At 31.6% G+C, this 72,089-nt stretch overlaps 3 protein-coding genes across 6 annotated transcripts in view; 2 read left to right on the top strand and 1 right to left on the bottom strand.

Annotated features, from left to right (window-relative positions):
• Window positions 1–6,150, top strand: part of LOC107407331 (uncharacterized) — an 8,910-nt gene extending 2,760 nt beyond the window's left edge. Inside the window, exons 2-5 of the mRNA XM_016014606.4 lie at window positions 1–2,291; window positions 3,998–4,118; window positions 4,844–4,903; window positions 5,013–6,150. The exon at window positions 1–2,291 is cut by the window's left edge and continues 44 nt beyond it. Of these exons, the coding sequence (XP_015870092.3) occupies window positions 73–2,291; window positions 3,998–4,118; window positions 4,844–4,903; window positions 5,013–6,038 (3,426 nt within the window). The 5' untranslated portion in view covers window positions 1–72 and the 3' untranslated portion in view covers window positions 6,039–6,150. The remainder of the gene's footprint in view (window positions 2,292–3,997; window positions 4,119–4,843; window positions 4,904–5,012) is intronic.
• Window positions 6,151–17,244: 11,094 nt separating this feature from the next.
• LOC107406206 (psbP domain-containing protein 5, chloroplastic) lies at window positions 17,245–21,164 on the top strand. 2 transcript variants are annotated; one of them, XM_016013310.4, is made up of 11 exons: window positions 17,245–17,404; window positions 17,517–17,683; window positions 17,852–17,960; window positions 18,357–18,406; window positions 18,658–18,725; window positions 18,815–18,913; window positions 19,463–19,522; window positions 19,654–19,713; window positions 19,798–19,852; window positions 20,323–20,372; window positions 20,916–21,164. In XM_016013310.4, the coding sequence occupies exons 1-11, from the start codon at window positions 17,328–17,330 to the stop codon at window positions 21,012–21,014; spliced, it is 894 nt and encodes a 297-aa protein (XP_015868796.3). In that variant the 5' UTR covers window positions 17,245–17,327; the 3' UTR covers window positions 21,015–21,164. The 2 variants fall into 2 exon arrangements, with proteins under 2 accessions (XP_015868796.3, XP_024925140.3); XM_025069372.3 differs by lacking the exon at window positions 20,323–20,372.
• Window positions 21,165–38,365: 17,201 nt separating this feature from the next.
• Window positions 38,366–65,421, bottom strand: LOC107421310 (protein TIC236, chloroplastic). Of its 3 annotated transcripts, none has more exons than XM_016030528.4 (24): window positions 65,100–65,421; window positions 62,608–64,676; window positions 61,984–62,182; window positions 61,799–61,858; window positions 60,716–60,820; window positions 57,826–57,966; window positions 57,246–57,308; window positions 54,425–54,655; window positions 54,247–54,330; window positions 53,550–53,707; window positions 52,861–53,386; window positions 50,648–50,818; window positions 50,405–50,464; window positions 49,650–49,772; window positions 47,964–48,239; window positions 46,830–46,895; window positions 46,217–46,348; window positions 44,664–45,488; window positions 44,250–44,530; window positions 43,677–43,930; window positions 40,292–40,530; window positions 39,943–40,134; window positions 39,151–39,423; window positions 38,366–38,825 (listed from the first exon to the last, which is right to left on the bottom strand). In XM_016030528.4, the coding sequence occupies exons 2-24, from the start codon at window positions 64,530–64,532 to the stop codon at window positions 38,679–38,681; spliced, it is 6,531 nt and encodes a 2,176-aa protein (XP_015886014.3). In that variant the 5' UTR covers window positions 64,533–64,676; window positions 65,100–65,421; the 3' UTR covers window positions 38,366–38,678. The 3 variants fall into 3 exon arrangements, with proteins under 3 accessions (XP_015886014.3, XP_015886015.3, XP_048331018.2); XM_016030529.4 differs by having other exon boundaries at window positions 40,292–40,527; XM_048475061.2 differs by having other exon boundaries at window positions 62,608–64,642.
• Between the last annotated feature and the right edge of the window lie 6,668 nt (window positions 65,422–72,089).

Genomic DNA, 72,089 nt, shown 5'->3' with positions numbered 1-72,089 from the left:
TACAAACTAGGAAATTTCTGTGAATAAGATTGGATTGGAGTACCCACTTATGGTCAACGGTAATAGTGTAGCATGTCAAATAATGTTATCTCACAACAGTTCCCGATCCAAGGCTTGCAAATTGGCCAACTGGAACCCATATTGAATAAGATGGATTCTCCACTACCTGAAATGCGAATGATGGGAACTGCAAGATCGGTATCATCAAATAATACTGTGTCACAGCAGTTTTTGATTTCAAACAAGCAAACAGAACCGATGGAATCTATCTCCAATAATCCTGTATCACAGGGGTTATCAGCAATGAACTTTCAAATGGGACAGATGGAAGCCCACGCAAATAGAACTACGGAATCACAGCAGTTCCTAACATCTAATGATGAAATGGGACAGATGGGATCCATGCTGAATAATGTGGGTTTGCAGCAATTGTCCACAAATTTTAAGCGGAAGGCACCAATGGAACCCAATCCTCATAACTCAATGTCACATAAGCGGATGGCACAAATGGAACATAGACCATGGTTACAGCAAGTGTCTGGATCGAACAAAAGAGTTGTGCAACTGGAATCTGTGCCAAATGCTCCAGCTTCACCGCATTTGCCTTCACCTAATAAGAAAACTGTAAAGATAGAGTCCTTTTCAAATAAATCCGCTTTGCAGCGGTCCTCAAGTCAAAAAAATCAAAATGTCCAGATGCAGCCATCATCCAAGGCTTCAACTGAATCATCTGAATCTGTGAGGTCCAAGATGAGGGAGTCACTAGCTGCTGCATTGTCCTTGGTTGATCAGCTGAAAAATAAACCTTCGAATTCTCAGAGCGAGGCTGGAAATTCTCAAGTGAGGACACAGGAGAATCTTCAGCCTGGTGGATCAGCTTTTGAAGCTGGTAATGCTGAATCTATAACCGAAGAGTCCAAAGACACTTTGCACTCCATTGGTAGTTCTGGTCAGAAAAGCAATGATGTGGGAGGTGGGTCTCTTAGAGGTTTTGCTGATGTAAGAACTGATGATTTTAATAAGACCTCAGTACATGATGAAAGAGAATTCCAATCATGTAATGTTTTGCCTTATGATGTGTCATTTAGTGAGAACCTTTTTGTTAAAGATGAACTATTACAGGGAAACGGGCTTTCCTGGGTATTGGATTCTGATATGCAGTTGACGGAGACAAAGGAAATTCAAGCGTCTGGAAAACGAAATTTGGATTGTGGGGGAGTGGGTGGAGTTATGGCTGAACAAGCAACTTCAAATTTGCAACGTTCTCCACAACATTTAGCATCCAAAATTGAAGCAGAATTATTCAAGTTATTTGGAGGTGTAAATAAAAAGTACAAAGAGAAGGGAAGATCTCTTCTGTTCAACTTAAAAGACCGTAATAATCCAGAACTGAGAGAAAGAGTTATGTCTGGAGAAATTCCTCCTGAAAGACTTTGTTCAATGACTGCTGAGGAGCTTGCTTCCAAGGAGCTTTCTGAGTGGCGGATGGCTAAGGCAGAAGAGCTTGCTCAAATGGTAGTTCTGCCTGATTCTGAAGTTGATATTAGGCGTTTAGTGAAAAAAACACATAAGGGTGAGTTTCAAGTTGAAGTTGAACAAGATAATATTGTTCCAGCGGAGGTTTCTGTTGGCACAAGTTCTCTTGGGCAGAGTCAGACAAAAAGCAAAGATTCTACCCGTACTCCTAGAAAGCCTGAGGGAGGGAAAGGCCAACAAAATGCTTCAGGTGAGAATAGTAGTTCAGGAGAACAAAATGGTTCATATACCCTGACTATTCCTTCAAGTGAAGGAACTGATCCAATGGAAGGACTGATGGTGGATGATGGGTTGAAGGATGCAGAATTTCTCCCTCCAATTGTCTCCCTAGATGAATTCATGGAATCACTAGACTCAGAGCCACCATTTGAGAATATGCCAGTTGATGCTGCAAAAATGACACCTACTTCAGACAAGGATGACTCTGAGGTTGGCTCTGAATTGAAGTCTATGGATCCAACTCCAAAAGACACTGCTGATGCTTCCCCTAGGAATCTTGACAATGTTGACGACAATGTTGCTATTACTCATGCAAACTTAGATGCTGACATTAAATCAAATGATAGTGATTTGAAATCTAATGATGGTGACTCTGATGTGAACTCCAGAGCTGGTCTAGCTGGTAAGAAATCTAATGACAGTTCTGTGGAATCAGAAACTGCCTTGTCTAGCACACAAAAGGGTGAACAAGTATGGGGAGGCTTACTTCAGCTCAATATCTCAACGACAGCCTCTGTTATTGGCATCTTTAAAAGGTATGGCTTTTTATAATAAATAATGATTTTAATCCAATTTGTTTCTTCAAAAATCATCTTTCCAATTTTTATGGAAAGAACATTCTGTCTGGTCTCTGTGTGTGTGTGTGTGTTTGTGTGGATATATGTGTGTGTATGTGTGTACAGTGCTTTTTAAATTGCAGATATCTGTCAAGTTTCAAATCTTATGGATCTGAGTTTAGATCTAATATGGGCTGTTGGTTATAACCAACCGCTTGGATGCAGTTGTTATTATTTACTTCTAATTTTATTAAAAGGTAAAACTATCCCTCTTTCTCTCTTTTGTCAAATCTCTCTCTCTCATATACACTCAATCCAGCATTATAGCTGCTGCTCCTCATTCACAGCCATGGATACAACATCAATAATAGCGTCAACCAAAAATTTCTCAACTCCTTTGCAATTTTCTACAATTTTAACCTTCACCTTTACTTTTCAATGGCCTTCCACCAATTCAAAGCTGCTCACCATTTATGTCCCAATCTCTAATCTAGAAAACAGTGATATTCTGCGATAGGTGAACCTTGAGTTCTCTTTCTCTAATCCATGGAATAAACCCATCAGACATTTACTAAATTGAATATTTTAGTCAAAAGCAAAACCTTCTCCAGTGTCATCTTTTCTAGCACTTCCCACCTCCAAATATTTTAAGAGATTGAGGTGTGGACAAGTGGGAAAAAGGGGGGAGAGAGAATGGTTCTAGAAGATGGAGATAAGCTAAATTGTCTGACAAGAGAAAAGAGAATTTATATTTTAAAAAAATGTTAAAGAAATAAAGTGGATCTACACTAGATCGATGTTGAAACTCAACTCATTAAGTTTCAAAATCTATGGATCTATAAATAAATATAAATATAAGTAAAATTTTCCTTCAGATTTTGAAACTTTGACTAGTGATTTTCAATGTAAAGCTTATTATACAGTTTGACAAGGTACTATATTCATGCATTATATACTGGCTGTCTGAAATGGTGCTGTATGAATACTTCATTTGCCTTCACTCTCTATTTCCCTTGTGAATGTCTGGTTGTCTCTCCGGTATCATGTAGTTTAGTAATCTTATTCTTGTTTTAGAATATTTTTTCTCTTGTTGGTGTTTGAATATTTTGCTGTAAAATTAACTCTGTCGAACTAGCGGGTATTTGCTACTGCGATTCAGTAAATTTTGTTGTGGTTGTATATGTAAGATTATATGCAAATCTACCTTGTTGCAAGTCGAAAAACTTATGACACCGCGAAGCCCTGTAATGTGACATTGCAATGAAATACTATCTTAATCTGGACTTGTATATACCAAGATATTGATACTGGAATGTGGTACATGTTCTTTACCAGTTGCTTTTTGATGAAAAGCTCTTTACTAGTTGCTGTTCATGTAGGGTTGTTAGTGAAATTCACGTGAGTCTTGTAGCAGTACTTAAGTATGTGAGATCAAGAAGATTGAAACAGATATGCAAATGACAGATTAATTGAAATAGATGACATTGTGCTATTAATTATGACTGACATTTCAAATAATAATGGACACTGGTAATGCTCTGAGGGTTGTCTATTGGGTTTATGTTCTTGTGTGTGTTTGTAGATTGTAGGGAATTCAATCTTCTATCTAATGTTTTTGAATTTTTAGGTTCTCAGAATAATTTAGTTTCGTCTCCTGCTTTTTGCTAATCTTTTTCTTGTTACAGTGGTGAAAAAACCTCTGCAAAAGAGTGGCCTGGCTTTCTTGAAATCAAAGGGAGAGTCAAACTGGATGCATTTGAGAAGTTCCTTCAAGAGCTACCTTTGTCTCGCAGTCGTGCTGTCATGGTATCACAAGTTTCCTTTTATTGTAGAAAAAAATATGTATCCTTTTATATCCTTCAGTCCATGAAAGATGGAAAAGCCTTCATTACCACTCTCGATGTTCATTATCTGCTTAATACTCCTGACACACTAGTGGGTTTGCTCTTAATGGAAAAAGGTTTTCTTTCTCACCAGGGCATTCATCGCATTTTTGTGGCGGAAAATATATTACTAGACAAAATAAACTAGTATTTCTGGGTAACCAATTTGAGTTTTCTGGTACAGTCACTTTTGACACCCTGAGTGCCTACAATTTTGAGTGATGTTTATGACTAAGCTGGGGCTGTGCGGTGAATCAAACACAATATGTTAGTGGCTTAGTTTGCAATGCTCTCTCGCTGGAAAGAAGATGAAAATGAAATTGTAGAAATTATTGTAGTGTATATTGATGGAAACCTTGAATAGCAACGCTGAAGAAATTACTTAAATCAAGTTAAATCAAATCACATACTATTGCAGAATAGTTTCTTTCAATTTTCTAGCATTTTACGGATTTTTTTATAAAAGAAAAAAATAATGTCGTTGGAGGTTTTAATTAAACTACGTGTACAATTTCGTGATAAGCCAAAGGGTTCCACCGTTTATATGATGTCCACTCTGAATTACTGCTCTCAACAAATTCTTCTTTTCCTTGCAATTTCACATATACATGTACATGTTCGGCTGACTATTTTTCATTTTTTGTGTAGGTGGTGCATTTTGTTCTCAAGGTGGGGTCCCCTGAAAATGAGCAAGCAAGTCTTAAGGAGGTAATTAGCTAAAGCGTTTACATCGCATTTCGCTCAGCCTTTGCTGTCTGGCGAATTACTGTTATAAAACAAAAAAATAAAATAAAATAAAACTTTCCTTGTGATTCAGGTTGCGGATTCATATATTGTTGATGAGAGGGTCGGTTTTGCTGAACCCGCTCCTGGAGTGGAACTTTATTTTTGTCCGCCTTATAATAAGACACTTGAAATGCTGGGAAAGATCATCCAGAAGGAACACATTGAGGCAGTTAACGCAATTGATAATGGCTTAATTGGTGTTATTGTATGGAGAAAATTAACTACCACCTCTCCCAAATCATCTTCTCAGCACAAACACGTGTCAAAAAAGAACCATTTCAGTTCTAGGAGACATCAAGATACAAATTTGAATGCCAAATATACAACACCCAAATCAACTGCATCCCACGGCCAAGATACCACCAACCCCAGACCGTCACCTGATGATGATGATGATATTCCTCCAGGCTTTGGCCCTCCGGCTTCCCGGGATGAAGATGACCTTCCTGAATTTAACTTTTCTGGTGGTTCAAATTCATCAGTGCCGCCTTTTTCTGCCCAAAATCCTAGTAGGGGGCTAGGAATAGCCTCGTATCGGCCACCTTCACAGACTTCTTCTCGCCCTGTAGATCAGATGAGAGAGCTTGTTCAAAGATATGGACAACCAAACACCAGTCCATATCCAGGAAACTGGCAGGACAAAGTAGGAGGCAGTGGTGTTGCGGTTCAACCTTGGAACGATGATGATGATGACATACCCGAGTGGCAGCCACATGCACCACAACAGCAGCAAACACCACTGCAACCAGTGCACACCTTACAGCAGCCACCAATGCTGCGACCTCATTTTGTAAACCAACCACATTTGGTGCCGTCTCATCAGGCAGCCCATCAGACATTGATGCCCTTGCAATCGCTGCAGCCTCCTATCAATGCGACAAAAGCCCCAGAAAATCATGCCTTATGGCAGCATGGCGGCTGGTGGGTTCCTCCGGTCGAGGGGAACAACCTGAGGCCAGAGATAGCAAAAGTTTTTGGGCCATCCGGCCAAGGAATAAATACTGGTCAACCAGCCATGGGCTGGCAACAAAATGCCCCCACAAGTAGAGGATTTTGATTTTCTGATTTTCTCCTCTCATGTAAAAAGTTAAATGTTTCTTCTTTGTATTTCGTCTGGTCAATGTAAGCATAATCGATCAAAATGGTTGCAGTAGTTTTTTGAAACCAAATGCCATTTTGTCCAAGCTCATCCAATTCTCTACGTTTCGTGCACTTTTTAATAGCCTAACATTGGGTTAAATCTGGGCTTATTATAAAAATGGTTAATAATTAAGTATTTCTCCTTTTCTTTTTTTTCTTTTTTTTTTTTTCGTTTTTTTGGTTTTTTGGGTGAAAAAATTTATACTACACGAAACAAACGCTGAAAATACATCAACTCTTAGTTCCATCCTCACTAAATGGAAGGCAGCCGAAGCAGTTAAAAAACTAGATACCTCATTAGATTGTCTATGCGTCCAATTAAGTAGACAAGATTCAAAAAATTATTGATACAACGCAACCCTCCGTATGCGAGCTTGCTTGCCAGTGCATATTGTTCAAACATCAACTTCTTAAAGTTTTAACAACTGACAAAGCATCCCCTTCACATTCTATACGCTTCCAATCTTCATCAATTGCTTTTGAAATTGCAAAACGAAAAGCAGCTGGTTCAGCAACCTCATGAATGTCACCAGCTATCCAAAAAGACTACACCCTTATTACTCTTTAACATTTGAGTCTCTCATAACCACTGCAATAACTCCATCATCCTTTTTAATAGATGCATCTACATTCAACTTTAAGAATGATGATACAGGAGGATTCCACTTGCAAACTACGGAAATCCTCGAATGAGTACCCGTAGAAAATTTGACTTTACAATTAAAAGCCTCAAATTCTTGTAATCTTCTCCAAATTATATTCAATTCAACCATTGGGTCGATTGTAGAACCTAGAAAACAACCTTGTTTCTAGCTTTCCAACATTGCTCAATTAGCAAAACCCCAAAAAGAGTCGACTGATCTTGATCCTAAAGAGAAATATTAAGTAAAGATGAACCACTTACCAAAATTGAAACAAATTCTTTGATCTATTTTGGATTTGCAAGTTATCTAGCTTAATGCACCACTTCCAAACCATATATTGCTTTAACAAAACTACATTTCACCAAAATGTGCATCCAGTCTTCCTTATCACAGCCACATAAAGGATATTCAAGGTCATTCAAACCAAATTTATAAGCTAATTTAACTTTAGTTGGTAACATATCATGTGAAATCCTCCAAAAGAGATGCTTTAGTTTTTCATGAATTTTTACTTTCCATAATAATTTCTTGAAAATGTCTCCAAATTGAGATTTCCATATCAGCCGATTAACCACCCAAATGCAAATTTAATAGAGAAAGATCATTCCTGTTGTGCACCCATAACAATTTGTCTCGAATAAATAGGCCAATGAATTTTCAAGATGTTCTTAATGGTTCTATCATAAAATAAAAAATAAAGATCTAAGTTCTTCAATATTCCTCCCACCTGTGTTATTCTTCAAGCTATTAGCTGTACGAGGAAAATTTTATAAATCATCGACCCGTAGAAGTGGTTTAAAATCTGGAAGATGGATATTTCTAAATATTTATATTTGCACCATTTGAATCATGTCGTCTGGAGAAAGATAAAAAGGCGAATGAAGTAAATTAAAAAGCAAAAAATTATAATCGACAGGACAAATTTGTGTAGTGCAGTAAATAATTTGTCATCGGTTTAAGTTTTATATCTTTAATACACAATATTTTAAAAATATAAGCTGGTTTCCCACGTGTTGATTTCTGCTCGCTCAGTTTTGTTTTTCTTTTAAACCCTAGTATAAATGAAGGATATTCATTGTGCGTTTTGAGTTCTGATGGTTTCTGCAAAGAATAATTGCATTTTGGCTATTGGCCAATATGATGGATGTTGAGTTACAATCTCAAAGGCCTTGTTTTTATTTCCTTTTTGTTTTTTTTTTTTTCTAATTATTATTATTATTTTTGGTGAAGATGGTAACTTAGCAAAATAAAACCATTTAACCATTATATTTGTGAATTTACAAATTATGGTTTGAGTTTTGATAAGATTTGTTAAGGCCTCTAACCTAATACTATCAACAAAAATATTTTTCTTACTTTTTTTTTTAATTTTTTGATAAAAAGTATATATGCATTAATATTATCAATGATAAGTGATTTTTTTCAATTCCAAAAGATTTTTAAACAATTTTATTCTTTATAAATTACAATTTAAATGTATGAAAAAATATAAAATGATTTTATACACTTAAAATACGCGCATCTCATTCATTCTTAAAAAGTCAAAATCAGATCTTTTCCACAAATCAAACACCGCAACCAAGAGAAAAAAAACCTTTTAGTAACTCACTTCAAGCCGAACATATTTCAAAGTTGATCAAACAGTTTTAAATTTATATTCTTACAAAATGTTTGAAAATATGGGATTGAACAAATTTGAATTTGTTTAGATGTACACTACCAAACATATTCAACGTTGTTCAAAATGTAATGGCTGGATGATCACCTCTAACAAAAAAATGTATTTTGACAAAACAAAAACGTTCTAAAGTATATGAACAAACACTTTAAAAAATGTTCAAAAATTCGTAAACATTTTAAGGGATGATTCCATCATAAGGGAAATTAGGGAAATTTTGAAAATTTTTCTAATAATACTACAGGCAATTCTATTCACACTACATTTAGTGATTTTTTTTATATTCCAAATACTTACTAATAAAAAGTTATAGATATCCTTAAATACTTAAACAATTATTATATATCAGATGAACTAATATTATCCAGATTATATAAATTACTCTCTTAATGACAAATGAAAATATAAATTCGAATTGTGTAAACTAAAAGAATATATGCACTCTAGTATAAATATATTGGATAAACTAATATCATATAGGTTATGTACATCGTAATCTTAACGACAAATGAAAATAAAAGCTCAAACTATATAAATCGGAGGAATATATGCACTTCAACATACATGTGCTGGATATGCCATGTTCCCAATGGTAAAAGTGACATATTTTATCAGTTTAAGAAACAAAAATAAAATTCAATGTTGGTGTTTGTAAAATATAGTATATCTAATTAGTTTTGTTATGTCATCGAACATCTTAAATATATATATAAGTATGCGATTGAATATTTTTAGATATGAATCTCAAATGTGCTTAGAAAATGAAACTAAATATTTCAAATACATTTAGAAGTATGCAATTGAACATTCTCAAATATGAATATCTCAATTATGTTTAGAAGTATGCAACTAAACATTTTAAAGGTATTCAGAAGTATACAACCAAATATCTTTAGAGATGTTTATAATTTTATGACCAAACACTCTAACGAATACATCTTTCCATTGTTCAAAAATGTTTTAACTAGAAAAAAAAAATTTTTGTGAAATTTCTATGACTATCAGTTTTGTCTAAAAGTGTTGTAAAGAGTTTTCGTTAAGTAATGTTGATTTGTAAATGGTTTATGGACAAAAATAAATTTTTTTTTTTTTTTGCGTAGTTAAGACTGCATAAATTGTAAGTATTTTAGGCATTAGAAATATTATATAATGTTATTTTATTTTTTTATATATTTAAATAATAGTGTGTAAAACAATACTACATAGAGATCTTTTAGAATTGTGAAAAGATCTTCTCAACCCTTTTTTACCACTACAAAGTGTAACTCACAAAACTCTCCTTCTCTTTTTCTAAAAGTAAAAATAATAATAAAAATAAATTCCTTTATAAGAATAAATTACCTTAAACAAGCATAAATAGAGGGGGGAAAAAAGAACAATTTGAGGGGGGGAAAAAACATTTTCTCAATTTATTTTTAATTTTTTTTTTTGCAGAGTTTCTCCCACTTATTCTTTTTAAATAAAAAGAAGTTTATTTTACTCTTGTAGAAAAAGCTTAGCTCTCACATATTTTTTGAAGTTACATTTTTATGCTTAAAAAAAAAAAAAGTTTTGAAGATATATTGCTTAAATTAATTGTATTTGTTTTGACTAGCTCTCACAAATATATTTCTATTGTTATGTGCTTGATTATTATTTGAACAAATTTTTTTAATGGAATATGCTCACAAAATTAAATGCTAGATATTAATCATACAATTGTATGAAAGATTTTTTTTTTTTAATTATTACATTATTAGTTAGTACTTTTGTGTATGATCCGATCTAAATATTATAAAATTATTTTTCTAATAGCTACCATTGTTTTTATTCTTATTATTATTATTAGTATAATGAATTTACTGTTCATCAATATTGGATAAAGTATCACACAATTTGTAAAAATAAAATAAAAAAAATTACCTAAGTAAATAAAGTTGTTCCAATCCTTCAAAAAATAAGCAAGTAAATAAATAAAGTTGTTCCAAAAAAAAAAAATGCCTAAAGACTTTTTATAAAAAATAATTAATTTAAATTTGATATTAACAGGGTGTTTGGGTAGTGACAAAATTAGTAAGAATCTAAAATTTTCTAAAATTTTTTTCTTATTTGGATGATTTTTAAAAGGAGAAATTTGTAGGCCCAGCAAAAAATAAATTTTACAATATGGAAAACTAACATGGAAAGTTGATTTTCTCAAATAGGTGTCATTCTAAAATTCTTTGAGAAAATTAGTTTTATTTATTTTTTAAATATAATTTTACCCTTAAATTTTAATGCACAACTTATTTAATTATTTGTAAATCCTATATTATTTTATTATTAACCAAATATTGTAAAAAAAATCCAAAAAAAAATTATTATTGGGAAATTGAATCCTAGAAACTGATTTTAGAGATCAATTTCCTTCAATACTTTTTCTCTTACCAAATAGGACGTAAAAGATAATAACAATGCACTTTTTAGTTTTTAGGTTAAATGATAGTCATAAATAGTAAAAAGTTTAAATAATGAAAAAGAAAAATGCATATTTTGACACTATTCATAATAAGGTATAGATTTGACATATTTAAATTATTGAATATAAATATATAAAAAATTACTTAAATCCTTCTTTTGTTTGCTTTATTTTATATTAATACTTGCCCTCGCTGTCTGAAAATCGTTGCTCTACCACTAAACATTTTGAAAGTTGTTTAACAGTTTACTAAAATTGAACAATCTAAAAAAAGTATTTTCTTAGAAAACGGAAAACATTAAAAGTATAGGATTGAGCAACTTTAACATTTTCAAAGTTGTTTAATAGTTTATTCAGATTGAACACTCCAAAAAAAGTATTTTCTTAAAAAAACACTAAAAAATATATAATTGAACAACTTTAAAAATATTTAGAAGTACACAAATAAATATCTGTAAACTATTCAATCGAAACTCCAAACAGGATACATTCTTAAAAATCTAAAAATATTCTAGCATGCAATTCAATGTAATAGTTTTAGACATTGTTAGTAAATGACAAAAACCAAAAAAATAAAAAAAATGAAAAATTACTAAACAAGACTAATAATTGCAAAATGAAAACGAAAAACTAAATACAACATATTATTTCATGTTTTTTAGTTTCTGATTAATATAATTTTTGTGTATGCAACCTTAGTTTATGATAGAGTATGAGTTAGATAGAGAAAAAATATGCTGTGTGTACTTTAAAAGGAAGAATGAAACTTTATAAAAAATTCAAATAGATTTAATAAGTAAATATCTTTAATAATAATTTTAAATGGAGGTAAAAATATAAATTTATAATGAGATTGTATATAAACTTCTTGTTATCAATGAGTCTGGTTTAGTAATTGCTAAAAATTGTTTCTTGGATAAAGTTTTATATGACATAAGGTTGAAAACTATTTTGTTTATTTTTATATTGTTTGTTTGTTTTTGGTTTTGTTTTGATTTATATATTTTCACTTTAAAACATAATAATGATAGAAATAGCTTTCTTTTTCCTTTCTTTTTTTTTTTAAAAAAAAAATAGTGATATAAATAGTTGATCAATCATCATGGAAAAAAATTTATATGTATAACTATACATATATAAGTTTTCTCCCATTTGGAAGAAATTTATCTAGGATTTTTCAAAACAACATCACGCAATATGTCATGTGACGTCTCACAATATATTAACTATCTTGTAAGTCGAACAATCCCAAACAAATTTTTCAAATTAGAGAATCACTATATATATATATATATATATATAATTTTTCTATGATTGGCTATATCGCTCAATTTAAATTGGATTGGACACCGTCTATTAGTAAAACTTATAAATAAATGTTCTATGCACCATCCACGTGCGAACAAGAATATAATCCTAATAACATTAGAGCCTTAATAAATTGCCCCCAAAAAAAAAAAAAAATCTAACTCTAATAAAAGGACAAATTTTATTGGCATTGAGGACATCTGTTTTAGAGCAATTGCCTCTTTCTTCCATGACATCATGATATGTTTTAGATTTAAATGCATTTTAGTATAATGTACTTTGATTAGATTGCATATTGTAGCTTTAAATTCATAATGTTTCCATTCAAATTTTCAGTTTACAAAATGTTTCACGTTAATCCAATTTCCAAATTATTTCTAAATTGACTTATGAAAAGTTGACATTGTCGATTATTTGCATTGTATACAATCTTAAAAAAAAAAAAAAAAAAAATAGCTCCTTCCTTGTTGTACTAAAAAATTTTTTAACAAATAAAGTGAAGGGAAATTATAACCATCACTAAGAACTTCATCTTGGACCAAAAACATGCAAGGGATGAAATACCACATAGAAAAAAATGAACCAAATAAAACCACAGTTTTTGTAATTGGTACATTTTTCCATAAACCATCCATAAAAACTATATTCTGACTTTTATCTAGAGAAAATCAAAAAATTATTTCTATGGAATGAATAATTAATCGAGATCCTGAAAACAACAATTCTTTCAAATAATATTAGTAGTCAAATGAAATATAGCCGCTTTATAAGACTTTATACCAAGGGTCAACATTATATGACCGAATTGAAACATTGTAGAGTAAGCCAAACCCCTCTTAAAGTTTTTTTGAGCAAGCACTGAAGTGGCTCCTAAAAGTAATGTTATTATCTCAGGAAAAACTATTAGATTCATGATGAAATGTATGACTATGAAAAGCATAAAAAGTTGAGCTATAAGAAAAATTCTAGCTGTTGCCATAATAGTAGCATGTATAAGAGCCAAATAAGAGTAGATGCTTTCATAGCATCATGTAACCATACTTGAACAGGAAATTGGACAAATGTAGCCATTATATCGACAAATAATAGCTAAACACATAAAGAAACAAATAAAAAATCGACTTCATTATTATTAACCTCATTATTGAATATTTCAAACAAATTCCTAAATTCTAAACTATCCATTATCCAATAAAAATCTAAAATTCCTAATAATAGCATAATATCCCCTATACAATTAGTTATAAATGCCTTTTGACAAGCAATCCTTCCAATAAGTTAGGTGAACCAAAAACCTATTAATAGATAATATCACATTCCAAAAGGAAAGACTATCGAATTCTTACCAATTCTGTCAAAGACTCGCTATCATTTTGAAGGAGGTTCTTATGAATGTTTCATAAAAGTGTTCAATGAGGTTCGAGATGGAATAGTAAGCTGGTTTTATTATCTCTTCTTCCTTCTTGCTCATTCTTCATCTTTTTTTATTTTGTTTATTTATTTCCCTCAAAAAATGGGTCAATTGATGTTATCAACTTCTTGTTAGGCAATTTAAAGATCAATTTGAGAATTGTACTAATGTTACACAAAGATTTTTTTTTTTGACAGATATCATATCCTAGACATTGTTAAAGAAAAAATGCCCTTTCTCTAAATTTATTAAAATTTTTCCCATGAGCAACTTTTGCTACTCAATTTTTTTTTTCAAAAATACATTTATCTTTAACCTTATATATCCACCATCGAACATTCTATTAAAACCATTTCTCACATAAATTACAATTTTTCTTCCTTTTTGCTCTCTAAAACATCGCCATTTTAAATTACAAAGTAAAAGGTATAGTTTGATCTGGTGGACTCTTTTCTTCGACATATTAATTAGGGGTGGGCTCGATGCGGGTTGGTTCGGTTTTATGGATTTTTTTTTAACCGAATTGAACCGAACCTCATGTACAACTCAAAAATCGACCGAACAAACCATCCTTGGTCGGTTTAGGTTGGGTTCGCGGTTTGGGCCTCAGCCCAAATTGTATATATATTTCGAATTATATATCTTTTTGGACAAAAATTGTATAAAGTTTTTTTTAGGTTTTTTTAATCATCCATCTATATTTTGAATTAGGTATCTTTTTTCAAGTTATTTTCTAAATTAAATAATTTTAACATACATCAACCTAAACAAAAATACCAAATAAGTTAACTATTAAGCATCAAACATATTAAATAATACAATATAAAATCATACAACTATAATACAAATCTACAACCATCAATTTTTGGGCTTATAAAATGTTAATAAAAATAACTTTTAATAATTTTATTTTATAATTATATTATATATTTATATATAAAAGTAAAATAAAATATCAGTTTAATTGATGATCGGTTTGGTTTGGATTGTGTTGGATAAAATTTCATCAAACCCGCAACCCAAACCGACCGTTTCAGTTTTTTTATATATTTAACAAAACCAAATCGATTAATGAATTAAAACCAATCCAAACCAAACCAAATATGTCGGTTTGACCAGTCTAATTCGATTTTTACCCACCCCTAATATTAATAAAACGATTGCATTTCATCAACTCCACTTTGTTGCTTGTGTGCTTTTCCCTTTTTCAAGCTTTAATAACAAGAAAATGAAAACCAATATCTATTTTTTTTTTTGGCTTGTCATTTAGAAGTTTATTATAAAGTTGAAAACCTAAAATATAAAATATATAATAAATTTACCACACGAAATTGTCATGTACGTCTAAAAAGTTGGAATTCTTCGTCCATACTAACTTTTTGGTTTTTTGTGTGTATGCATTTGACAATGAAAAATAATTAAATTATTTAGTTTTCATCTCCAAGATAACTAGGTTGTAAAATTCAACTCATTTTAAAGAGTTTGACTTGAGTTTAATTTTTATAAATCATGTTCTTTAATAATCAAAAGGAAAAAAGGAAAATAAAGTCATCATCATTTTTTTATTGGTTTTAATTTTTGTTTAAGTGAATCAATTTACTGGCAGGATCTCTTAGCTCGTATTATCTAACAAAAGGGGCCAAAAAAAAAAAAAAAAAGGTCCTTTAATGAGAAAGCAATAAATTTATCACTTTCCTATCTCCTAGAATATTCTTGTTGTTTATTTTGGTATTGTAGTAAAAAATAAATAACAAAATGTCAAAAAATGTAACAAACATAAAGAAAAAGTTTAAATTCTCTTGAAAAGGGAAAGGAAGATTGAAGGTGCGCAATGCACCGTCAGGATTTTGTAAGCCATAGCTCTTTCTACCGTTTGTTTTCTATTTCTTTACCCCAAAAAAAAAAAAAAAAATGTTATAAACTCATCTCAAACCAAAGCCGTTCAAAATATCTAATTAATTTTTAAACTCATATTAACGCAATCTTAAAATTTTGATTGTCTTAATTAAGTATATATTTAAGCAAAAGAATATTCATACAATATATAGCTAGTTTTGGCAGATATTTGTTTATAATTGAATGAAATGAAGTTGATGAGGCTTTCAATGCATTGACCAAAATAAGTAATTGCAAAGTGGTTTGATTTTCTTAGAGTTCAAAGGGACTAAAGTAAAGGTCATATAATGTGGACAAAACCTACCACACAACATGGATTTTGTTGCATATTTATCTACCAAAAAAATATTGTCTCTGATCAAAATTAATTACAGTACAAACTGTCTTATTTACCAAGAAAAAAACTACAATCTGTATTTGTAATGGTAGAAAACTATTTTGCAATCAAAGAAGAAAAGTCTAATTAACTTTAAAAAATAAAAAAAAATGTGGGTAGTAATAGTGGTAAGTAGTAAAGTATATAGAACGTTGCTTTTATAGAAATTCCAAGACATTGACCGCCTTTAACAGGTGAGATCCCAGCATGGTTGTTGAATCTCCGGCAGGCATGACTAAGTAGGTTGGTAAGATTAGCATTCACAATAGATTTTCCTTTTTATCAGACCCACTTGCAAACTCTCACTGCTAATTTTTGCATAAACACGCCGATGATATCAAATCCTATTGCAAGCCTGTAATTGGGTCCCTTTCTCAACTCTTTTCGTCCAATGCAACTCATAACTTTTATCATTCTTTTTTTCTTTTTCTTTTTTTTTTTGGGCGGGCATTTCTATAGAAGTGCTTCAAAAACATATTTAAAAGTAGAGTTGCCAAAGATTAAAAAAAAAAAAAAAAAAAAAGAAGTTTAAAAGTAGAATTAACAATATTAAATTAAAAGAATGCATCTTCCATATTTTTTATATATTTCATTTACAATAATGGGTACCTAAGATACAGCTGCATGCCCGGTGTTTGTAAGGCTGATATTTTTGGTCATTCAAATTTAAAATTGAGAAGGCGAAGTCAATAGCAGAGTCAAAGTTCATAAAACAATGGCATTATTGTTGGGTAGAGTGCTCCTAAAAACTCAATGGTCTAAGCAAGCTCAGCGTACAAGCATTTGGTTGGTTGTCAGACTTATCATTTCCAAGATTAAAACCAAAAAAAATAAAAAATAAAAAAAATAAAAAATAAAAAAAATAAAAAAAGAAAGGAAGGAAGAAAGAGTTACTTAGCTTAAATAAAAAGAACAAGTTTTCAAAACTTCTTCTTTTCAGATTATTTAAGCCATAGCATCTTCTTAATCTATGATACCACTCATAGGCTCATCTTTTTATTAAAAAATAAGGAAAACGAAAAATTTTTAAAAAAGAAATTATAATAAAATTAAAAGAAAAGAAGAAAAAGTTTTGAATAGAGCTCTTTAACCAAAAAAATAAAAATAAAAAAGAAGTTTTGAATAGAGCTCAAGGTGTTTGATGAAATGCAATTCATTGCGAAATCAATATTAAATAGGACAATAAAATCAGATTTATCGTTGATTGAAGTCCGCCCCTTAGCTTACATATAATATAATATATTAGAGTCCGACTGTGATTGGGAGGGTCCTACTTACATCTCTAAGGAAGATTGATTTGCTTTGTATATGTCGTGGCATGATATTATTGGTCAATTCATGAAACCTGATTGAGCTGATCCGTAGAGAACCAAACAACAAATTAGAGTGTGAAGTGGATGAGCTGAGCAGAGCTGACAGAGGGAATTCGAAAGGGAAAGAAAGAAAGAGAGCAAAAATGGTTGTTCTCTCTCCCTCCCTTTCTCTCTTCTCATCCAACCAATTTCTTCGTTCTCCAAACCTCCTTTTCTTCAGGTACTTCCTTTCTGTTATTTATTTATTTTTTCATTCTCTTTCTACATTTCTCTCTCTCTCTCTCTCTCTCTCTCTCTCTCTCTCTACAATATCTTTGTTTTTTGTACTTCAGGAACCAACCCAGAACTATGATGAACCACAAGAATCGTAGACTACATGATATGTTTCAACCATGCTCAACTTCTTCTTCAAATCCCACTTCACAAAATGGGTTTGTCAGAAGGGATTTAATGCTCTTTGGCCTTTCTTCTTTAGCATTAGTACTTTTCCCATCTTCAGGTTAGCTTAACTCACCTTTTACGGTGTCAGTAAGAATGGAAAATGCTCTCTGGGCTAGTGGGTTTTTTATTTTTATTTTTTTATCTGAAAAGAATTAGAACCTGAAAATTTCATATAATTTTTTTTTTAAATTTATTTTTCTCTTGCTCCTATGGATATTTGTTGCAGGTTCTATTGCAGAGGAAGATATAAAAATGGCTTCTTTGGTTGATGAAATAAATTCTTATTCTTATCTCTATCCCGTGGAGTTACCATCCAAGAAGTTCCTCTTCAAATGGTACATATTTTCTTAAATTTTTAACCAAATTTAGAATTTTCGTTTTTATAATTGATTCATGTTTAAGGAGAACAAAGTTTAATTTAAATAGGATATCATACAAGATGAATGGAAAATCTCTTTTTAGTCTATAAGACATATGTACGTCTATAAGATTGTCCTTAACTTAAACTTAATTTTTATTTGTTTCTAATACTAAATTATTGAAAAGGATATGCTGTTTGATTTCCAAGTTCTGAACTATCTGAATAGTCTATTTCTTTTAGATGAAAATGGAATAACCATTTTTTAATTTTTTCCTTTACAAGCTTTTAGGCAAGGTAAACTAAATTTTTTCTTTAATACTATCATCTCTTTTAGATTGTAGGAAACTGACCTGTTTCCATCTATTTGAAGGGTGGAATCTAGAAAGCCAGAACGCTATTCATCAGCTGCACCACTATCTCGTATGCTTATTCAACCTTTATGGCTTCAATTTGGAATGATAAAATTCTTTCAGCAAAAGTTTTGAAGTCCTGTTTATAGTTAAATATTTTCCCTACTTCCAACTTTTATTTTTTGGGTACTTGGAGGTGGAGGGTTAAATTATTCATGAATTCACTCAAAGGAAAAATGCATTCTAGAATTCGTTTTTGAAGTTCTTACAAATGCTGATCCAATATATTATTTAGTGTTCTCTGTGTTGCATATGTTGCAGCTGATGCACGTCTCCGCATTGTGTCTGAACGTGTGGACATTATTGATAATCTGATTATTTCTGTGTCGGTAACTTCTGATATAACCTATTACCTTTTAATTGTAAGTTGCTTTTGATTATTTTTCAGGCGTATATGATTTCATTTTCCTTGATTCAGATAGGTCCCCCGAATTCAGTGTTTATAAAGTCACAGGACAAGAAAGCATGGACTGCAAAAGATGTTGCTGATTCTGTTTTGTCTGATAAGTCTGCACTGGTAATGTTTAATATATATATATATATATACGTATATAGAAATCTGGAGTCGTTAAGTTGCTGTTCTGAAAATATATATATACACAATGGGTCTTGTGCTCAGCAAACACAAAATTATTAGAAGTTTTAATGTCATTGGAAGATTTTGATCATTACTACATGATATTATACGGCATGAACTTCAGATAGGGCTACAAACTGAAATTCAGAACCATAAGAAACCTATTGTGCTATGTGATGCGGGCATGATAATATGTGCACAGATTACATGTTCATGAATGCACTATGAGAGAACAAAAAACGAGGATGAAAAAACATTCTCATTTCTATTCAGCTTCCTTAAATGTTCTTGGGAGTGTGCTGTAGCCTGTAAAGAATGTTGTTGGCTTGTTTAGAGGTACTTCGATGGAGCTGTCCACGTTGGAGGTGCTTTTACTGTGCTTTATGTTAGGGACTTCTGAACATTGATTCTTACACTGTTAACATTAATTCTTTTAAAAAGTGTAACTTGAAGTCACTACTATTTTGAACTGACACGTTACTTTTGCAGCGTGTCACCTCAAGTCAACGCATGACTGAAAGTTCACTTCTTGATGCACATTCTAGTGAAGTATGCTTTTGAACCTTTCATTGATAAATTAGTTAATTTATGTTATCTACATAATCATATACTTTTACACACATTTACAGCTAGCTAAGTACATAATCTATATTGAGTTTGACTTGTATTATCTTACTTAGATTGATGGTGAGCCATATTGGTATTATGAGTACCTTGTTCGCAAGTCACCAACAAAAACTGTAAGGCTTTCCTTCGTAAGCACCTTTCAGTCAATAATGTTTACATTCTCTTATGGCTACTTGGTGATTCTTATGAACTATCAGGCTCAAGAATCTAACCTTTACCGGCATTATGTTGCTTCAACAGCTGAGCGAGATGGTAGGACTCTAATGCTTTAAGACATACTGTTCTTTATGACACAAATAATCAGCAGCTGATATAACATTCCAGCATGCTTCTTTGAATCTCATTCTACTTTATCAGTTATTACTGATCTTAAAACTTGTTTGATATATCCATACCAAGAGCTTGATAGTTCTGAGCCAAGAATAAAAACAAAAGAAATATAAGGGAAAAAATGGGAAAAGAAATGAAAGAACCTTATTCATCTTGAACTTCCTTGCTCATCAACTAATATCAACTAGTGGGACACAATGGAAGATAAAAACAGTTGTTCTCTCATGGCATGTATCTCTGTGTTTCTGTAAGATTTCATAAAATAGTTATTTCATGTGTTTTGGAGAATGAACTTACTTTACACGAAAGCTCTTCAGCATGTCTTTTCTTTTTTGACTGATACCATTAAACTTCAAAAATTCTTGATTAATCTCTTGGAAACTGTATTTTAGGTTATTTATACTCTCTAAATGCTTCAACCCTCAACAAGCAGTGGAACACAGTAACTCTCTCTCTCTCTCTCTCTCTCTCCCCCCCCAAAAAATGGAGCTGTATTAGTCCCAATTTGATGTGCTTTGTTATGCTTTGTGGTTCCACTTATACTTTGTATTTTATAATTTGAATCTAAATATAATGTCAAGATGATGATATTGAAACTTAAACCATTATGTAACATGCATGCATTGCATTTTCTAGTTGATAGGGAAATAGTCAACATTTTTCATGGAGGAAAGCCAAGTTGTAAACTGAGATTCCGAGTAGCCATGTCAACATACAATAATAATGGCCACCAGATAAACTATCATTAAGATCGTAATAGGTCCCTGTAGCGTATAACAAAAAACCAAACTTGTCTGTAAGTTTGTTCACATATTGTAAGGAGACAAAGAAATAAGATTTACATTTTCTGTTGCAGTTTAAATGACATGTTTTGTTTATGCAATGAGATCTTCCCCTCAATGATGCACTCAATTATTTTACATTCTAAATGGTGGTTCAATTATTCATCGAACATCAATTTAATTAAATCTTTTCTCAATTGCAGATGGGGCCCTTATTGAAAAAAACCGTGTCTTCTTTCCGCCTTCTACCTCCGACAGAAAACTATGTTCCGCCGTATAAGGATCCATGGAGATTTTGGTGATAAAGAAATACATTTTGTTATCCTTGTTATTGTTAGTTTTTCTATTTCTTCTAGTGCAAAATGTAAAGTTTACTAGGATTTTGATGAGAACATCATTCATTGTTATATTAATTTTACAAGTTCTGTGGCGGAGTACCATTTGAGGTCAAATTGTTTCTTGGAAGACTGAAAGATGTAAGAACAGGTATTTGGGCATTTAAAGTAGGAGAAAACAGATAGTAAAAAGTGAGATGTAAGAACACAAATCTTAGTATTTGGGCATTTAAAGTAGGAGAAAACAGAGACTGAAACGTGAAATCAAGATAAAGTGAAGTAGGAAAGTAGAGAATACCCAAGTGAACTCAAACCAACTTGACTCTTTTAACAATATAGCCCCTTTGAGACATTCTGGCTCCCAATGCATGCATTGCTTTGTACAAGCCTTTACCAGCAGCAGTTATTTCGTGCCTTTGGGGGATATAATGAAAGGAATGTTTCATTTAAACTCCTTCAATTTTGCTTTAATTATATTTACGTCTTATATTTGTGGTATATCACTTCTTACTTTCCTTTAGTTTTCTATATCAATTAAAATAAATTCATCTATTTTTATCAAGGTTAAAATTATATTTTTACAATGTTATTTGCTAATAAAATATTAAATTTTAATCTATATTTGGCCTTTCATTGTTAAAACTAATAGATAAAAACATAAAAATTGACAAATAGTTATATTTTGATAAATATAGAAAATTAAAAAGGGTTAATAATGATTTTTGGAAAATGTAATAATATCTAAATATAATTATAGTAAAACCAAAGAGGTTTAAATGAAATTTGCTTTATAGTGAGATTTGCATTCTTTTTTTCTTTAGCATGTGGACTATTGTTATAGTTTAAAATAGATATATTTAATTTATTTGTAGATCTTGTATTTATCATCAAGTTAGAAAAAGATTCATTTTGCTTTCCCTTAACTGGAAAACAAAACACCAGAACATCAAAATCAGGTGCTTAATAAAAATTTGGGGAGGAAGATGGGAAGATGGAGAGGTTAATACACAACAATTTGGAAAATATCTTTAAATAAACAAATTATTAAGCAAATATTGAATTACATATGCTCATCACCTCTTTCACCTCATAAATTTTTAAATTTCCTTTTTGTCATAAAGATTCCCAATTAATTACATGGCTGCTGAGTTTTTGAGAGTTTATCTAGAATTTGAGGAAGAGTAGAAAAATTTGGGTGTAGAAGATCATAGTAATGAGTACAATGGTGATACTTTGGAGTATATTGTAGTATTTTGGCATATTTGGCACCAACTAATAAAGGAATTGTTAGGAAAATCTAAGTACAAATTCTAGAAAACACAAAACACACAAGATTTACTGAGGTTGGGCCAAAGAATTGCCTACGTACGTCCTCATTGCTCTAGTGAGCTTTTCTGTCTTTTATTATATGCAGTGTTTAGAAGCTAAATTAAAAGAATTTTAATGGCGGTATCACTAATATCCACGAACCAGCGTAGACCCCATTTACACCCTCTGTAGCTTCTAATTCTAAAAGAAATTCACTTAGAATCCTCACAAAGTACAAGCAAGGAAATTTCTCCCTGCACCAAGCTCTACAAATTGGAGAGAACGAACTGAACTTCGGGAAGACGAAGATTTTATATAGAGTTGTGGAACAGCCAACGTAGACCAATTTTTAATAAAATTGAAGCAAGGAATGCACCACCTTGGTTGTTGATGTGGCATCAATTTCTGTTGTAACAAAATTAACAAAACGATGTTATCCCTCTTAGTTTCTGTTTATCGGTTTTTTTTTTTTTTTTTTTTTTTTTTTTTTTTATGTTTAAAAACTTTATTGGAAGATTAAAAATTTTTTATTAAAAAGTAAATATGTTTGGTAAAAATTAATAAGTATTTATTGATTAAAAAATAAATTTTTTTAAACTGTTTAAAAAAAGTTTAAATTTTGAATTTTTCTAAAAATTTTTTTTCTTATTTTATATGAAAATTTAATAAACATTTAACACAATTTAATAAGTATTTAATGTAATTTTTTTATTTATATTTAAACATTTATTAGTTTTTTAATAAAAATTATTTTAAAAAAAAATTTATTATATATAAATTTTTATATATGAAAATTTTATTTTCATCTGTTATATCAAATAATATTAAACTAATAAAATGGTCATCTGGATGACATGGCAATTGAGCTGTGATACAAAACCAAGCATAGAACATCCTTGTTCAACATATCCTCGATTCATTAAATGACATAGCATTTGAATGCTGCGTTTCGTTCCTTTTAGGTTTAATATTTTACAAAGCTCCTAAGTTTTACCTTTGTTTTAAAAAATATTTTATGATTTAAAATAATTCAAAAATATTTTTTACCATTGAATTTCGTTATATTTAAGTGAAATTAAGGGTAAAATTGTAATGGAGTATTTTTTAAAAAAAACTAATATTTTGATCTTATATCATTAAAAATCGTGCATTGTAATATATGGTAATAAGAATAGAAATAGAAAACTATTTTAACTAAATAAATAATTAAGTTTCTTTTCTTCTTCTTTCTCGTCCACTTCTTCTCTTCTTTTCTTCTTCATTTGCTGAGTTTGTTCTTCCTCTTCTTTTTCTTTCAATTATTGATTTATTTAACTTTTTGGGTTTGTTTACTACTTTTTGTAAGTTTCTTCTTTATTCTTTTTTTTTATTTTTTTGTGGGGGGGGGGGGGGGGGGGGGGGGGGGGGGGGGGGTGGGGGGGTGTTTCATAGATCTAAGATTAATTGTTAGGAATTTATGAAAAAGATAAAAGATTAATTTTTGGAAGTTTTTATTTTATTTTTCATCTTCTTCTCTTATTTCTCTTATTTCTCTTTTTTTCTTTTTTCTTTTTTTTTCTTTTAAAGATAGAATTAAATTTTTATGGTTGTTGCTTGATGATAATTGTTCCCTATAAGCTTGAGAATTTTAATGGGGTAGATTATTATTATTATTATTTTGTGTACTGGTTTTCACCCTCTTCTCTCTCACTAAAAAAAAAATTGATTCTTCTTCTCTACATGTTTGGACCGTTGTTTATTGATTTGGATAATTATTCTCTCTCAACGAATTTCTTTTTGAAAAATCGAAAAGAAAAATTATGCTATATATACACACATATATTTGTTGAAACGATACTCAAATCTTGTATTTTAGGAATCACATGCATTAAAATTTCTGATAAGATATGGATTTGATTATAGGGTTAGGGGTAAAACCCTCACGTCTTGTTCTCCTTTGTTTGTTTGTATGTTTGTTTTTCCCCTCTAGATTTCCTCATAAATCATAATCTATCCATCCCCTATAGCTCAAATCCGTTTGGAAATAAATTTTGCCAACTGCATTTTCTCTAAAAAAAAATTTATTATTAAAGGATAAAAAGAAACAAATTAATGAAAAAAAGATAATCGAGAACTGACATGTTAACAAAACAAATAAACAAAAAAATTACTCCTATACAAAAATAAATAAATAAATACTTAAAAAAAGATAATGGAGATCTGACATGTTGAAAAAACAAAGTAACAAAAATATAGTACCATAATGCAGTACATATTGTAAATCAAATTTAAAATCTTTAAATATGTAAATATATAATATGATAAAATAATGGTAAAGTAAAATTTTATTGGGTTTTTTAAATAAAATATTTAAATTAGCATATGTTAATAATTATGCTAATATTTATATTAGCATATATTGGTTTTTAATTGAAAAAAAATGTTAATTACAACCATCTTTTTTCTTCTTCTTTTTTTCAAAACTTTAAGGGTATTTATAATTTTTTATACTGCCAACTAAGAGAAGAATGTCAGGTAATGAAAAAGTGCTAATGGCAGAGGATGTTTATGAATTATTTCAAACTACAAGGTATTTTTGAAATAGGGATAAAACTCAAAAGATCCATATGATTTTAACCCTTCCTTTTATATGATAACTTATTTTGTTTTCTCTCTTCTCCCTTGACTCCAACTTCAAAAAAATAAAATAAATTAAAATAATGCTGGTGGTTGTGTTAGCTAAGGATTAATTCTCATATATCTCCATCTAATCTTAAAGCTTACACTTAGCAGAAGCTCAACACCTTCTTGGCAAATATTCATAGATCATCAGGTTAGCCCTCTCGAAATTTGATTAGACTTTTGTAAGCATTAAACTTGCTTGCTACAAGCACTTTGATTCCCATATTAGATGGATTGAACTTGGTTGAAATATTGGTGAGCTATCAAATCTCAAATAAAGTTTTATTTGACTTGAATGTGCTTAGGTATGATAACTAGTGTGGGTGAGTGCGGGATACTAGTAAACTACCTAGTGTTCAATTTTATATCACTCGGATGTAGATTAGGGGTTGATTTAAATGCAGTAACAGTCATTTTCATAAGGCTTTTTTAGAACAGTTGGTTTTAGAATTTGAAAGAACTCGAGCGAGGGCATTAGAATATTTGAACTAATGACCCTATTAGACATGTGGGCTAGGGTCCATTATAGCCCACCTTGGCTAGCTTTGGAACACTGCAGTCCTCAAGCCATGTGTGGGCCTTTAGTTCAGGGAAAGAAAGTGTTTTTTTTTTTTTTTTTTTGTTGGGTTATTCATTGTGACAACTAGTATTGGTGTGTGGGACATTGGCAGGTTTGTGTCCAATCCCACATCGTCCTAGTGTAGATAATAGGATAATTCAAATGTAATAATAGTCACTCTTATAATGCAAAAGTCTTTTTAGAACCGTTGGCTTTAGGGTTTCGAAAGAAAGCATGCTCAAGTGAGAATAATCTTAGGATGTATAACCTTTTGAAAATCTCTGAACAAAAAATCACATACCGAATGCAATGGCTAAATTGAGAATAATATCTACAAAGAGTGATAAATTCGCTAGTAGAGGTTGGTTGTTACATTTGTTCACTTGAGAAACATAGGGTTTTTGCATAAATGAGTTGTACTTTGACTATTTGAATGAAGTACCATTGATCAAGTACTTTGAGTTCAATTAGCAATCCCTTAAGCCAAATTGCTTCATTAGCAACCTTTGTAGCTACTATGTACTCAACTTTGTTTGCTGCTAGAGCCACCATAGATTGTAGTTGAGACTTCCAAATTATACAATTTCCATATGTAAGAAGAATTTGACCTTCTCTTGTCCTTTTCTCCAGCATAATCTAAATCCAAGTATCCATTTAGCTAAAACCCCATCTTGGGTATCTTTCTAAATCTTACCTTCATTCATTGTTTATTTCTAAGTACCTCAGAAGGCATTTTGTTGCTTTCTAATGATTCTTATTGGGATAGCTATGTATCTATTAATGACACTAATAGCATGTACAAAATTTGATCTTGTGCAAATCATTGTGTACATCATAGATCCAACAACATTAGAATATGGTACTATTACCATGTATTCACTTTCTTACTTTATGGTTGAACACCATTCGTTTGATAGCTTGAAATGTCCACCAAGACAGACATTTACTACTCTAGCATTTTTCATAGAAAACTTAGAGATCACATTTTGCAGATATGATGATATAAAAAGCATCATTTTAGACTAAGACTTATTCCTCACAATTGTGATACCTAAAATTTTCTTCACTTAACCAAGATCTTTCGTATCAAACTTAGACTTAAACAAATCTTTGACATATGTACAACCTTGGCATTTGGTCCTACAACTAACTTATCATCCACAGACAATGACAAATACATAGTATTGTTATTTATGGAACCATTGAAATTCAAGCAACTACCAAAATTGATTTTTTCAAAACCAAGTTAAACCACAAAAGAGTCAATTCTCTTTTATCGTTTTCTTGGTGAGTGTTTCAAGCCATATAGTGACTTTTTAATCAAATATAAAAGTTCCTCACCCTTTTTTTCTTAACTTTAAAACCTTCGAGTTGCCTTATATATATTGCTTCTTTCAACTCACTATGAAGAAATATTGTTTTAACATCCAATTGTTCCAATTCCAATTAAATTAAGTTACTAAAGCCAACATAATTCTACTTACTATATATTTAAGAACTAGAAAGAAGATTTCATTGTATTCTATGCCCTCCACATGTGTAAATCCCCTTGCCACAAGTTAGGTGTTGAATCTAACTGATTCAGAACTTGTCATTCATAAAAATTAGGTTTTGAATCTAATTGGTTCAGAACTTGTCAAACCTTCTTTTACTTTGTAAATCCACTTACAACTCACAATTCTTTAATTTGTTGGTGTTGGTACCAAATTCAATATTTTATTTGTTAGAAGTGACTTTATTTCATCAATCATAGCTTGTTTCTATTTCAAAGCTTACTTAGACTTTATTAACTTCTTCATAAGACCTTGGTTCATTTTTTGCCAAGTTTTGGAATGTAACAAACACATAAGCTATGTAATATGCATAGCTATATTTTTTGTTTAATTTAATTTGTCTTTTTTTTCTATCTCAAGTGAGGAAATATCTTGGTGAAGCTAGATTGCTTTTACCACTTTGGTGATTGTTATGTTGCTTGTTCACTGTTTGAATCTTCGCTAGATTGGGATAACATTTGCCTTTCTAGTTTAAAAGGTCTTGAATGTTCAATAACAACTTCCTGACTTATCACTCAAGTTTTCAATATCTTGACTCTCCACCTTAAAGATCAACTCAAGTTGTCTTGTTTCTAGCTTGTCATTGATCTCAATAACTGTAGCATTAGCAAATTTCCAAGGCATGGTAGTTTTAAATTACATCTCTTCCAAGGAATAGGCTTTGAATCTAATTGGTTTAGAATTTGTTAAACTTTTTTTTTTACTTTGTAAATCCACTTATAACTCACAATTCTTTGATTTGTTGGTGCTAGTACCAAAATTCATATTTTATTCATTAGAAGTGGCTCTATTTCATCAGTCATAGTTTGTTTTCATTTCAAAGCATACTTAGACTTCATAGCTTCTTTATAAGGCCTTGATTCATTTTCTACCAAGTTTTGGAATGCAACAAACACATAAGCTATGTAATATGCATAGCTATATTTTTTTTATCTAATTTAATATGTTTCTTTATTTTATCTTAAGTTATAAAATATCTTGGTGAAGCTAGATTGCTTTTACCACCTTGGTGATTATTATGTTACTTGTTCATTATTTGAATCTTTACTAGATTGGGATAACACTTCCCTTTCCGGTTCAAGAGGTCTTGCAGGTTCAATAACAGCTTTCATTGATGACTTATCACTTAAGTTTTCAATATCTTGACTCTCCACCTTAGAGATCAACTCAAGTTTTCTTGTTTTTAGTTTGTCATTGATCTCAATACCTGTAGCATTAATACCTTTAGAAGGCATGGTAGTTTTAAATGACATCTCTTCTAAGGAATAGGCCAATCTAACTGGTTCAAAACTTGTCAAACCTTCTTTTATTTTGTAAATCCACTTACAAACCACAATTCTTTGATTTGTTGGTGCCGGTACCAAATTCCATATTTTATTCATTAGAAGTGACTCTATTTCATCAGTTACAGCTTGTTTCATTTCAAAGCTTACTTAGACTTCATTGCTTCTTCATAAGACCTTGGTTAATTTTCTGCCAAGTTTTGAAATGCAACATACACATAAGCTATGTAATATACATAGCTATATTTTTTGTTTAATTTAAATTCTCTTTGTTCTATCTCAAGTGAGAAAATATCTTAGTGAAGCTAGATTACTTTTACCAACTTGTTGATTATTATTTGCTTGTTCATTATTTGAATCTTCACCAGATTAGGATAACACTTGCCTTTTTGGTTCAAAAGATCTTGCAGGTTCAATGACAACTTCCATTGCTGGCTTATCACTCAAGTTTTCAATATCTTAACTCTCCACCTTAAAGATCAACTCCGGTTGTTGTGTTTTCAGCTTATCATTGATCTAAGTACCTATAGCATTAGTAACTTTATGAGGCATTGTAATTTTAAATTACATCACTTCTAAGGACCATCCTGATACTATGACTATAACAATCCACTGATTTATTGGGCCTCTCTACTTATACATATTTATGGCTTAGTCTGTGGGCAATGTGAGACTCTAATTCCACCATGATCCACTGGACCGCATCCTTATGACCCATTCAATTGCATTCCCTTCTTTTGTGGGATCCACATGGTCTCTAGTGGTCCATCAATTTAGGAGCTCATTTAGATTTTGATCGTCAATTGGTGGTTCCCATGGCCTACAAATTTTTTCTGGCCTAATCTTGACTCTGATACCATTTATAACAATACATTGGTTTATTGGGCCTTTCCCAAAAGTGCTAGCTAAGTTGTTTTTGAGGTTCTAAACATGCATACTTATACACATTTAAGACATAGTTTGTGAGCCGAGCAATATGGGCCTCTACATTCAAGATTTTGATTTGTAAAGAACAAAGATAATTTTCCTAATTATGGAGAATAGTTAGAATTTTATTTTATATATCTCTTTGATTTAGCATCTTTTTGTTTGATTAGCATGTATTTAATATATGTTTTAAGATGAATAAAAATAGTTTTGGAATTAATACTGTACATACTATGTTTTCTTCTTGCTATATATAATATTTATGTTAGATGTTTCATACTAGGTTAAAGCATGACCTTTATAGTGTTATGGCAATGTTATGTTTGCCAACTTATGAGGATGTTTTACAAAGATCCCAAATCATTATTGAAAAGGAGCTTGCAAGGAAGGAGACCAATGTGAATGTAGGAAAGAAGCCTGTGAATCATAACAGTAACAATAAGAGAGAGTGTAATGAAAAGAGTGTAAGTGACAAAGAACCAAGACAACAAGGTTGGGTTAAGATTCCTACATGCATTTCATGTGAAAAGAAGCATATGGGAGAGTACTCCAAGATGATTGGAGCTTGTTTCAAATGTGGGAAGATGGGACAAATGATGTAAGATTATCCCTACCTAAAGCAAGAAGATAATCAAGCTCAAGGTCAAGCATATACTTTGATAAGCAATAAAGACAAAGGACCCCAAGTTTTTGAAAGAGGTAATAATAGGTAATTTCGAGGATGACATTTCCTTTTAAGGGGGTAGAGTTGTCAGACCCGCAATTTTTGTAGGTATTAAAGCAAGTTGAATTAATATTTTAGTGTTTTATTTGAATGTTTATGGTATGATTTACTATGAAAAGATTTTTATGTGTTATTATTTGTAATTGTATGAAAAGAAAATTTTGTATTGAGTATTTGATACACATTAAGGGCATACTGATTTTTTACTTGTTTATTTATTTGTACTTATTTTTGTGAGTTTGAAAATTAGACTTATTGAGGTGGAAAAAAGTGTACAAGTGGTTAAGTTTGATAGGTGGTTTGGTGACTTAGAAACCGACCAAGTAAACACCAAAAGTGGTTTTAGGGCTAAGCCTATATAGATGGTATCAGAGTTTGTTTATGGCCGAAAATGTGCTAGCAAGGATGTTGGCTCCAAAGGAGGTAGAATGTAAGATCTATGAACCCTGAAGGATGCGAGGAAAGATCAGTGATCAATCCCATATTGTCCGAGTATGGAATAGTAATGATTCAAATGTAAAGATAGTCATTCTCTTGCTCTACCGATATTGTCCTCAATTTAGCCACCTCACTTCAAATGGTATGAGATTTTTGTTCAGACCTTTCTTTCAATTTGTTTGCTTTTTGACTTGGAAATTTATTTACATTGTGGGTCTTAAAACAAGAATTTTTCCCCTTTTGTTTTTTGAATCTTAACTAAAAATTAATTTATTGACTATTTTGACTAAGTTGTAGATTTCTCTTTTTGCATGTGGAAAAATTATGGTGCTTTTAAACAATATGATGCTTTTAAACAAATATTGTTTGTCTCTGTTTTCTCATCAAAACTAAGAGTAAATGAATTTTACCAGTTTTTTCAATTGTTCTGTGGATGTTTGGTTTGGAAATTGATTTTAGGTTTTGGGTATTTGAGTTTGGAAGTTAAATCCTCGGTTGCATGTGCAAGAACTTTTAAAGATCAAATGTTAAGAGAAGATAGTTTGTAGTTTTGACATGTTTGAAAGAACTGATGATGGATCTATGAGTTTTTAGCTTTGCATGCAGTTTTAAGTTTGAATATTTGAATTTTGAAAAGGGTTTGATGTTTTAATCTTACATGCATGACATGCTTTTTAAGTTCTTGAAGTATGTAAAGCTAAATTATTGGATATTTGGTATTTTGAAAGTTGGAAATTTAGTTTATAACTTGTTGAAATGATGAAATGGATTTATAGTTTTTTGATGACAAATAAATTTGAGGTTAAGTTGTTTTCTTTAAATTTTTGGATGACTTTTGAAAATTATTTTAATAGTATTTTGAATTTATTGTTATTATTTTGGAATTATTGGATTTTCTTTTTAGAAATGAAATTGATTTCAGATTAAGTTTGGGCAATTGGTTTTCATATAGATTAAAAGAAATTTATTTTATTGGTTTTAGGTTGAATATATGGGAAAGGAAATTAAAATTTGTCTTTTTTATAATTTAAGTTTAATTTTATTTAATTAATGGATGACTCTTGGATTTTTAATTTTTAATTGTATTTCTAAGGTTAAGACAAAATTTTCCTTTATTTTGGAAGACTTTTGGACCATTGGTCATATTTTATTTTAATAAGGTTCAATTGATGTTTTTTAATTATTGAAAGACTTTTGGAAATTTATTTTTTAAAATATTTTGCAGTCAAGAAATGACTTTCTTGTAATTGTAAAACAAAGGGACTTATAAAGTAATTTTAATTGGTTTTGTAATTGGATCTTCATAATTGATTCTTAAAGTTGAGTTTAAATTGGATTTGAGCATTAATTGGGTTTATTAGTTGATATTTGATAATGAGGTGAATTTATTGGGCAAATTGTTGAACTTAATTTTAATGAGAATATGTAGATGAATTGGAATTGTTGGTTAAGTAACTTGATTGGTGAATTGTGAAATTAGTTTTTTAATGATGGATGATGGTTAGAACTTGTTGGTTGAATTATAGTTTGCGTTTTGGATTAATGGTGGTTAAGAATATTAATTGGATTGGTTCAACTTATTAGATTGGGTATTAACGAGGTTGTGGTTATTGGCCAAAAAAAACAAATCATATGATCGAGATTAGAATGGACGACTACACTTGGACTAGGGTTATTGGAAACATATTGCAAATGGGAACTTTCCCAAATCCCTAATTGATTTCTTAATATATATATGCATATGGTGATGTGTATTGCATTCATGCATTCTTGAGTATTGCATTTAGAACTGTATGTGTTTCTGTTGAGTGTTAAGTGTGCTTTCTGATTTATAATTTGTAGTGTCATCATTATATTTGTTATTATTATTTTTAAGAATACAGAGTTGAATATAATACATGGGAATATATATGATTATGTATGCATACTGTATCATGCATACGCATTCATTGAGCATAGCATATGAGTTTGTTTTACGTGAATTGATTTCTAAACTGGTTTTGTAAAATGTGCACTGACCTTGATTTTGAAACCTGGTTTTAAGAAGATACTGGATTTGGGTGGATGTCTGAGGACTTAGATTATGTGAATGGTTATGATTTGAAATGGATTAATTATCATATATTGGAAATGTTTTTGATCTTTAGATTTTGTCTGACCAATATAAGGATTGAAGACAAGGTTGTCTTGTGGTTTTGAATTGATCACCTGATGAGATAAACAAGGTTTAATCTATGCCTGCAGAGTTTATCACCGTTTGGAGATAGTCAAGCTAACATTTGGATTTGGTCACAGTTATGATTATGGTTATGATGATGACTTTGTGATGATGATTATGGTAAATTCCTCCTATTTGGTGTTGAGTATCTTCAACAAATAATTGAATTAAGGTTTGATTATTTACACACTTTACATATTTTGGTTTGTTCACTGAATGTGTAATGGCAAAGGTTTCCTTAACATGCTCTTATTCGTTCTTAGTATGTGGTAGTTAAATGATTCATGAATGGCCAACAACTCATCTATTTGGTATGTGTTAAATGCCAAGTACTTAGGATTCTATTATTTTATCGAAACTGTGAACCCTAGATTATGTACATTGCATCTCATACTGCACTTATGTCTGTATGCTATTTTGATATTCAAGAACTAAGATTATTTCACGTGAGTATTAAACCATTCACCAAGTACTTATATTTATCCTTTCATTCTTAATCCTTTACAGGTGCTAAAGTGGTTACTGGTTGGCTTGAGATGGAAGTGGAGTAGATTGACTTGGAATTTTGAAGGTTGAGCTAGAGTTTTAGATTGTGCCTTATGTATTGAAATTTCATCTATAATGGTTTATATTTGGACCTGTAATATTTATATTAGGTTGGAGATTTTAGGCAATTTGTGTTAATTGGTAAAATATAAAGAAGCGGGTCATTACAAAGTCTCTCACTCTTTGACTCAAACTTCAATTTTCAATTTTAAGTCTCAAAACCTAAGAATACAAACAACATTGTCTAAGGAGGTTTAAAGACAGCTTATCTCTACCATACTTTACGGTATTTCTCACATCTCAATAGGTCTCAGGCAAAGAATTCAAAAGAATGATAACATTGTGTTCATCATTGAACATAACTTTACAATTTGTGCGATTTGAAATTAAGCGATTAAATGTATAGAGATTGGCACCCAAGCATTTTGAGACATCCATTTTAAAACCAACAAAATTATTTAAGCAACATGATTTAATTTAGAAGAGTTCTCACTAAATAAAGATGTTCTAATCTGGCCTGTATTTGAGTATTGGTGTTGATCTCATCAAGATTTTCTTAACACCTTATTAGAGAGATGAAGAATAATGGTGCTCATCTCGACCTCATAGATCTCCAAACGCTTTGAACTGTGACATCTGCTACAAATGAATTATCAATTACTTATATGACTTTCATTAGGAACCCTTCCAGTAACCCTTGGTGGTCCCATCTAGTAAAGTCTTACTAAGCAAAACCTAAGGAAAGCCTAATAGATCCTCCCCCAAACCTGGGACAATCAAGAACACAGTAATAAAATAACACCTTGATATACACAGATAGAACCACAACATTCTGTAAATTCCCAACTTACTATCCGTCATACTACAGGCCATTACTGTATATATACGTACTAGGATTACTACTGTATCCATAATTTAGATCAAAGCATTCTAAAAGTAATTATAAATTGTGATCGGGTTATTGATGGGAATGACTCTAGAAAGATAAAGACAAAGTAAGAAAAGATAAAAATATTACTGCTACTATAGAATGCAAAAATGAACAAGTGATGCACGAGGTAGACTGTCCGTTATTTGCCTGGACATAGAGGAACAAATTAAAAATAAATAAAACATGCGGTAAAAATATCTTAGTGAGTGACATAGGACAATAAGAAAATAGCAATTTATATTCATTAACGTTTCTCCAAAAGCTTCATTTTCCACTCTTTCTAAAGGTTTCTCTTTTAAAACTATTTCGCAAAGCCCAACTTGTATCCTAATTCAATATCATAAAATAAGTATCTTTATAATAAAACCATTTAAATATTATAGATCAAATGAATGTGATCAAATACTAAGCATAAAACAATAAAACTATTGTTCATAAAATAATTATATAAAATGTAGTAAAACCATAAATACATCTGAAAACAAATAATATACCATACAATATAGCCAATGTTTCAGAACACCATCAAACAATAAAGAACCTATGAAGAACCTAACTCAAGACTCTTAATATATTAGAGGCATTGTGTCAATGAAGAACCAATGGAAAGAATCGATCTCATGACCTTTAGAGTATGAACAACATCGTGGCAATAAAAAACTTACACGAAGAACCCAACTCATGATCTTTAGTGTGCTATAGGCATCATGGCAAATCTGCACACTAATGATATAACCACAGAACATAGATGCTGACATTATGTGATACATCAATTAAAATCATCAGTACAGTATTTATAAACAATATTTTTAATAACAATCTTTTATTTTCCAAGCAAATAATGTACTATAAACCATAATTCAATATCCAAAAACTAAGTCCCTTTATTTAATATTTCATCCATGACTTTATAAACCATAAACCTTATATAAATAGGTCAAAACTTCCAAATCAACATTTCATACCAAAACTTTATATTTGAATACATAACATAAATACCAACAATGAAATATGTATCACTATAAACCATTTTTAAGCTCTTTGAAATTTAAAACATATAAACATGCTTAAAAATATATAATTTATAATCCACTTTCTCAAAAAGAAATATTTTTCAATTGGACTAAAACATCAATTAAGATACCAATACATTTACATAACAAAATTCACAAGTTCTATATGAACCGATTAAAAATTGGAACCATTTAAAATCTTATCAAAAATCATATAAAATGGTAATAGATATATATATAAATATAAATAACAATATATACACAAGTGAACAATATTCTAACCATGTAATTTATTATAATAATATGCCCAAAACTATTTAAAAAACAAAACCACTCACGGATATGACTGGTGATCACTTTTGCTCCATCACACAGTCAACTCCGGATATAATATGAGTGCCTATAATATAATAGACTATTCTTAAACCCCAAAAATTAAATTAAAGACATTGATACATACCAAATTTCTCAAAATAATTTATACAATCATAAACTTATATAAATTGAATATCGAAGGGTTCAATAATGCCGTAAACCCTTAAATTCAATATCCAAAATTGTGGTTTTCCACTGAAGGTCGATTTTACGAAACTGAACATTTCAATAGATTCTAATAACACCCAAGTATAATATTAATTTGGTTCTAGATTGTTCAAACACAGTCCAGTTTTATCTGATATTTAATTAATTGATCCAAAAATAGAAATATCATCAAATATTGTCTAAAATCAACAAATCATATACCAATTGAATGCCCGTAAAATAAGGATCACATTGATATAATCATCTTGATTAAAAAATGTTGTCGGTGAGCTAAAACTTCTCTCAAAGTGTTAACCAAATTTCCTGGTATTGGATTTCTAAAACTATGAGAAATTTTGACAAATGAAGGTTAGGAATGAATCCAAAGGTCCTAAACAATAACGGTTCAGGTATGCTTGTATGATTGAAATGGCCAGAAATAGTTGAAATTTTGACGACCCAAGCAAAACACTGTCGCCAGCTTCGTTGGCCCGATTTAGGCTCTTCTAGTGGTGGATCAACCTAGGATTTTAGGGTCTTGGTCATCAAACTATGCACTTGTGGGTGGCTGGTGCGTGTCATGAATGGTGTCCGAAAATGGATGAAACTGACATTAACCCGATCTACAGTGGTGGCTTTCGCAAGTTGACCAAGTTTGGGCATGGGTGCAGGTCTGCTAGGGTTTCAGGGACCAATTGGGTTTTTTATAATTTGTTTAATACATGGCACGCTTCCAAATTTATATAGGCACTTGGATCTACTAACAGACAAAAGTCAGGACTGATTTGGATACTAATACAATATTTATACTCAAAATCTTTTAGAATCATAACTTTTTAACTGTAATTCAGAATTTGACGTACCGTCAATCTATGAACTTGTGTCATGAACTCTACAAAATAGCATATAGGCCAAACAAAAAACTTGACTATAGAAAAAGTAATCTAGAACCCACAGATAATCCACGTAGTCGAACCACCCAATCAAACTTATACAGCATGGGCGTTTTGCTACGGGTTGTTATAACCTTCCTCTTAAAGAAATTTCATTAATGAAATTCATGCATTAGTTATGGAAAATATGAAGATTCTGACTCTGTATTGATCATCTCATTCCCAAATTGCCTCCTCAACTCAATGATTTTGCCAAAAGACTTTCATAATAATAATAATAATAGCAATAATAATAACAATAATCTTGACGCTCTTTCTCTTTCCTGTCTAAAATTTAGACTGACTACTTCTCATAGGGCAAGTGGTCACTCAGCTCAATATCTTGTGCCTCCAACAAATATGATAGATGTAATATATATTTGCGAAGCATGAAGATGTGGAACATGTTGAAAACTTGAGAGAGCTCCTTTGGGGCACCTAATGACCAACCTCAAACTTGAGATCCTTTTTACACATCTAGACTTTGACTGGTACACTATAATGTAAAGCCCGTTGATTTGAGTTTGTAAATAGGCTGTGCGCCTAATTTTGAATTACAATTAAAAAACTATGGTTCTTAAAAATTGTAAATATTAATATTTTATTTGTGTTCAAACCAAATTGAATTTTTATTTTTTAGTGGATCCTAAACCTATATATATATACATATATTTATAGATATATCTGTGTGTGTGTGTGTGAAGAACTATACCTTCATAAATAAATTGAAAAATATTAAAAAGTTCTAAGGAATTCCAATAAATAACCTCTATCTGTATTAGAGGAGGGAGAACATACTCTCGTTGTATTTTAGATTTTTTCCCCCTAATCTACAGAATATCTGACTTTTACAATTCCATTGAAATCTATTTAAACATTCAGTCCGACTCAATAGGAGTTGATTTAGAGAAATTACTTGTGATTGAATTAGTCATTGTTTGTTTGTTTACTTTTAATCGATCTAAATCATAAAAATAGAGCTATTTAAATAATTTAAAGTCCGAATCAATGATTAATATTAATAATATGACATTGGGACGTTTTACTTACAGGTTTCCTTTTAGATTATATAAGAAATTTACAGATAATAAAAAAAAAAGTACAACGTCAAACATTATTACAGGGTGCTTTATAAAATAAATAATCAAATATATACTTATACATAATAGAAAATATTTTTAAATTTATTTTAGATATTTTTATATTTTAACTGATGCATTTAATATCTATTTTTCAAAATTTTGAAGCACCATCTAAAAAGCACCGACCTACTTTAAACACTTTTTAATTTTTCTGCAAACATAATTAGAAGCGCTTTTTCTCTTTTGGAAGCACTTGTCGGAGCTCAAAAAACAATTTTAAAGGCACCCTACAACTCAAAGGTATACAAATAAAACAAGCAAAACGAAAGAAATATGTTACTTTCTAATAAAATTTTACGTGGAATAAATGTGTTAAATTAATTGCTTTTACATTTTTTAAGAAAATAATTAATAATTAATCTAACTCAACTCGGCTTTGATTTTTAGCCTAACCTACAATATTAAACACAGAAATCATTGTCAACCAGAGTACCATAGACTATCGTTTTTTATTATTGTTGAGTGGAACTAGACGTGGTTGGAAACATTGCTTGTAAGGAGTACTAATTAAAACAAATAGACAAAACAATTATAATGCATCTGACAGTTATTAACATCAAATTGATCTAATTCATATGAGAATTTTCTTTTCATTAATATTGAACTATGTACAAAATGGAGAAGCTGGATATAAAAGCTCATTTAATCGTGAGCTAAGAATAAAAATATAAAACTACATGGATCATTTTTTTATTTTTTATTTTTCCTCTTTTTTTCTCTTTGTTGTGTGAATTCCCCCCTATCCATCTCTTTCAAAAAAAAAAATTTAAAAATATATATGCAAAACTGATCAATTCCTAGTAAATGTGGATCATCGAACAGAAAGATTGATCTGCCATAAAGCAAAAAACTACAGCTTACAGGAGTAGGCAGATTAATCTTGTGACGAAGCAGAATATTCAAAAATAAGGCGCTTTGATGGGGCAGACTGTAGAAGTACACGCAAGCGGCTTGAAAGTTGGTAGATCAAGGTCCATTGCATTGCCATTTCCGAGTCCTTCATCTGCCTAACAATGGAGGCCTAGAGGCAAAAAAAAAAAAAGCACTTAATTCTAATAAAGAAATTCAATGAAAATCATATCAAAATACGGCATCTTTTTATCCTCATGATACAAAAAGTCGGTGTGCCAATTTGTCAACAAATACAAGATATATCAGTTATAATGGATACATCAATATCAGTTATAATGGTGATGGCAAGGCTTTTTACGTAATTTCAATATCCATTTATTGTGTTTAATCAATGTTTTTCACCATTTACCTTAAATAAAAAATAATCAGTTATTCAGTTTTGCTCATTTGTCAAATGACAAACTCAAAAGCACAGTAGAAGAGAAGAAGATAACCTGAAGACGCTTCCCAAGCTGTACTTCAACTTCTGTTCCGAATGAGATATTACTGGCTAAAGATTTAAGAGGATCAACCGTGGGATCAACAGAAAGCAAACTAGGGATCTGTGGTGCATATACTAGCCTCCACCTTGCCTGACCAAACTCTCCCTTCCCTTCAATTCGTGGCATTAGTTTTTCTAGTGTCGTAGTTGCAAGCTTTTGAAATGCAAGCTGACCATTGCCTTCCAAGATGGACCCTGCCAATTGACTCTCAAAAACTCTAGCAGCCTGGGCAAGAGAGAAGAAAAAAATAAATAAATAAAAAGTAAACCTGATTACAAGAAGCGGAATAGAAGTAAAAGCATACAAATTTTTATCCAGACTTTACATGACAGTAGAAAGAATGAAGGGGTGGATTCAGCTTTTCCGTGAAGTGGTCTATAGCATGTACATACTACTTTATACCAAAGACTCAGCAAGACGAACAATTATGCGTGCATATAAACATATAAACACATTGAGAGAATCAAGAAATCAAAAATGTACATCCATTTATCTAGAGAAAAAGAGCATGGTAACATAACATAACTCTAATTAATTGTCTAGCGTAGTTTTTGGATTCAGCTCACCCCCCATTATGGTAATTTCTTCTTCTACATCTTTAATTTGTTAATTTATTATTTGCCACTTTGCATACAAGGGCAGTATAATTGTCTATTGAAAATTTCAACACTGAAGTTACATATGAGGACTAATCATTTCATGCATCTTGGAAGTTGAAAATTGAAACTGGAGTTTAGATGTTACCTCATTGGGTGAAAGAGCATCCTGTTCCACAGACCGTGTAGAAGTCACCACCAATTTATCCTGCCAATTGCTTGCTCGACTTTGAATTCTGAATTGCCACTCAGATCCAACCAAAACTAAGTCGAGATTTGGATCTAGTCCATTCTCAGGCTCAAATTTTGCAATATTTAGATGCTCCTGCTTAAGCCTCACCTGAATTTGGAAATTTTCATCAGCATTTCAACAGAAAACACAAGTCAGCCCACTAAAAAATGAATATAACTAGTTGTTTGAACACCAAACCTAGGAAAAGAAAAGAAAATGAGGTGGTTTGAACTGCAAGAGCAATATATGAAATCATAGGACTCACCTGAGTAGCAACAAGATTTACATCACCATTTTCAAAAGTTAGTATGCCTTTAGGTTGTATCCGTTCGGGATGAGCTGGGCCATCTAACTCAAGTTCTCCACTAACAGCAAAATTAAGAATCAATGGATAAACTATTCTCAACTCTGGTCCTAGAACAAGCTTCAAATCGATAAGCCGAATATCTACGTTTGGTTTGATATTCACTCCCTTCATATCCTTTTCAACTTCAGATGATTCTACTGACAATTTTAGAAAGGAAAAGAATAAATGAATAAAGCTTGTAGACATCACCCATATGACCAGCAATATAAACAATGTACCATTTCTAACTTAGAAACATAGAATGCTCATATTTTTGCTGCTTAAGAAAAGCTATTTCAGCTTCTCAAATTACAAACATGCACTCCATTTTCCACATTTCTTCAAAATTTCAATCTATGAAATCGTAACTTCAAATAATGTTAAATTATTGTGTTTTGGGTATTTTATATCTAGATCTAACTTGAACAGGTACCTATACAAATATTATACACTTCATTCAATTTTATGAAACAAAGATATGGAATTTCAGTTTCATTCACTTTTTCTCCTTTTTCCAATAATATCAGAATAGGGCTGCTGCCAACCTCTTCGACTCATCAAGCATAGCTGAAGCTCTCCTACCTCCTTCCTGCACCCACACCCCTCCACAGCCTTTCTACCTCTCTCTTACACTATGGCACAGCTCCTCGAGCTTTCACCTGCACCCTGGCACAAGCTGTCTGCCTCTTCCCTACACACTCTGCTATGGTCCCTTCCCCCCCTTTCTAGTCCTCTTGCCACCCTAACTGCGTCTTATATTTCTGCTGCCACCCATAAAAACAATGCTATGCTCTGGTGCTAACTCCAAAAACTAATCTCTATCCTAGCGGAAAATGCCTAAGCCTATCTCTTTCTACCTTAAAAATTCCACGGACCTGTGTTCGTCTACCTGAAGCATCATATATCCATCAAAATCTTTCCTTTTTTTATTTTTATTTAGTTATTTATTCTTTTCCATAAATGATAGTGATACTTGAATTTATCCATTTATGATTCTATCTTTGGCATAAAGTTAAGATCAGCCTTGCTGTCTTTGCCTGTATTCAACATCTGACATCCATCTACTATGATATATAGATGAAGTATTTCTCCATATTTATGCAGCAACATCATCCCTCAGCTGTATTTACCGACACTGTCAGTTCTAGGATTTGTGTTTTATATTAATATGTTTTTAGGTGATACCTCCTGTTTGACACTGACTTTGCATTTGACTCCATGTCTATGGAAAAGATATTAAACTGCTGTCATCCATATGGTATATAATGATGGCATTCAAATAATGTATGTAAAATGAAAGGATTCCAATTATTTTCTTTTAGAGCAAGTTTATCACTACTTATATCTTTGCCAAAAAAGAGAGCAATACATCTATCATGATCCTCCAAGCATTGGTTCTTCTGCCCACAACAGTTAGAAAAATGATCATTTTTGTGATTTCTGACTTGGCTGAGGAATAGCATAGAATCTTCAGAAGTTTCTGGATTTTCGGATTCAATATGCTAAACAAGATCCATTAGCTTAGGGTTAAATCAAAAATGATTTCTTCATTTATTTCCTAAAGTATTAGGAGATATCTTTGATTATACAGTTTCTTCTTTGCTTTTTATTTTCCTTTTCATGTACATGAGCTAGTTTATAAATCCATTGTAATTATTCTTGAACATATATGAAAACGGATTATTTTTCAAATTGTTTCATAGCTTAATTATCTAACTAGTCTTATGTTGAGATCCTACTAATCCCTCTGTCAACTATTGTGGTGCAAGTATAATACCCAATTGTATCCATAATTGGACTGGCTGACACATGAGGGAGAGAATGAAAACTATCTTGTAGGTCATTTTAGTTTGATAAATAAATATATATATATATACATATGGGCCCACTTTCTAAGAGCCTAAGCTTTTGGAATAGTCGTAACTTAAAAATGTCAATGAAGTTTAGCTACCTAATGGTAAAGGAGCCCAATTTTCATATCTGTTCTTATCTCTTCCTCACGAATGCACATGATGATTGACAATGTTCTTAAAGTTCATATCATTTTGCTTAAATGAGTTATCAGCTGTACCACAGGCACTTAACTCAACTGAGTCGATTCTACAATCCAGGGTGACTGATGCAAAAGCTATATTAGGAATTTTATTAGAAAATTACGAGTTTTATACTATTCATGGTTTTGATATCTTCGGGATTTGAGATTTTATTAATTTGTGTTTCTTTATTACAAATGGGGCTTTAGTAACCTTCGACAATCAAACTTATTGATTTCCCTTTAGTTTTCTCACGTTTCCTCTGTCCTTTCTTGTACTATGTCATCATCTTTTCACATGGAGAAGGAAAAAAACAAAATGAAGTGGCCAAATCCACTGTTAAGGAAAATAACATCCTATGGAAAACACTGTACTGTAACCCTACAGGTACAAGGAGTTTTATGACTAAAGTAAGTGTTAGGGTAAAGAACCCAATGATTGTGTTTTATAATAACCAGATGCTATAAATATTGTTAATAATCTTATGATCTATGAAAGAACCAAACATATAGAGGTGAGTTGTCATTTTATTTGATAACTAGTAACGGAAAAGTGATGACCCTTATGTTTTGACCCAATAACATTTTTACTAAAGCAGCAATAGAAACTTATACTAATCTTTTGTTCTGATCTGGGCATTGGAAACATCTATATGCTCTAGCTTCAAAAGAGAAAGAGGTTAAAAAAAAGATAGATTAGATAATTTTTTATCAAGATCCAACTTAACAATTATATGTATATACAAGTTTAGTACACTCGATTTAATGAAATAACATATGAAAGTTCAGTTTGTTTCTATCTTTTTTGAACAAGTATCATTTAACAAATAGAAACTGCTTGTGTTCAGTTTGTTTCTATCTTTTTTGAACAAGTATCATTTAACAAATAGAAACTGCTTGTACAAGAACAATTTTAGAAGAAAACACTTTAGGAAAAAAAAGTATTTCACAAATCTTAAGTAATGTAATCAACATGAACACAGTACAATTATGATAACAAGGACATCTGATACAAGATCTTTGAAAAAAAACTTCATAAGGAGGTGTCTATAATAATACCATGCCCTCAACAAGATTTCCTGAGTGCAATCGTTTAGTTAACCTAAAACCAAGTATGATGACAACAATAAACATTCAAAGAGTTTCATTTGAAAAGTTTAAAGGATGCTCCAATTCCATTTAAGGGAAAACAATTTAGATAGACTGTCCATACAGATCATACGATTAAATAAACCTTAACACACACTAAATATTCTTTTCAATAATTCTTACCTGAGGGTTGAGGGAATCTGGTCCTTGAAGCAGCAGGTTGTGAACTGAAAAATCGTGAAACATAACTTGAATTTACTACTCTACTAACACCATCTCCAGGAATTCTGGACTGGTTTGATGCCATTCTATTTGGGGCAGCTCCAGTACCCTTATCATGTGGTAAATATGCTTCTCCATGGCTCAACTTAATATTTCCAGAAATATTTGGTTGCAAGATGGACCCAGTTATCTGCATCTGAGAGTCAACCTGGGCACTGTGATTTAAAGACCAGATTAAGCCTCCTTGATAAGCATATGAAAAGAAAAGGCAGTTAAGCTAGTAAACAGAAGAGGAATGGATTGTGTTCATCATGGAAGAAATGAAAAGACACTTTCAATATGAAGATTCTCTAATGTGGCCAAAAAGAAAGTCAGGAAAAAAGTATGGAATATTCTGAAAAAGAAGCCACGGATATAGTAATAAAATATGAGAAATTTGAAAGATGCATCAAAGACATAAAATTAATTTAATATTTTTGCCAACGAGAAAAGACATTTTTAAAAAACAAATTCCTAGAGATTAAGGTAACGAACCTTAGAATATTCTTTGCACGTACTTCCAGAACTTCACATTTTAGGTCTATTTTATCACCAAGGGATGCTTCAGTTGTCCTAAGAGGCAGGTTTCCCTTCACAAACAGTTTACCCCTTCTACTAACCCTACTTTCCAACGAACTGATGCATAACCTATTTGATTTTACATGAACTGTGCCACCAAAGTTTGTGAGTGGTTTCCATAGTACAGGAGATGATATTGATGCTCTGTAGAATGATGCAGATCCATCAAGGACTGGTTGTTCAACTGTCCCCCTTAACTACATATTTGAAACAATTCACCAGTCACAGAAAGCAAATTCTATACAAATTGCTTGGAATAGAATCAATAATAATAAAGCATAATTAACTGAGAAAATTGGCCCATGAAGAATTTAATACAACTTGACCAACCTGAAGCATAATATCAGCACTGCCATGGAGCCACTTGGCATAAGGAGATAGAGCTGTTAACAGCATCATGCCCCCATCTTTAATATCAGCATCAACTCTAACTTCTCCAACATCTAGTATGTTCCAATTTAGACCTTTAAGGCTCTCTGCTAATTGAGTATCCCAACCCTCTTCATTTCTCTCTCTAGGAATTTTCTTTTCACTAGAATCATCAGCAGATCCTCTATTCCTTTCCTTCACCCAACCACGTTCCCAAGTTTCTTGAATTCTATCCTTTCCTAAATCTTCTTCTTCTAACATGCTATTTTGGACCAAAGCAACAGGTACACTACCTTGAATATGGACATGACCATTCTGGATGATTGGTTCAAATTTTGCATTAAACAGAAAACGTCTGGTTGAGGTCAGGGATGCAACAATTTCAGCTCGTCCAAGATCAATGCCCCCAACAGCACCATCTAGGAGCCTTACTTGCACATCACATTCTGGTTTTGCAAGGCTTCCTCTAAGATCACCTTCCATGTGCAATATGCCCCTGATTGGAGCTAAAAATTGCCGCAAAGATTGAACAACATCAGTAGCTGAAGATTCAATGATCTGTACTACAGTCGGAACTAGACTAACAGGAAAATTTAGAACAGCAAAATGAAGATTCGGTTTAGGCCCTAACAAAGTCCCATCCGCATGGATTGTGGCATTATCCTTCTGAATAAAAATTTTCTCAAGACGCAAACCATCATCATTGCTATATGCACCAACTGCCAGAACACGCTGAGTTTTGTAGGTTCCCCATTCCCAGTCCTCACCATGAAAGTCAAAGTCAGCCTGATAACAACATATCGTGAGAAAGTGGATCATCAAAAGACGAAAGCTACATATGCAAACATCACCTGAACAAAACTAACAACAAATACAAGCATCACTGCAAAAAAATTAACAGTAATGGTAGACAACTTCTCAACAAAAAGTGCCACTATACTGTCATTTCCAAGAGCCTAAACTGATAGGAATTGGATTCTACTATGTTTATCAAGTTAACCCAAACACACACTACACTTTCCCTCACGTGTAGGCCTGTCTAATAAGATTACATGAAATAGGGGTTAGTATGATTTTAACACAACAATACAACCAAAGCTCTAATGCCATATCAAATTACCATGAAGACCAAACTTAAGCTAATAAAAAGTGGACCAAACTATATATCTCAAGTTAACACAAACAAACTTAAGTTCTTAATTTTCCAGGTTCAACTATCAGTTTGATAAAATGAACTAGTAAAAAGAAGGTAAAACATTGTGCTTAATAGATTAGGATATAGGAAGTCGTTTTTTCATTAAATTGCGAAAAAAATGGAATAATATCCACTAATGAGTGACATTCATTGTAGCCAACCATTTGTAACACGATGAGATTCAGTGCACACCAGAACTCACCAGCATGCACCCAAAATCCGATTATCTATATTTCTGCTATTTTAAAATTTAAGACCGCATTCTTCATACAAGAGACACTTGTATTTAAACTTGCCCTATAAGTTGAGAAATACATACCATTGTATCCCCATTGCCGCCGCCACTTGCATCAAGAGAGCCATGCCAACGACCTTTAAGTTCTGCTAAACCTGGAAGACTTACATCTTCTAGAATAACCTCATTTGATGAAGTAAAATGCCCATGTATAATCTGATATGATAGATCAGGTGAAAAGTATAATTACATAGAATATTTAATTAGAATGCTTCAAATATGTTAATCCTATTACCAGAAATGAAAGCATAATAGAAATACAATTATTTCTGGGCTACAAGCAATAAGCCATCAGTTTGTTTTAATGGAAACCATTTTTCAAAAAATATCTACACTTTTGGAGTTCCAGATTGGGAAAATGAAATAATCAACAAAGAATAACTCTCCAGTTGAAGGAAAAAAAGGCAAAAGTATAATGGCCTTTACAATTTTCTGTCATTTTTTATTTTATTTTTTTTTCCAAAGATTCTTTATCAATTTCCGTTCTCATGCCAAACAAGAAAACACATTCCATTCCATTCTTATTTTCTATAAGAAAATATTTTCCCATTGAACATTTTATTTCCAAACAAACTGAGCCTAATCCACATACACCAAGTAAACCATTCCCAATGATAGTGTTTTATCAATCAAATACCTCAAGCAAGTCTTGAACATTTTCAGTATATAATCCCACCGACTGCACACTTTGAATAAAGAGGTCCTGCACATAAGTGAGACAAACATGCATGATTAGTGAATTAGATTCATAAGGAAAATTTTGCACAGCTTAGAAGAGGACATCATAAATGTATGTAAATTATTCACAGGAGAAGCTTGTAAAACCCATCCCAATTTTTGCTTCTATTCTTTTGTTTTTTTTTTTGCATCAACAACAAACTACCTGACATGCCATAGACATAGTCATCTGATATATTAACGTCCACCATCTGACACTACAAGGCTTACTCTACAGACTCTTATCTCTTGACATTATTGGCTATGTATACTGACACAGTTATTGGACAATATATAACCATGTAACAATTTCTAGCATCCATGAGCTCATTAGAATCTGCCATATCTTACAGAGTCTATGATGTTCTACAAACTTAATTCCCATCTATAAAGATCGCCCTACTCCCTTCATCCCAGCAGAATTGTTGTCTTTTCATTTTCCAAGCATCTCATTTTCCAAACAAATTCCATCTCAATAGTCTATGGTTCTTCAAAACTTAAATCAATGAAGCTAAAGAAGTGTGAATGGATTAACGAATATCTATCACATATCATGTGGAAGGAGAGAAGGAAGAAAAAAAATAAATAAATAAAATATGACCATAATCTACATTGGGGATTTTCTTTAGCAAATTCTAATATCCCATTATTTAATAACATTGTTCTTCCATCTAGTAAACATACGGATGGTAAAAACAGTAGATTCAGATCACTAAAAAGCAACCTTAACACATTATATTTATAGTAAATCTTGTTATTATCTAGAGCTGTTTTGAATGATTTTTCATTTAGTCGACCACTAAGATGTCTCCCAAGGGGCTAAACGATTTGCGAACTTCATTAGATTCATTTTGACTAAATTTGCAAAGTCAAATAGAGAATGATATAATCACTCTATGCTTTCTAAATTTCAGATGAGTATTTTGAGCTAGTGTGTTTAGTTGCCATGTCCAAACCTTAGAAATTTAAAATTAATGGAGTTATATTTTGCTAGGCTAACTGCAGATGACTATAATTGTATATACTCATGCAGAAAATCTAAGTGGAACGCAACCTTTGATCTGGTATGAACAGAAGGATCTGTACTTCGAGAAATAAGTCTAGCAAGGGGAAGCATCTCAGCAACCTCAGCTCTGGGAACTTCAAGTCTCATTCTCCACCTGCCCATGGAGGATATGACACTACCTAGATGCCCATCCATTGCCCTTTTAATAAAGCCACCCCTCTCCTTGCTAGCAGGATTTCGGTCTCGGGTACCAGGTAATACATATTCTCCTTGAAGCTCATATCGACTATTGCTTTGCTCCAAAACAGTTTTTTCAACAGTAATCTAAACAACAGAAAACAATATGAGCCATCTAATTCAAAACATCACAATTGTGCATAAGGCGCATGTATAGATATCAGAGCTCAACCAGTAAAGATATCTAATGTCATTTTTCAGTAAGATATGGCAACTATTTGTTCTAAAAATTTCCTTTTATGTTTTACAATGCCTATAAAGTAGAGCACCTTCAAGACAATATTCACAATATTGTCATTTTAAATCAAAGCACATAAACACTCATATCAGAATCAATATTCATGATCAGTGAAAGTATGTAATTTAATACTCTTCAACAATATAACCCAAAGGGATAATTGGGATCCACTTCCTCAAAGAAATGAGATCAATTTCGAGGAAGTCCAGGAAGTTCCATGAAAATATATATAAAATCCGAAAGAATTAGCAACAAGAAACTAAGCCAAAGACAAGATAAAACACATCAAGTAGGGAAGAGCACAAGTAGTTTTGTAACCATTTCATCATAAAATTCAATTAGCTAGGAGTAAACTCCTAGGAAGCAATGTAGTAGCCCAAAAACTGATAGTGATAAATATGACTTCAGTCCAATTCCATATTTCAAGGTATTCAAGACATGATAATAAATACAGGCCTAATTTTATCTAATTAGAAACTAGCAAACTGAAAAAAATTCACAATTAATGTTATTCCAGCATAATCCAACCCAAATCAGATATTAAGTACTGATTATGAAAGATCCCTTCTCATGCTCATTTATTTCAGGAAGAGTTATCTGACTGAAAATTCAAAATTAAGTACTGCTAAATGTGATTTTATTTATATTTTCTTAGCACATATAAACACAAGACACATTGATGGAGAATAGGAATAACGTACCTATGGTTTCATGTTTTATTAGGCTTATTAATATTATGTTGTTTTATTAGTTTTTTAATTAGTTTTCTGTTTAATTAGGTTTTCTTATTGTATTTAGTTTCTTTATTTTATTAGGTTGTTTACCATAAATAGGGATCACCATAACCCTATTAGATAGATTATGGAGAGTATGAATTATTGCAAAGCTGTTCTCTCTTTGGGGGCTTTTCCCTGGTTCTTCTTCTCTCTAGTATTGTCTATTTTTCCCATTTGTTCATCTAATTCTACCCCTTTCATCCATTATCTTCCCCTATCTTTTAATTCTCCCCCCTTTGGTAAAATCCTGACTTTCTTCTATTTCTTGTTACCATACTGCATTACACATATTTTCATTTGGACAGTAAGGGTAGCAAGGCATCGCTATTCTCAGAACAGCAGCAAGAGGTCTGCAACTGTAAAGAGGTTAATATGAGTAAGATGTAAGATGATAATAGTCTTAGGATATTCAGATCAATGAACCCAACAAAAAAGGCATACGAAAAAATAAAAATAAAAAAATGTATTAGCTTAGATACTAACAACATCCCCACTCCATCTAGCGGCAACATCTAAGGCTTCACCAAGAACACCACTAAATTTCGGTCGAAGAATAGATAACTGTCCATGCCCCCTTCTTTTCTGAAGATTAAGTTGCAATTCTGCCTGATGACATAAAAGAAATAACCGGTTAATGGATTATGATAAAATTAAGTTAAAATGAAACTGATTATTAATTATCAAAGTATATTTCAGTGTAAAACTTCAAACACAATAAACTTGCAATCAATAGCATAGCCTAGTTACACTTTCACCTGTGATAGCCAGAAAAGAAACAGCTAACTAGCCTCACATTATTTACAAAAATGCTGAGGGAAAAAAAATGGCACTAAAATCATGATACTACTAATAAGTGTTCCATTTTCCTTTTTCTCCTCTCAGAAACACACAAATAGGCATTATATACTATGTTGCAACTTGCAACAGTGGAAGCTCAAAATACATTGAATTGAACAAAATACGTCCTTAACAATTGGAGACTTTGCTCCCCATTGTAACACTTTTCATACGACTAGACTTTCAGGGAACCATTATCAAACACCTGAAAGGTAGATATTGGAGAAGTTAGAAGACCAAGTTTAATGAACCTTTTCCCAGGATCAGAAAGTTTCAGCCATACATCTGAACCATTCTTAACAGCCACCTTATAAGTATCTATTGGTGCAACAGAGAGTATTAACAAAGGTAGAGATAAAAAGAGTGAAAATAACAAATTAGCACCAATATGCTGGGCTTACCTTTTGTATGGTCCCCCTGAGAGATGCCAATTCCAATTCATCAAGCGGAAAATGGCGCACCTACATCCATGACAATTAGGGCAGGAAAAAAAAGGTTACATCTGAATTCTTCTTGTCTTTCTACATAAGCAAGCTCACCAAATAAAACCTAAAGAGGGAAAGAGGGGAAGAGGGAACAAAAAGGAAAAGAAGAAAATAAAAGAAAAGGAGGAAGAAGAAGACAGGATTCTTCAGGAATGTTACCTCCAAGTTAGCAGAATGAAAAGGTTGAAAGTAAATGTTAGCTTTTAGTTGCCCCTTCTGAAGAGAAAAAGATAATAACTTTCCATTTTGCAAATTATGTTCAGCCTTCGACCTTAATGGCCCTATAAATTCCATTGCAAGACTTTCATCTGGCCTACCTGTGGCATCCAACTGCATTACCCAAAAGAGTGTTATTTCAGAAAAATCCAGGTAATTAAAACAGGAAAGTGGAACATAGTTCATAGGGTAATTATAGGTCTAAAACCAATGACATCTGACCTCTTTAGTTATAACTCTTATTATAAACATACCAGCCACACAAAACATTCATCTAAAGATCCCAAGAAGTCCCTAGTGGAACCATTGGTTACAATTCCCATGCTAGAACATGTAAAAGGTAGAACATATGGCAGAAACACGAGCAATGAAGCCTCCTTTATGTGTATGTAAGGAATAGCAAATAAGTTAAAATGATTAATGTTTGAAATATTTTTGAAGAATAGAATCATATGCTGGTATCTTGAATACCTAACTAAATAATTCACAGAAACCTTGCTAAAGACTAGTTTTCTATGCGCAAAATGATACACATCTACACTATTAACGAGAGGGGTGTAGTTCAACTGACTCAAGCATGAAAGATAAACCGGTGACAAGTTTAGAAAACTAGAACAAATAAAGATTATTGTTCAAAGGGCGGGATGGCACCAATGGAATGTAATATCTCAAAAGTTAACAGACCATCAATCCCGAAAGCTTCAATTATTAGGAAGTAGGTTACATATATCAAGTCAACACAAAATGCACTTACTGGGAATCAATTATGGGGAGTACACAAACTGACCAAAAAAGTTACTAATAACAAGAAGCATGAAATTTAAAGCTAAAAACAAACAGAATATCAGCACCTCTGATACCAAGTAAAGTTACCATTAATCCCAAAAGATTAAGTTAAACAGCTCAAGTTGTTAGGAACTGGTGCCTGACTATGTTCGAACCAACACAGCATGCAACAAAAGAAAGTTGCATAAGGTAATTTTAAATCATAAGGATCACAAAAAACAAACATATTTGCACAGAAAAGTAGCATACTCTAAAAGATTAAAATCCCTAAAAGGGAAATAAGAGTAAGACAACTAGAAATGTGAAGAAATGGTATGGAAAAATGGAACAAATTTGAATGGAGAAACAAGCAAATTACATGAGGTAAATTAATTGGAACCAAGGCCAATTTCAGTTTAACTAAATTATTACTTTAATAGAGAACTTTACTTCATTGATAAAAGACAATAAAACATAATAAACAAGGATGGGTAATCCATATAAAATAACTAAGCAAAATAAATTAGATAACATAATTCCAACTCAAGAAAATGAAAGACATTGGAACATCCTTAAAACTCTCTTGTAGTAGATGCTTATAAACAAGCCCAGAACTTCATATAATCCCACAAAGCCCTGAGGTCTTGACTCTATTTTCAAAAAAGCCTTCCATTTGGTTCCAAACCATATTGTCCAAAAACCAAGGCAATATTGCACAACTCCAAAAAGCATGTCCTCTTCTGCTTCCAATAGAGTGACTGTGCAATACTATTTTTCTTTTCATTTGAGTTATTAAATGCTAGTAGTGAACCTGCTACTGAATCTAATAAGTCAATAGATGGAGATGAACAAGACTGGGGAAAGACAACCTGCCACTGAATCTAATAAGCAAATAGATGGAGATGAACAAGATTGGGGAAACACCTCATTAAAATCAGCCCTTTTTTTTTTTTTTTTTTTTCCGACCACAAGATCACAATTAAGTGATCAATTGACTCGCAATGTTTGTTTATGTATAAATAGATTCAATTTTTTCTTACCCTAGCACCGAGGAGACAAACAACCATAATGTCTCCTTTTTCATAACATATCACATTTCTTTAACTTACCATGCACATCAAGGCCAAACACTTGAAACTTTGTTACATTAGCTTTCCAAATTTCCACCAAGAAGGTGAAATAGGATCTCCAAGAAAATTAAATTACTCAATCAAATATGATGTGCCTAAATTTTCATCTTCCTCACTTTCAACAGTATAAATAGCTTTGAAATGTTGTTTTGGGGGGGGGGGGGGGGGGGGGGGGGGGGGGGCGGCGAGGTGGGTGGGTGGGTGTGTGGGTGTGTGTGTGTGAGAGAGAGAGAGAGAGAGATCATAGCTTCTTTAAATTACCTTGATGCAGTCCTTTGAGATGCTCAAGAGTCCAGCCAATTGAGGTGCCAACATTAACTGATTCAACTTGAGACCTGAGATCGAAATGTCCCCAACAAGACAGCCTGTTTTTCCTTCATCTGTCATTTTCACATGTTGCTCATTCTTCTCAAAAATAAAATCTTGCTCACTGGTTATACAAGGCTTTGAAACTGTTCCTTGAAACTTAATTTTTCCCGTTGCTTTCAAATGCATAGGTTTTGGAGAATCAAAAAGATAAGAAGAGACCATGCTAAAGAATTCAAAACCTCGCATACGCAAATCCAACTCAATTCCCTCTACATCAAATGGGATGGAGGCTTTTGCACTAAAATCTTTTCTGTTTAGCCAGTATTCATCAGAATAAGATGTGTAAACTTTTGTGCACAGCTCAAATGCAACTGATGAGGAATTCACAGTAATTGAGTCATGTGAGATTATGATATCTCCTCGAGCATCACTGAATGACCCTTCAGCCTTTGGTGCAATCCATTTTATGTCAAACCTCCTATATACAGGACAAAGGTCATACGAGCCAAGTCTAAAACTGATGGACATCCATAAAAGAACAATAATAGCTCAAATGGAAATTTATGTAGATTAAGGCAATATTCAACAATCACAAATTCATAATCAACCAACATTGACAGTAAGAGGTTCAAAAATCTTACGGTCTAAATAGGGAACCAGAAAGTTTAGTTTCCCCACTTAACTCCCCTAACTTGAGTGGCATTAGTTGAAGATATCCAGGTATATATCGATGCATGATTTTATCAAAGCACAAACTTCCAGAGAAGTTCACATCCATTGCTGTATCATCCTCCTCACCCTGTAGATATCAAGTGTTCTACACCAATATTAACTTTCAGAGAATAAATTCTCAAGCTTATGGCCATAATGATTAAGAAAAAATAAAGTTATATTCAACTCTAAAGCTAAAATAGTTTTTCAGCCCATGCGAGATAAAACTTTTATGAAATGGCAGTAAAGCAATAAGAGAACAAGTCATAAACAATTGCATGATAAGATCATGAAGACTGCTACAATCCCTAAAAATAAAGAGGGAAAAATAATAAATGATAGTAGGTTAAAGTAGTGAACTCATTGACAAAATATTTATAACAATCCAAGTAAACCTCAAAAGAAGAACACCAAACCTCAAAAAGGAACACCAGAATAAGGAAAAGAATAACTAAATGCCCCATACATTAGATTAGGCCAAGAAAAGAAAGAAACAAAAACTGCAAGTGATAATTCATGCTAACTATGAATATTTTGTAACCTAGTGGAATGAAGACACCCTCACATGAATCTAAAAAGCTTGGCCAAATTAATTACAAGCAAGTCAGGCTATTTCATAACATACACCTCTGGGCAAATCCATGCATTCCCTGCCCCTCGAATTTCACCACCATCCACGAGGCTAGCTCGAATTCCATACAAGTCAGCAACCTATCACAAACAAAATATGCTTACAAAATATAAAGTATACTGGAAAAGTAAAAGCATAACTACTTAGTAACTGTGTTGGCCACAACAAACTTACACAGTTATCAGTATTGAAAGTGAAGTTCGCTGATAAATATGAAAACGGAACTCGATCAAACGCTGCCACTGCACCAGCCTCCTTACTTTTCATAACAGCCTCAGATGCAGAGGATGAAGGAAAATCAGAAACTGAATAAGTCATTTTTCTAGAAACCATTCCACTTCCTACAAATATAGGAGCATCCAATGGTCCTTGACAATTAAATACAGCGGTCACTGAACCAGCAATCTGTAATTAATAAAGAAAATGAGAATAAAAATTGAAAGAAACAGTTGAGATCAACTTGTAACACCCTGTATCACAGTTTCTTTCTAAGAGGTGTGGAGAACTGGCTAAATAAGTGAGAGTGATCACTAAGAAATCATAAAATGCAACAAAATGAAATCAATAGCAGGGATGGGGTTGATAAATTATATTACATTAACTGGAGGTTATAAAAAGACAGAGACAACTTTTAAATTACCACTTTTTTTTTCCTCTTTTTTTTTTTTTTTTTTTCCTTTTCCCTTTTTTTTTTTTGGTTTTTTTTTTTTTTTTTTTGGTGGGGGGGGGGGGGGGGGGGGAGATAAGGAACAACCTTTCAATGATAGGAAATCAATACAAAAGGTAAAGGAGAGAGAAGAAATCCTCAAAACAATTATAAAAAAAGACATATAAAAGTGGAAAAATTTTTTTAAAAAAAAAAAGAACAGAACAGTAACATTAAGACCATATAAAAGACCCGTGACATCAACTGTAAAACTGAACACATCAACTACCTGTGCCATCTTTCCTATTTAGAACAACTTTATCTGTAGTGGCCCACAAAGCTGCTAAATATTTAGCTTTCTCAAAAAGATTTTCACTGCTCATCAATTTGTTTTCAAAGATTTTATTGTTTCTTTCAATCCAAATTACCCACAGCAAAGATAAAACAACAAACTTCCATATCACCTTGGCCAAGTTATTAGTACCAAAACCAACTAGTCTTTCCACCATCAATGCCCCACAAAATTTAGGAGACACCCAACAAAAACCCAGCTTCTTGTAACAATCTAATCCACAAACTTCTAGTTTTACAGTGAACAAATAAATGATCTACAGTTTCTCCTTCCTCTTTACACAGAACACACCAAGATGGTGAGATAGCCCAGTATGGATTTTTCCTCTATAGCACTTCATAGGTATCTAACTTTCTATGAAAAACCAGCCAAGTAAAAACTTTCACTTCTGTAAGGAACACTTGATTTCCAACAAAAAATCCAAAGGCTCAGAAACCAAAATTTCACTACTATCTATGATAGCATGAAATAAGATTTGCAAGAAAAGCCCAAAGAATCAAATGACCATTTTCTTTTATCAGAAGCTAAAGGATTGGTACAAAAAATTCCTAGAACAACTAAAAGAGAACTCAGATCTTAAATTTCTGTCAGTCAAATTTATTCTAAAGGAAAATTTCCAATTACTTACATGAAGAGATGAAAAAGAACAAACATTTGAAATGAAAGCACTATGAGTATTGGACAATATGAAAAGCCTTGGAAAAGTGACCACAAAAAAGCTGAGGGAAAAGTGACCACTAAAGGCTGATCAGCTCACCGCACATCATCCCAAAAGCATATTTTCATGACTTGCCAAATCAATAACTTCCATGCATTTTCTAATATTTATTTTCTCTAAATTGTTTACTTACTTTACCCCATGTTATTTGCATGCAAGCAGAAGCGAGTGGTAATATTAGTTCACAGAGACAGATAATATCTAGGTTTGAACATATGCTAACTGCTATTTCAGTTTCAAAACCTAACAATGGTGACCCTGTTTATAACTCCTTTTGAAGAAGAGCCCATGTGAGAATTAGCAGCAAGTGCACAGCTTAATTTTCCATTTGATTAAATACTATTAGAAGAAAAAAGAAAACATCTGATTAAAGAAACGTTCGGTTTCAATAGCAAAAAATTGATTAATGTGGTATTGTTTCTTTGATTGAACCAAACTCTTCAATTTCTTGGAATTTTAATTTCTCCTGTAATTTGAATGATGGGGACTAGGATTATGCTCATTTGTTAAGTTTTCTTGAAGGAGTGATTATTAATTCCAATAGGTTTGATAGGACAGTTTGCAGCCAAGATTTCTATAAATCTTTTTTCTTTTTTTTTTTTTTTTTTTTTTTTGGGTCAATCCTACTTAAATTTCTTGCTTGATGACTCTACGTTTTTAGTTTTTGAACCTTCTTGTATAATTCGGAGAGCTATTCTACCAACAACGTTCCAAGTTTTGGCTTCTGGAGCAAGGTTCGCTTAGTATTTATAATGTCTTACAAATAAGATGACCATATGCTTGCTTGTCTCCATATTAGGGAGTAATGAGTATAAAAAAAGTAAAAAGAAATAGAAATAGAAAAATAATGATTCCATTGATCACTTATTCATTCCTTCATTGTGAAGTTGCTCCAAGATCTTGACTTGGTTCATGTCCCCAATCTTGTTCATCATTGTGACTAGTATTTTAAAGGTTTAAGCAGTACAAGAATGTTAATGGATATGTTCAATGTGGCTTTTGTTTTTTTCAATGAAATGGAAGGCTTTTTGAGGGTAAGAGTCAAGATTTGAGACCTTTATGGGCATATACTGTCTAGGAGTATATGGATATTATTGTGTCTCTTGATCCTTTTGAGTTTGAAGGATGTTATTTAGTTTCATTATTTTAATTCATTTGTTTATTGTTTCTTTCTCTTATGTGATGATTTCATTCATGAAACAAGTTTCCTAAGAAAACAAGAGAGAGAGAGAGAGAGAGAAAGAGAGAAATGGATGTAAAAAGCTTGAGATACACATACCGGAAACAAGAGAGGTTTCATCTTGAAAGTGTTCATCAGAGCATTTACTTCAACGCAAGGAACCTGGAAATAAAAATTTCTACAAAAATTACCAGTCGATACCATATAATGGTAGTAGGAAAAAATAAAAGGCTATGTCAAGCTGCCAACTGAGGCTCAAAGGGACTACCTTGCTTTTAAATTCATATTTCTACTAAAAGCTAAGATTAAGCATATGAAGCTCTTGGCTTAACATCCGTCATAAGAATCTAAAACTGTTTAGGAATTATCAGCTAAATTGACAAGGATATTGATCCAGTTTGATTCAACATCTTGACTTATGAAAATATCAAATTGATTCTCAAAATAAAGAATTTTCTACAATTTATACTAATGATTGACAAATTTTATTTAATCTAAGAGACAAAGTCCCTGCAACTTTAACCGGCTGTTTCTAAACAATAGTGTCAAAGATTTTTCTAAAGAAAATCACAAAAAATTGTTGATGCACAAACTTAGGGTACAGGTAAAATGACAATGGTTTGATTCTGAATTCAAGAATCAGTAAAGTCTAGGACTAAAAGCATATCTGAGAACACACCTGACACATAAGATGAAACTCTCCTTCCTCGGGATTAATGCCAAAATCTCCAGAAGCCTCTAAAGGAACATCTCCAAAGCATCCACTTGTATTATGTAAGAATATACGTTGACCACGGAAACATAAACTTGCGGAAATGTCCTGCATCATAAGAAGAAAAGAACTCTTTCAAAGTTCACACAGTAAAACCTAAAGAATTTGATAAAAAAAAAAAAAGCTGAAAGGATAATCTATACATGGTTGTTGTTTCATATTATGCCATGCTTCAAACAGCAACAACAAACAGAGAAAATGAGATTAAACTAACTATTAAGTTAGGAAATCAAAGTACCATTGAAGCAAGGAAAAATAATATATATATATATATATATATAGATATAGATATAAACAATACATAAACTACAGAGGAAGAACTACCCAATCTCACCAAATTGGGTTCAGGTCTTTTAAATAAGGTAACTTCTAGGATAAACAGAGATTCTCAGGTCCCTTACAACTAGAGCTACATCTATATCATGTAAATGGCCTAAGAATCAATTCTTGTTGCATTTGTCCCATAGGGGACATCCTAGTGATATCCACTGAATCCCATGGGAGGGGTCCTGGGTTTAATATCTTGATATCTGAAATTCTACCCAAAAAATAAAAAACCATTTCATGTTGCATATGAGAAAATCTACTTATCCAAATCTTCTCAGTTTCACCCGATTGGTGCTATCTTGGTTTCTTAAAATACATTAATTTCTTATTCACAGCAGGCTGCAATATACCCAACTAATGCCAAAATAAGAAAAAGGATCTGTGGCTCACTGAAATACCCATTACCAAGCACAGAGATCTGGTATCCAGGTTATAACCTAAGAGCTACAACATTCCTAATACCTGACATGTTGGTAACACTAATCACCTCCACTGATAACATTGATAACATATCAATGTTCACCTCTCATCTGAAAGTAAAGCGTTGCAACTGAAAAGCAAAGATGATACCATATTGTTGTGTCTATGCAGAAGGTATAATTTTTCTATCCAATATGTAAGTATTCATTGAAAAGAAACTAGACTCACAAACTAATTGCAAAAGGCATCCAATACAAATAATAAGTACCACAAAATCCAAAAATGAATACAAAGAAGTGGAATTACACTTCATAATCTAAGAAAATAGAATCCTCACTTTATCTTGTACAACTTTTTACTTCTGAAAGGATTTACTGTCATCTCTGACCACGGTTTGCCACTGTAAGTAGAGAAGAGCAGCTAGTAAAGTCAATCAACTCCTTTTTTAACATGGCATGCCATCCTATCACAACTAGTATTCTAGACTTGCACCACATAAGAACAACACGAAAACACTAGAGTCCTCAATGGCTATGTAAAATAAATTATGTTTTCTTAATTGATGCTTTCTACACTTGTACTCAAATGGAGTATAAAATGATAAGATCCATTTTAGAGTTGCATTGCATTGTAGAGTCATAGGCTTAAGATAAAAACTTATATTAATGGCATAAGAATCTTTTCATGCAAATAAAAAACCATAAAGAGGGAATTACAAACAATAGGAATAAAATAATTATACCGGGACGAAGCCATTCACACATTTCTACTTTCAACCAGGAAAAGATATCCACATCTGAGGAAGAGCAGAGGCAATAGTAGACTAAGAAAAGAGGATGCAAACGAAATATTAAAAATTTAATTAAATTAGAATAATATGGGCTTTTATTAGGGTTTTATTAAGTTTCCATGTTTAATTAGGTATCCTCATTGTGTTTAGTTTCCCAATTAATTATCTTGTTATAAAACCGGCCCACTAGAACCCTATTATTCATGCTTATTTGATTGTTGAATAAAGCTATTAAATTCTTTCTCTACACTCTCCCTTTTCTCTCTCTCTTCTCTCTCTTCATCCCTCTGTCTCTCCTTCCCTCTCTTACTATCCCACACAAGGGACGTAATGATCTTATATGAAAATGCCACCACAACTGGTAATTTAAAAAAGATATTTGACACCCATAACTGATTTAGCAATGCAACTTACTTGGCTAATTCAATGTAGTTCCCCAATCACCCAACTGTATAAAATATATTCATTTATTACAATCTTTTACATGATCCATGTCAAAACATATTCAATGGGGTTTATTATCTGAACTTGTTATCCTTGTATAAGAGTAAGAATATCCAAGACTACATAAGAATGCACTCTTAGAAGCTCCACCTAAAGCTACAGTGATTGTGGGGAAAACTCATTATTAAGAAGTTACAGACTGATTTACTGGAACTCATCATAATTCCATGGCAAAAAGGGATTAGAAGCATCTTTTGAGGCTCATGGAAGCCCTTCATGCTAAGAAATAACCCTTAATGTGAAAATTTTAATGGACTAAATTATCACTTGGAAGCGCCTAGGTGCTCCTACAGCAAAAATGTATCCTTTAAGCACAAATCATCAATATCACTCAACCATCAGCTTCACATAAATTACACCACCCCCTAAGGCCATGTCTGGCATAGCTTTTGCTTCCGCTTCTGCTTCTTCTTTTGATTCTCCAAAAGTGCTTCGTGAGGAAGCGACTCTTTACTAGCTTTAGTTAAAAGCTTTTTTGAAGGCTTGAAGCATTTTTAGAAAATTGTCCAAACACTTCCAAAAGCAACTTGTGAGCCTTAAAAGCTAATTCTGGCTTCTCAGAAGCTATGCCAAAACTGGGCCTAAATCATACAAAAGTACCAATGATGTCATAAAACAGGCCACACATATCATGCACCTAGTAGCTAAACAATAATGTTTCCTTACTACCCAATGAAGATAAGAATATACATACCAAGCACAGAAATTTCCATAAAAGTGGAGAAACAATTTTAATTAAATGGATGCATAACTTACAGAAAACCATGACGGAGCATCAAGTATCTTAAAGGCCAAGCCTGTTACATCAAGCTGTCCATGAAGATTAGGAAATGTTTCTCCTCTTGACATGCACAAGTGAACCTGAAACAGAAAAGTTAGTGGGTATTCACTTCATAACAAACCAAATTGGATCAGTAAATGCAGTTAACTAACAATATCATAAACAATATAAATCAGATACATTTTCCCCACTAATTAATAATGAACAATAAGATGCATATCATCAAAACACACAAATAAACAACAAGAATCATGATCTCCAAATTCTAAAATAGAATGAGGAAAGAAAAAGAGAGAGAAAAGATCATCTACCAAAACAAATCTTGATATTGAAAATACATGTTGAAAATACATGCAAAACAGCTTTATCGATTAGCATCAGGACAGTCCTGTGCATCAGACTCTTCATTTGGCCTGAAGTACTCATGTTGACACAACATTAAACTGATACTGATTTAAGATCCTTCTTGGATCTTTACAAGAAACAAAAAACATAGATATGGCAAAAATATCTGAGTTCCAACAGCACTTCATAAAGGAAGCTTAATTAAAACCCATAAGATATTAATTACCAAACAAATGTAAATATGTTGATTTAATGTAATTACAAATATTTAGTAGAAGCAGTTCATAAACCTATGTCAGTTTTCTTCAATCATTGCATGCATATTAAATGAATTAAAATATACTTTAGCAATACACATAAGGGTTAGAAGAATTTCTTATAAAATTGTTTTTTTTTTTTTTTTTTTTTTGGTAATTCATAAAATTGATAAATTTATCCATATATCCCCCTGCGCAAGCGCACACACACACACAGAGATATATATATATATATATTTTGACTACTTTAGCCTATTGCCCATGTCCTAAATTTTAGAATTAGAAGAACCTAACTCCTAAATATCTGCCCAAAACTATCAGCCACACCCAAATCTAAGCAACATAAAAATAAACACTTTCAGGTGTATAAAATTAGATAAATGTCCACAAGTTTTGAATAAGTGAGTGAAAAAAAAATTATTTAAAAAAAGGTTAAAACTAAAGTTAGGAAAGCACCTCCCCACTAGCTCTGCCTTTGGACCACATTATTGGAATTTCTAAAATCCTTTCAAAAAGCTGCAGAAAGAAGATAAAAAGATCAAATGGCACATAAACAACCCATAGAACTGAAACTAAACATATTTAATAAGTATGCAATCTAAACAAAATGCATCACATTTAACATGTACTACACATCTTACCGGAGCAAATAAGTTGGCAATTTTTAAGTTGGCATGCCATTTCTGTTCAACATTGTCAACAAAAACATCTGCAGACAACCAGCCACCATCCTCAGACGTAACATCAGATCTCCACATCTTACAGTTGCCACTCAGTTGTACATGAACACGGCCATAATGATTTTGAAACTTGACATGTCCATTGACATTATCCATCTCTCTACACAATATCAAAATTTGTTCTTTCACAAGTATAATAGGGAACTAAAACAAAAAACAATTTCATATCTCCTTATCTTCTATTTTTCCATTTTGATTTTTTGGATTCTGCTAATACAAGAATCAAGCCCCCATTCTTGGATTGCTATATCTTATGAGCATATTTTTTCCCTATAGACTATTAACAACAATTTTCTTTTCCATCATTTGGCATTACAACTGTCCAAGTACAAATGAAGCACCAATCTCACCATTTAATCCATGAAATACTTTCTTAAAAAATAAAATAAAATGAAAATAAATAAGTTGGGCAAACAAAGCCAGCATTTGACACAATTATAAGTCATGCTCAAAGTATAAAGCTAGAAAATTAAAATTTTATCTTTTTTCTTCTTTAGTAATAAATGCAATGGGAAAGTGGCTCACCTAGGTTCCCTGTCACCATATCCAAGTAGCATTAGCGTTCCACCTTTGAAATGAACAGAATCTAGCATAACTGGAATCATCTTCTCAATCCCTTCAGCCTGCACTATATCCACTCCATCAGCAAGTTCAGCAACAATTTCGTCAACTCCAGGACCCACGCCTGATGTCAGCTTTTGAAATGAACCACAGAGAAGACTATGTAATTGCTCACCCATATTTGTAGAAAAGGAGGGTAAACCTGATTTCAGGCTTAGAGGCCACATGAGAAATGGGTGGCATTTAGAAAGCCAAGTTTCAAGCTGCTGGGGAGTTGAATCCGATGATGTATTATCTCCTTGACTGTCATCACTATGTCTATTTTTAACATCAAGTTCATCTGCATTTTTGCCATTAGCTTCTCTAACATTTGCAGTGGATGAAAATTTTTCACCCATTTTCTCATCTCTACCGCGCCTATCTAAAGTGTTAAAAGCTGGATCTTGCATATCAGTGAAACTACTGAAATGACTTTTGACATTTCCATGAACATTAAGAGTCTGGTTTCCAGAATATTTAGGGGATTTTCCATCCTGATTGCCATCTCTTAAGATTTCATCACCAATATCTGAGAGAGAAGTGTTAGCATTAGTACCAATCTCACTTTCCACGAAAAAAGTTTCAAAGTTCCCTACATCATAAGCTGCAGATGCCTGTGAAGGCTCACCAGAACTCCCATGTGATAGTCCCTGAAAATAATTGAATGCTGCTAATGCACTACGCTCAAGAATTCTTCTTTTGGCAGTAACACCAGATGCAGAGATATCACTCTCCTTAGCCTTCCTTTTGAATTTGTGCTTTCTAGGCCCCTTTATCACTCTAGACCAAAATTTAAGCCCTGAACCAGGAATTTTTACACCAAATGATTTCTCTAAATCCGCATGTTCCATTTCATAATCCACACCAGTGTCCATGCACTTATGATCTCTCCAGTGCATTTTCTCATCCATGCATAAAAAAGAATATTGGTTTGATAATTCTGCAAAATTAATATTGCCTTCTTTCAAAATCTCACCTGTAGATAGACTAGAACCCTTGTCGGAAACAATGTAACCCATCTCTGCAGCTTTCTTCGCTTCTTCATCCCGTTTTCTTTCCCATTGTGCAGCTGTTTCCTCTCTAGCAATCCTTCTGGTTTTCGTACGATAATCAATTCCTTCTTCCGCTGAAAAGTGCCTTTGCAAACTACCTTCAGATGTGGGCAAGCCTAACCAAGTAAAATTCTTCTTCTGCATGACCAACATACTTGGATGGGATAAAACTGCATCAACCACAATTTTTCCCCTCCTCAAACTAGCAAAAGGATGTACACGAATTTTCATGGTGGGCACCTCACCACAAGAAAATTCCTCATTATGCGGCCCAATTGAACATGATTCCAATGTAATGCTTAAAGGTGATATCCTTCTTACCTTACCAAAATCAAGTTCACGTTGAATATATTCACTTAGTACTGAACAAACAGATGGCAAAATCCTGGCTTCAACAAAGCCCTTGGCTTTTATCTGTCCATACCATACCAACAAACATACCCCAGATATGACAGCTGTAAACACAGAGCACCTAATCAAAAGCAACCCCTCTTTCCAAAGAGGAGACAAAGACCTCACCAAAGCTTTGCTACGGGAAAAACGTTCTTCAACACATTTTACCTTCATTCCATATTTTGACCCTAAACTTCGCCTTAATAACTCTACATTCTGTCCACAAAAATGTGAAAACCTAATCACTTGAGTTATCCAGTGATCCTGCTTTGCACATGTATACCGGCGACAAGGCCTTTTCCAAAGCTGCCCTCTTTCCAAATAAATAAAATTTCCAACGTTTCTTCCATTCAAAGAGCTATGGAGTGGAACCCCAAGAAATGAGCAATGGAGTTTCGCACTCATTGTCTTCCCTTACATAACAACATGTAATTTTGACTCATCTGCCAGGGACCAAGAATCTACTCCCAGTCCCCTCTCCAACAATTCACAATATCACAAAGTGCCTCCAACCCCTATGCATGCAGCAAAACCTATTCAACTTGATAACTACATCCAACAAAATGACAATATATAAATTTATTAAATGAAATTAAAAACGTATTCAGATTACCAAAAAAAAAAAAAAAGAAGAAAAAAAAAATCCACAAGCACAAAACACACACACACACACACACACACACACTAAAATAAAAACAAAACCAAAACCAAATTGAATAGTTCAAACTCGCCAACTGGAAATAGTTCTACCAAAAAACAAATATCTTTTTCCTAGTCCCGAAACAAGTGAACTTCCAACGTTTAAAATTCAATAAATTTATTGAATGTCCATTTTCCAAATAAATAAAAAAATTTCCATTTGCGAAGCTTTTTTCTTCCATTTAAAGAGCTGACCAGTGGAACTCCAAGAAATGGGCAATGGAGTTTTGCTCTTCGAGAAAAAAACAAAATAAAACGAAACAAAAGAACAACCTAATAGTGGAAGCATAATTTCGACTTCATCTCTGCCATAGACTCAACTGGGGAAGCTTGGACTAGTCGAAAATAGTGAGGAATCCGTGCGAACGAAGAAAGCTCAAGAAGTTGTCGCGTGGCTTGGCTGAGAAGAGGAGTGAAAGAGAACGCATTGGAGACCAGTGTTTCCAAAATGCCTCAAAAACGATGTACAGGGCTTTTGTTTCTTTTCCTTTTGCGCCTAATTGAAAGAAGATTAATGCCTCACAAACTTGCAAGTTATTGCTTCCTTCTCGCCCATTCTAATTTTAAAACCCGAATGTTCTTATAGCAAAATAAGAATGGATGGATGGAATATTGGCGTGGAAATCTCATGTGGGACACTAAACTAAACAATTAAATTTAGTGTTTTTTTTTTTTTTTTTCAACAATGTCTTTTGAATCTTGAGAAGATTTGGAAATTGCTTCTACACTTAACCATCCATCATTTTATACACTATGAATTTGTAGATTATTTATGCACCCTCATGTATCATATGGAAATGTATGCCCAAAAAAAAAAATAAATAAATAAAATGTATCATATGGAAATATGTGTACTTTATTAGTTCAATGGTGAAATCGAAAATGTTTGAAAATTCAAGGGTATAGATGCAAAAATACCAAATTGTATGAAAGTTTATTGAATATAAGTATAAAAAAATCCTTAAAAATAATTAACCAAATCTCTTAATTTTTTATGAATAATATCTTTTTCATAAGTAAAATAAATTTCCAAAAATAATTTTTATTAATAGTAAAAATTATACAAACTCATTAAATTTATTTAAAACCATTTTATGTGGGAAAAAATATTTTACATGAAAAAACAATTAAATGAAAAGTATTAAAAATTTTACAAGAAAAATAATTTTTAATTCCATAAAAAAATAAATATTAATTGACACTCATGATCAATTACCAATTATCAATTAATAATTGACAATATTATCAATTATTAATTCCAAATTGATAATTATTTATAATAATCAATTGAACTAAACATTTTTACTTAAAAAATAAATTGATCATTATTAATAATAATTATTATTATTTTTTAAAATTTTCACTATAATTTTAATTATTAATTATTACCAATTAATAATTAATACTAATTAATAATTAAACATAGTTATCAATTAATTATTTTAAAAATTAATTAATAATTTAGAAAAATATTTTTTTTCAGATTAAATGGATTTAAATAAAATTAATTTAGTTTCTATATGTTTTACTATTAAGTAAAAAATAATTTTAATAAGTTATTCTATTTATAAGAAAAATATTATTCAAAAAAAAATTAAGAGATATAATTATTATATTTTTGGGAATTTTGCGGTTATGCCCATAATATATTTTAGTTGATAATTGTTATTATTAATTATCAATTATTGCTTTTTTTAAGCTATTTAATTGGTAATTATTAGCAATTATCACTTATCAATTAATAATTAATTTTCTAGTAAACATTTTAAAAAAAAGTAATTATTGATAATTATTTATTTAATTGTTTTTTCATGTAAAATATTTTTTCCTCTACAAAATAGGTTTAAATAAACTTAAATGTGTTTCCATAGTTTTTAGTATTAATTAAAAAATAGTTTTTTAAATTTATGTTATTTATTAAAGACATATTATTAAAAGAGTTAAGAAATATAGATTAACATTTTTGAGGATTTGTTTTACATATATGTCCTAGGCAATTTTATGTTTTTGCGCCTATACACTTGAATTTATAAATATTTTCAATATTAACCCCGAATTAACAAAGAAAATGCAATTTCACTTAACATTCATGTTTAAATATGTTATAAAATATATAAATAATATATATGTATATCCATGTGGAATGATAAATAATAAAATACAGGAAATAAATAAAAAATAAATTAGAAATATGTATGTCCTTAGTATTTGATGATCTGCTTATTTAACAATTTGTCTGAGGCTTGTGTGATACCGCAGTCTTCTTAAAACAATTCCCGTCCCACAGGTGTTGGTATTTTCCAACAGTTGTCTCCTAGGATACAACGAATTACTTAAGTCTTAAACTCAGCACTATCAAAAACTTTCCCTCGAACCTCTATGCTCCTTCACTTTATCACACTGTGCAAGAAAAACTATTTTTCTCTATTTTCCAAAAATATGTTCATGTAGGAGAGAAAAATATTCAATTGGAAAAAACCACACTTTTTCTTCTTTTCCCTTTTCCTTTATTTCAAAACCCCAAAATAGAAAATAATTAAATCCATTAAAGGTCATAATGACAATTTAATGCCTACAAATCATTCAAAAATTTAAATAAAAACGTTACAAAATATTGATAGAATCAAGCTCGGGGAGCATTGCTATACAAAACCTATAAGTTTAGTGGATATAGAGAGTAAATGTTATGTGAGGCAATTTCGCAAAACGTTTATAAGTTTAGGGGCATTATTGTAAAAAATGAGAAAAAAACTTAAATTTTTCAGCTTTTTTACAACTTTTCATTTTTTGTTTTTGTTTTTATAGTATGGGTTTATTTTCGTATAACTAAAAATGTCAGACCCAACTTTCCCAAAGTCCTACAACGATGATGTTAGCTAGCCTAATGCCATTAAGTAATCAAACCCCATACGAAAGTCATTTGTTACTTAGCATTATTTATCAAATTATCAAATTCTCCTCCATCTTTGAAGGACTTAATCAAACCACAAATAAATTGGTAACATTAACAACTTTAAAAAACTGTGTAATTACAAATGCAAAAAACTTAACCTCAACAAAACACGACAGGCATACTAATTTCAATTAAATTTCTAGTACAAGTCATTAATTTCCATGACTATAATGCATCTTAACAATGTAAAACAATAAATTAACACCAATCATATTTCCAGTACAAGTCATACTTAACCTTATCAATACTTACAATAGATTACTACATCCAAACATATAAATAGAATCTCCACAATATGAATAAAAAATATAAACATGTTTAAATTCACCAACCAGTACTCACTGTAACAAAAATTCAAGCTCGTCTACTCCTTTCCCACAATTGGCACGCACTAGGCTTACTAGGTACCTATAGAAGTTGAAAATTGAGGGGTGGATACAAATACTCAATGAGTGGGTTTTACACACTAACACCAAAATTTCCAAGATATCAAATTAGTATAAAGGTGTATGTAAAACTCCACATAACATACAATGCATATGCAATAGAGTTCAAAATTTTAGAAAATCATTTATGTCCTAACTAATAGTAGTTAAAATATATAAAGATCAAATCAATATATGATCTCCATTGATGAATCATTTAACTAACATATGCCAAGAACAAATTATGGCATATTTGGGAAAACGCTATGCCACGAGTAAATTTGGGAACTTTGAGTCACCCATACTCCACTCCTACTGAGGAGGTAGGCTAGTTCTCCATTACACACATGGTGAGAGTGAGCTTAGTATTCATCTGCTCCAACTCAATCTTGAATGCCTCTATGGTAGCTCGAAAGTCTTCCGTCAAATCATTCACAATAGCCGTCAAGCTTCTTATTACCTCTTTCGTGATTCTTTCTCGCTCATTCGAAGCACCGCCAACCCCCCCCATGGGTTTTTTTTGTTTTAAGTGCTCTCACTCGACTAGCCAAATTGTCAATCATCCCCACATTTTCAAAGACTTTACACTAATCGTGGCTTTTGATATGTGCATCCATAGTTTCGACAAACGCTCCGAGTTACTAATCAATGGCATCAAACTGTATTTGATTTGTCATCTTTAGCATCCATGTGATTTGTTTCGTAATCGCACTCTGGTACCAATTGTCATAGTCTGACTTTTTAAAATAAGCAAAAGTGGACTATATGGTGCTTACTAGCTCTAATGATTCCTTCAATGATGGGAAAGGTCAAAAAGTTATTGGTTTTTCATATGAACCTAGTTGTTCATTGAATTTGATTATGAAGACACACCCTTTGAATTCAAAAATCATCTTCAATGGGATATATTTTCTACGATGTAATTAATCTTAATGAGGTTTCTTTGAATTAATTAGAGTACTATTTAGTATAGATTTAATATGCTTATATGTTATAGTGAATTGAGATTATTAAAGAGCTATTGCCTTCCTTATATTTTCCCCATGTAGAAAAATATATAGAATTTTCTCCTTGAGAATTTTTTTCTATTCCTTTTCAATTGTAATTTTTTAAGTAAAGTGTCTTCATCAAAAGCATTTTAAGCGTATTTATTTTTCTTAATAAATGATTTGTTACAAAAGATTTTTTTTTTAGTGAATGCATCACAATTAATTACTCCTTTTTTTTTTTTTATTGTCACGATGTGCATTTAATTTTTCAATCTCTTACTTCCTAGTTATTGTGAAATATAATCCTTCTTTTTTTTTTTATTAATAAGTAATGTGTTTAGTTATTTTGTATTTTTAACAAGTAATTTTTGTAATGTTTATATCAAGTAAAAGTATTTCATATTTATAATTTTTTTTAACACAAAAAATCTCTTTAAACGTTTGCCTCCACATAGTGAAGAGTTTTATTTTCCTAACAAAAAGAAAAAGTTTGTTTATATTCATTATCTAAAAATCTTGCCAATGTAGGTTTATATAGTAAAATTTTGTTTAATTACTTATATTGTAATCAATTTCTAGAAATAATCTACTTTATACTAAGTTACAATTATTTTTTACTTGAGTAATTTTATAATAGTTAAAATAGGATATTAGAAATAAGAAAATAAGCAAGTGCAAAAGACAAAATAAAGCCTAAGATTGAAATAGTTTTTGAGTTACCTAATAAGTTAATGGAATATTATAAATTTTATGGAAAGGAAAAAGACTTTGAAATTGCATTCAATAACAAAAAATGTTGTTAAGCAAAGCATAGAGTTATTAAGTGTCCAGATGAAAAGTGACTAATTGGCTTTATTTTTCTTCAACACAACCATGAATAAAGTACTTAAGCAAAACTTGATATCATAAAAGTAATTGAGCATTGAATCCATATATGCAAAGGAAGTTAAAAATAAATAATAAAGCTTGAATAGGGATAAGCAAGAATTTCAATTTTTTGGTGTTTGAATTCGAAGGATATTAAAAATTTGATATTTTTAGAAAAAAAATTGCAGAAACTATATTGATAAGATTAGATACTTATGGCTTAGGAAATGTGATGTTACAGCAATTCAAAAATATTTTTTGAAAATTTAATGTGATAATTTAAGCTTCTTTTATATAATGGATTTAGATGATGAATGTTGAATTAAAAATTTGTTTTGAGTAGATGCAAAGAGTATGGCTGCTTATGGAGACTTTGGAGATGCGATCACATTTGATACAACATATTTAATAAATAAATATGACATGCCTTTTATGGGCTCTATCATCATATGCAATCAATATAATTTAGATGTGAGTTAATCTTTAATGAGATATTGAAATATTTACATGGTTATTCCAACCTCATCTTGCATATATATGTGGTAATGCTTAAATTGTGATAATCGCTTATCAAGATAAAGTCATGAAAAATATAATTGAAATTGTTTTTTATGATGTATAATATAGATAACGTCTATTGTATATAACTAAGAAATCACCCAAAAAATTAAAAACTACAAGTAGTACAAGGCTATCAAGTTTGTTTTTCAAAATTTTTTTTATAAGTCTTTAATATGTGGTGAATTTGAATATCGCTAGAACATGTTCACTAGCAATTATGATCTCCATGCTCATAAATGGCTATTTGGATTGTATAATAAAGGGCAACAATGGTGCCTGCATTTGTTAAAGATATTTCTTGGACAGTTTATTTACAACTCAAAGTAGTAAAAATATGCATGCAATTTTTTGACAGGTGTATGAGTTCAAAAATCTCTTTAAAACAATATAATAATACTTTAAAATGTAAAGTTGAAAAGGAAAACCATTAAGATTTCAATTTTTTTTAACTTTTAGATCCCTTATATAACTAGTTATAATATTGACAAACAATATCAAAGTTGTTATACTACAACAAAGTTCAAAGAATTTCAACTGTAGTTAATAGAAAAAAATTGTTGTAACTTAACTTCAAGTAAGATATTTTAGAAAAAACATTTCAATTTGTAGTTGATGAATATATTATGATTGGAAAGAGCAATCAATGTGTTTCTTCCATTCTATGCTTCAATAAGGATAAATTTGAGGTTAGTTGCACTTATCATCTTTTTGAGTTTTAGAGCTATATTATGTCGATATGCAATTATGGTATTAATTCATTAAAAAAAATTATATTCCAAATAAGTATGTTTTCAAATGATAGAGGAAGGATATAAGAAGATGTTATACTAAAATGAAAATAAATTATGTTGATTGCAGTACTAAATGTGAAATATATTGGTTAATAAAATGTATAACTTATTTTTTAGGGGTGTAGATTTTGCAACTGAGAGTGATGATAAATTTAGCATGGTAATAAAAATGATTTATAATTTGAAAATAAAATTGATATTGAATGAAGGTACTGATATGCATGATGAGACAATAAGTGTAAAGAGAATGATGTTTCAAATAAGAAATGGTAAGAGCCTGTTTGGCCATGTTTTTTGTTTTCTGTTTTCGAAATAGAAAACTGTTTTTCCTTGTTTAGCGAAAATAACAAGCGTTTGGCCATTGATATTTGAAAACAGTTTTCAACATAAAAAAACAGAAAATATGTTTGGTTAAATAGTTTTCAAAATATTTTTAAACAGTTTTTGTTTTTTTTTTTTTTTGTATATATAAGGTTTTTTTTCTTTTTTCTTTTTTCATACAAAAGACCTTATATATAATATATATATATATATAGCTATAAAATATTTATATATATATATATATATATATACATAATATTAATTCATTCATATATTAATGATTACATATGTATTTCTTAGATATATTACTCCTAGCCTTCCTGATTCAATCTTTGAAGGAGTCAAAGAATATGGAG

The sequence above is a fragment of the Ziziphus jujuba genome, chromosome 5, assembly GCF_031755915.1.
Source record: "Ziziphus jujuba cultivar Dongzao chromosome 5, ASM3175591v1".
Taxonomy (NCBI): Eukaryota; Viridiplantae; Streptophyta; class Magnoliopsida; order Rosales; family Rhamnaceae; genus Ziziphus; species Ziziphus jujuba.
Note: the sequence above shows the minus strand (reverse complement) of the source record. Positions and strands in the feature narration are given on the sequence as shown.

Excerpts from the sequence above, each read along its gene's own strand:
- LOC107421310 (XM_016030528.4), bottom strand. The coding sequence starts at position 64,532 with ATGAGTGCGAAACTCCATTGCTCATTTCTTGGGGTTCCACTCCATAGC. Across the intron at positions 57,967-60,715 it reads ATGCTCCGTCATGGTTTTCT|GACATTTCCGCAAGTTTATG; the intron begins GTAAGTTATGCA and ends CTTATGATGCAG. Across the intron at positions 43,931-44,249 it reads CGTGCAAAGAATATTCTAAG|TGCCCAGGTTGACTCTCAGA; the intron begins GTTCGTTACCTT and ends TTTAAATCACAG.
- LOC107406206 (XM_016013310.4), top strand. The coding sequence starts at position 17,328 with ATGGTTGTTCTCTCTCCCTCCCTTTCTCTCTTCTCATCCAACCAATTT. Across the intron at positions 19,714-19,797 it reads GCAAGTCACCAACAAAAACT|GCTCAAGAATCTAACCTTTA; the intron begins GTAAGGCTTTCC and ends ATGAACTATCAG. Across the intron at positions 20,373-20,915 it reads TCAACAAGCAGTGGAACACA|ATGGGGCCCTTATTGAAAAA; the intron begins GTAACTCTCTCT and ends TCTCAATTGCAG.